Raw genomic sequence first — 64,566 nt, forward strand, 5'->3', positions numbered from 1 at the left:
CAACATCAGTCCTTCCAGTGAATATTCGGACTGATTTCCTTTAGGATGGACTGGTTGGATCTCCTTGCAACCCAAGGGACTCTCAAGAGTCTTCTCCAACACCACAATTCAAAAGCATCAATTCTTTGGCACTGTTTTCTTTATAGTCCAACTCTCACATCCATACATGACTACTGGAAAAACCATAGCCTTGACTAGATGGACCTTTGTTGGCAGCCACATGCTGCCTTCCCTGTCATCTTAGCCCAAGCCTGATCTTGGACCAGGCACAGCTCATCAGAGCCCAGCCTTGGCCCAGACAGACACCAAACCCCTAGGATCTGTGTTTTTATTTTGGCTGCACGGTGCAGCATGTGGGATCTTAGTTCCCTAACCAGGGATTGAACCTGTGCTCCCTGCATTGGGAGTGCAGAGGCTTAACTGCTGGACCACCAGCGCTGTCCGGCTATATCTTTATTTCAAATGCTTTCCATTGGGATGGGCAGGACCGACCCCAGCCTCCAAGAGGCTGTGTGAGTGGAGGCCTCCTTCTCTGAGGAGGCAGCTTTTGGGGCCCTGAAAAGGCAAGAGGACACTTCAGGGTGGGCATTCCAGGTGGCAGAAGCCACTCGTCCCGGATCTGGAGAGCCTGGGTCACTGCTTTGGAGCAGTCCTGAGGGACCTCCTCCCTCACCCGGCCCTGAGCAGGTGCCGGGATGCGGGTGTGACAGCTCAGCCTGGTGAGGGGCAGATGCTGGCACCCAACACCTGAGCCCACAGGCATCATCTCAGACCTGCGGTGTCCAGTGGGAAGTCGGGGGCCGCGTCCAGAGAAGACCCCAGAGGTCTGAGACAGTGAGCTAGAGGGGAGGGGCAGGAATGGGGCCAGGCTGCTGGGCAGTGGGTGTGGACAGGAGGCCAGACGGGTGCTTCCTGAGCAGGGAGGGTGTGACTGGAAACCTCAGAACCTCCCAGCCAGCATGTGGCCAGCAGAGGCAGCCTTTCACGGGGATGGCTTCCAAGGCTGCACCCACTTCCGTGTCCCCACCTGGCCTGGTCCCAGAAGGCCAGGCGCCATCCAGGCAGGGCACATGCCAAGGGGCTGGGAGAGGCACAGGCCTGCTGAGGGACAGACGGACCAAGAGGTGGATGAAGCGAGAAGCTGAGGGTGAAGGTGCTGCGTCAGAAACTGGTGGTCCATCTAGTCACAGGGCTGTCGGGGTGGGGGGTCTTTGTGTGCAGCAGACTGTGCAGAGACCCGCCGGGGTGGGGGACAGGCATTGGTGCCCAGCACTATGCCCAGGGTGCCCCTCAAGGCGTACCTCTTCTGCAGACCTGCCCCCTAGCCAAGACAGGCCACAGAGCAGGGAGCCCGAGTCAGCACCGTGGCCCCCATTGGAGGGCCGGCCGGTTAGCTCAGCCTGGACCTGAACAGCCCCAGCGGCCGGGGAGGCTGCGGTGCTGGAACGGGCTGCGGGCATAGACGGGCGGGGGCCGGGCCGGCCAGGGGCGGGGCCGGCCGGGGCGGGGGAGGTGCCGGAGGCTCCAGCCGTAGGGCTGGGGCTGCGCGCGGGCCAGCAACGCCACCTGCTGGCCAGACACGTGTGCTGCCGCCGCCACAGCGGGCTCAGGGTCGCTCCGCAGCAGCCCCAAGTCTGCGGGGACAGGGCGGTTCATGAGGCGGGAGGGGGGGGGCGCCTCCTGGGCTGTCCCCCATCCATCCCCTTCCCCCACCCATCCACTCCCATCCACTCTGCCCTGGCAGCCACCACCTCTCTGGAACCCTGCGGAACCCCAGGAGGGCGAGTTGGGCTCACCCTGGAACAGAGAGTCCAGCAGGTCCTGGTTGACGTGGCTGGGACTGGAGTGATGGACCAGGAAGCCTGGACCAAAGCGAAGCCCTGAGTGCTGGCCCCGTGCCCACAGCAGTGAGGGGCTGGCCCAGCGCCCAGAGCCCTGGGTGCAGGGAGCAGCGTGACACCAGGCCTGCCTCACCTGTGAGCAGGACGGCCGCCCGGCGCAGGGGGCCCTGAGGGCTCCTTAGGTAGCCCTGGGTCTGGCTCAGGAAGCTGGGCACATGACTCGGGTACCACTGGACCTAGGGACAGAAGGGCTGGTGGGGCAGGTGGGCCAGCTCTGCGTGGAGTGGAGGCCTCAGAGGTGAGGCCAGGCTTCAACATGCTACCACCTTGACGGGAAGGGTGAGGAGTCTCAGTCTGGGGGGGGAGTGGCCCCGGTGTATACTGGACCAAGTGGACAGCTGACCACACCCCATCATTCTCACCATCCCCCCAACTGACCAGGCGGTGGCAGATGCGGCTTAGGGCCTCAGGGCTGTCGTAGTGGGCCACCGTGACCATCTCCTCCAGCAGGCCCCAGTGCAGGGCCTGGTCACAGCGGGCCAGGGTCCATTCGGAGCTCTGGAACGGGTAGGAAGCGAGGTTACAGGTCCGAAAGGACAGTGGCAAGAAAGGACCTGGGAGGTAGGAGGTGGCCAGGGTGAGGGGCGGAGGAGTCCTGCTTGTCCAAGCCTCCTGCGGTCTTCGGGGAAGTCCCTGACCTGTGCTTTCTGGAGAGGCGTCTGTGGTGGGGAAGGGTGGAGTGGTCAGGACACTGTCGGGGGCTGACCTCAGCGGTGTCTGGGTTGGGGTCGTGCAGGCGCAACAGCAGCGGAACAAGACACTGCAGCACCAGCTTCCGCAGGGGGCGGCGGAGCCCCACCCGGAGCCCGCCCCGGCCGCGCCGCACCAGCGTCCCGAGCAGCCCGACTGCGGAGGCGCGGACCGAGTCCCGGGCCTGCACAGGAGGGCGCGATTAGGAGCCGGCAGGGAGAGGGCGTGATTAGGAGCCGGCAGGGAGAGGGCGTCCGGAGGGCTGCAGTCTGCGGGAGTGCCCTGGGGGCCCCAGCGGGGCCTGGCAGGGGAACCGGGGAGGGGGGCGGGCAGGGTCGTGGGAAAGACAGCCGGAGGGGGCGGGAGGGGCTCACGTCGTCCAGGAGCGGTGGGAGGCGTGGCCGCAGCTCCGCGCTCAGGAGCCGCACGGGCGCCTGCGGCCGCAGCAGGACCCTTCGCAGCGCCCCGAGCGCGGCGTCCACGAGCCGCGGGTCACCCTCGCCCAGCGCGCCGAGGAGCGCGGGCAGCAGCGTGGTCGCGTGGCGCACCTGCCGGGGGTACAGGGACTAGTGGGAGGCCCCTCGCCCAGCCCGCCCCGCCCCGCCCCGCCCCGCCCCTCCCTCACCTTCCCGCGGTTCAGCGCCAGGTGGCCGAGGCCCAGCAGGGCCAGCCAGCGCACGGTGGGCTCAGGGTCGCCCTGCCAGGCGCGGAGCCGCTCCAGGATCACCTCCTCCCGCAGGAGCCGCGCAGTGGGCCGGCTCTGCAACAGCTGGGCGGGGGACACTGGGTCAGCGCACTGGCTTTCTGTGCAGGCCAGAGCCGCTTAGGGGCCAAGCTCACTGTCACCCCTCCCCACCCGTCCTGGAAGCGGGCTCACCCCGGTGAAGAAGGCCATGGCCGTCAGGCGCTGTGCGTTGTCTGTGCTGCGCAGCCGCGGCAGCAAGTCAGCGAACAGGCCTCGCAGGTGGTGGTCGGCGTGGGCCACCAGGGCACTGGGACGGGGCCAAACGGAAGCTTTCTCTCAAGAAGCCGCCCCCCAACCCCCATGCCCCTGCTTCTCCCACACCCCCGCCCCGCACCTGGCCAGCAGCAGGACACCCTCCAGGTGGGTGCGGGCTCCCACCAGTCTCCTCCAGCCTCCAGCCTGCTCCATGCACATTACCACCATGCGGCCTCCATCCCCAGACAGCAGGGCCTTCAGGGCCTCCAACGTGCAGCTGGGGGCAGGGGCAGTGGCGAGTAGGCAGTGAGGGCCAGGAGGGCACTGGGCAAGCCCTCACACCCTGGTGTGCACCCCCTCACCTGGCATGACTGTGCGGTGGCCCTCGGTGAGATGGAGCCCAAACCTTGGGTGTGTCGGGGGGGTGTGCGTCCCATGCCAGCTCATGGAGCTGAGTGACCAGCACCAGGAGAAGGTGCGGGTAGAAGCCTCGGGTGGCACCTATGCAGCCGGACACAGCCAGCATCTCCCCAAGGGCACGAGTGGCCTGTGGAACCAGGGGCTCATTCAGGCTCAGACATGGCAGACGGAGAGGACAAGGCCTCCACGCTCAAAGGACGTTACGGATGGGTGTGATAGGGTGAGCGCCTGCTGCCCCCGAGCCCCTGTATCCTGACTTTCCTGGCCTCTTGGGCCAGGGCTGGGGTGTCCCCTGGCAAGCTGGACAGAGCCACCTACCGCCAGCGCCTCCAGCTGGGATCCGGCTGAGCCCTTTAGCGCCCAAAGCAACTGCACCAGCACCTGTCCGTTCACACGCTGGTTCCGGCTCAGGCTGCGCCAGAGCTCAGCGGCCGCTCTGGGGGCATGGGGCATGTGAGACAGGGTCTGGGGCTGGGGTGAGGAGAGCCCCCAAATTGGGGAGGCAGCCACTAGGACTCCAGCAGGAGGAGGGAGGGTTAACTGCCCCCCACCCCACCCTGGCAATCCCTGAGGAACAAGATGAGTGGCATCTGTGCAGACCACATGGGACCCCAACGGGCCAGCAACAAGCCTGGCATCACGAACAGTCACCATGGGGAATAAAACCAGAGATAACTTTCCCTGGAGGCAGACTAACCAGAGCCAGGGGCGTTGGGGGTGCAGAAGCCACCCGGCTTGCTCAGGCGGGCACCCCCAGACAGGGAGAGAGAAGGCCAGGCTGCAGCCAGGAACCAGCAGAGGACCCGAGGTGGGAGGGGCAGCGGGAGGAGAGGGAGGAGGGGAGGGGAAAGGCTCCCTCCTCCGTCTGCCTGGGCCAGACTCCACGACCAAGCCGGAAGGGGGAAGGAAGCCGCGTGGGGCCCCGACGACGCGACGCGCGCCTGGTGGGGCGGGGCAAGTTACCGGTCCGGGGCCGGTGAGCAGCGCAGCAGTGCGAACACCACGTCCCGGGAGTGCTCCAGAGCCAGCGCGCTCAACACCCGCAGCGCCGCCCGCCGGGGCCGCCCCTCTGCCAGGTGGGGCACCTGCGCCAGCAGCCCCCGCACGAGCCCATGCACCTGGCGTGGGAGGCGGCGGGCGGCGGTCAGGGCTCTGTGAGCCCTGCCCCCGCCAAGCAGGCACAGCTCATCCCGCCCGCCCAAGCCTTGGAGGGGCCCGGGCCCGCGGAGGGGCCGTGGGGAGGGGCCGGGGGCTCACCTGGTCCTCCAGCCTGTGCCCCCGAGCCTCCAGGGCTGAGGACAGGGTGAGCGCTGTCGCCTGGGTTCCCACAAAGCCAGCCTCTTCCAGGCAGGTGGCGGTGTACATGGCCAGGTCTGCGAGGGCCCCCTCCTCCCAGGAGCTCCGGGGAATCTGGGGGTGGAGGGGGAGCATGTGGAGCCCCCTTGTCTCTCTCACACTCTTCCTCCCTCCACAGAGCCTTTCTGCCATCTCCCAGCCCCCTCCCTCGTTACCTCCCCTTCCCCCCAGGCAGCCCTCCTGCTTACCAGCTGGGGCCCCTCGGGGGCTGGCTCCTGGGGAAGGGGCGGGGAGAGGGGCTCGCCGCCAGCCGTGGGGATGGTGGTTGCCCTCCCGGGCTCCGCCACTGCAGGTTCAGGTTCAGGCTGCGGCTGAGGGCCTGGGGCAGGGGGTCCCGTGGGCTGCCCCCGGCTGGCCCGGATCCCTTCAGCCAGGGCTGTCAGGGTCAGGGCCGCCACGGGGGCCCCACGGGCAGGGCCCCACATGCCCCCAGCCATGGCCGTGGCACACGCCAAGCTTGTAGCACCTGTTGCTGGTCCTCCCAGGAAGTCGTGCCCAGGCCTGACCTAGAAGCAAGCCCCAGGCAGGCGGGACCAGGCTTGGTGGCGTGTGTGTGTATGTGTGTGTGTGTGTGTAGGGTGGAGGTGGGGAGCCATACAGAGGTGTCTCCAGGTGTGGTACCCGCCAGGGGCTTTGGGAGGGCCCTCCTGCCCAGGCTGCCTGCAGCCTGAGTGTCTGGGGTCCAGTTCTGCCCACCGGGCCCTAGGAAAGGGCCAAGCAAGGTCCCTGGGGGACAGAGGATCTGTCAGGGCAGGGAGTACAAGGGGGTGGTGGCAGGGAGGCGAGCCCTTGACCTGAACGCCAACCCTGCTGGGCAGGGAATCTTGGCAAGCGTGCACAGCTCTTGAGGGTCTGGCCCAGCCCTGAGCTGAGACCTCGCCTGACTCAGCCCTGAAAGGCAGTCGAGTCCCATGCTAGGCCTGGGCTGGGGCTGGGCTGTCCCCTCCGTGTTCCCATCCGACCGGACCTCCGGGAAGGGGATGGTCTGAGAGCTGCCGCCCCCTTTGAACTCAGAGCAGCCCTGGGGGTGGGCCAGCAGAAGAGGAGCTGCCCAGTGCCTCTGGTGCCCTCACAGGTGACTGACGTCACTGGATGGGTCACTAGGGGAGGGTCTGGGTCCCAGCACCAGAATGCAAAGCTCAGAAGTGGTGACATGAGGGGGCCTTGGGCCTGGGTGTGTTCTGTTGTGTGCATGCTGGCAGGGGTGTGTGTATCTCTCTCCAAGCCCCCCTCTCCCCAGGAGGCCTGACCAGGCCTTTGTCCCAAATCCCCACTGTCATCCTCACCCAGCAACACAGTGGCCACTGCCCAGCCTGGGCTGGGGGAGCCAGAAGAGCTGGTCCTGCCAAATACCTGAGCAGCGGGAGAGCCCGGGGGCCATCCCCTGGACAGTCAGCATTCCCCCACGCCCTTGCTGGTTCCTCGAGCTGCCCACCTCCTGGACAAGAGACCGAGGCCTTGGCCCCCGTGTCCTGCAGAGCCTTGACCCTCTCTCCTGGAACGGAAGCAGGTGGAGACCTGACAAGCCTGCTGCACAGAGGCGGGGCAGCCAGGACTTGGCCGGGTGCCCAGGGCGGGCCCCTGCTCCCTAACTTCCTCCCTGGCTCTGGTCAGGCAGGCCCCACCGCTCCAAGCCTTTCCTGGCACTTCGGGGGCAGCAGCTGGGTCCCCACGACCGAGGCCTGGTCCACACTGTGACACGCCAGAGCCAAGAGGGAGCCGGATGGGGGGAGCCCAGGGGCACAGAGGCCTGTGGAGCCTGCCAGTAGCAGCGGCAGGGGACACCGAGGCCTCCCCTTGGGGAGGTGGAGGTATCCCAGCAAGCCTTCCCAGGGGGAATCCCAGAGCCCCTCCAGCTGGCGCTTCAACCCCACCCTGTGGCTCCCGCCTCCAGCCACTCCCTCAGCTCTTAGCTGGGCAAAGACCACCCCCCATTCCCTATACCCCTGCCCTGCCCCGATCTGCCCCTAGAGTCCAGCTCCTCAAGCCTTGGACACCCTCCCATAAGCCTTAGCTGACTTCAGGCCTCAGCATAGGGCTGACTCCTGAACCCTGGCCAGCCTGGGGTCTCCCCTGGGAGCATAAACCCTCTCACTAATTCCTGACTCCAGTCCACCCCAGGAAGCCCTGAGGATCCAGCGAGTGGCAGGCTGGATGAAGAAATGACACATGACAAGTGGAGACAGTGAATGACTCATGTTAATTTCAGGCAGCTCCTAGCACAGGTTGTCAGAGGGCTCCTCTGGCACTCAGTCTGTCCACCAGGGCCTGGAGCTTCTCAGACAGCGCAACCTGCAGCGGGGAGACATGGGGGTGATGGGGCCATGGAAGCAGACAGCATGGTCCTCGGTCAGCTTCATCCGAGGCTGGCCAGGTTGTAGGCGTGGCCTTGCACGCACCTGGTACAGTGCGGGCTGCTCCAGCCGCCTGTGGGCTGGGCTCAGACGGTGCAGGGACTGCTGGGCAAAAGCTCTGGATTCAGCCAGAGATGGCAGTGGCTCACACAGCTGTTGGGAGGCAGGAAGGGGCTCAAGGTCAGATGTCAGAGCTTGGTCTGGGTTGAAGGTGCAGACTCAGGGGGTAGGTAGAGGTGGTCACCTGTCCCTGCTGGACCCAGAGTCGCAGCAGCGGCTCCACGTGGGCCGGCCTCACAGTACGGGACTCCCGGGCCCCTCGAGGCCAGACTCTCAGCTCCCGGCCAGCCTGAGGAGGTGGCTCCTCTGCCAACTGCAGCACGTCTAGCAGCAGAGACCCTGTGTGTGTGCACGTGAGGGGCGCCAAGAATAACGTGAGGGGCCTGGGGCTCGGAACTGAACTGAGGAGGGTGGAGGGGCCTCACCATCAGAGCCCAGGAGCCGGAAGGCAGCCTTGCTCCCAGGCAATGTCTGCTTCTCGGGGTCCTCGGTCAGCTTCATCCGCGGCTGGCCTCCCACAGACACCAGCTGTGGGGACAGGGTGCTGGGCTAGCTGGACCTTCTTTCCGGACCCCTGGTCTACCCCCAGCCCACTCGCACTGCGCCCCACCTTGTAGACACAGCCCAGGGAAGGCTGGCGAGGGCAGGTGACCACGCTAGTGCCGATGCCAATGACGTTCACCTCACTGCCCTGGAAGGTGAGTGGGTGGGCACTGAGCTCGGCCAGCACGTGCAGGCCCAGGGCCCCCACGCCACCCTCTGGCCTGCCGCTGCCCTGCCCACCTTCTGGGCCAGCCGGGCCAGCTCCTCCTCGTCAATGTTGTTGCTGACAGCAATGGGGACCGACTGCAGCCAGGGCACCCCGAACCTGTGGTGAGGTAGCCCCTCAGATGTTCCCGACTCCCGTGGCTCCCCCTCGCCCATCCAGCCGCCCTCTACCACCTCCTGGTCTGGCTCAAGCCTTCGTGCCTACAGGCCCCTGAGTGAGCCCAGCACAGCCTCCTCGCCCACTGCAGCATTGCCACTCGGGTAGCATCAGAGAGCCTCCCTCACGCCTCCCCTCTCAATACCCCTGAGCTGGAGGGGGTCTCTCAGCAGACAAAGCCCCTCCCAGGGACTCACTGGGCTGCAGCTGTCCGGAAGACCCCGCGGATCTCCCGAGCCTGCTGAAGCAGGTCGCCACTGTCCAGCCTCACGCCCACTGCCTGGTAGCCCAGCTCCTGAAGGGCCAGGGCTACAGCCAGGAAGTTGGGGAGCCCGCTCCTGGGGACGGGGACAGGAGGGTCAGCATGGGGGATCTGCAGCTTCTCCGCTGAGACCATCCTGGGGAATGGCCAGGCCTCACCTCCGCACACTGTAGGTGTCCAGCAGGCCCTGGAAGGCCCGGGGAAAGGCCAGGGCATAGGCCACAAAGGCTGCCCGCTCTCCCCGGTGCGGCTCTTGCACACCCAGCCCCAGGTGGCCACACACACGCTCCAGCCACGTCTCCACACTGGCAGCCAGATCCACCTGGGAGCCCTGACCGGCCGCTGGAGCCAACATCTAAGGAGACAGGTAAAGGACGGAAGACCCAGAGCATGGTTGCGGGGTGGGGGTTGGGGGGCGGGCTGGCTCGCAACAGTAGACAGTCTGAGCACCCATCTGCCAGTGCTACACTGAGACACCAGTCCAGGGTGGCTTGGATGGGCCAGGCGTGGTACCTGCCTGAGGGCTGAGCAGGGACTGGCGTATCCTTCTGGGGAAGGGATCGCCCTGGGGGTCTGCCCTCTGGAATGCAGCTAGGGGGACAGGGGTACTGACCGGGTCAGGGGGCACCTCGCTGCCTGAAAAGGAAGTGACAAAGGAGTGCGCCAGGGTCCCAGCCACTGGCACGCCCCGCAGCTGTCCTGCGAGCACGTTGCTGCTGGCATCGAAGCCTGGATCAGGGTAAAGTTAGGGGACTTCAGACATTGAAGGGGGAAGGCCTCGCGGCTAGACTCCTCCTCCCTTCCGTCTCCTGGCCCTCACCGCCCAGGTAGCTGTAGGTAGAAGCAGTAAGACCCCCGTCGGGGCCCTGAGCACGCCGAAGTCCCATCTCCAGCAGCCGCTTGTCGGGCCCTGCGATCAGGCGAAGGCGCGCGGCATTTGTGGCGATGAGGCTGTGGGAGCAAGGGAGTAGGTAGGGGACTGGAGTGACGGCCAGGAAGCTACTCGGCCCGGCCTCTCTCTCGAGACCCTGCGCAGCGGGAGCGGGTGCGGACCCGCGCTCCACCCCCGCCCCGCCCCCACGGGGCCACGCCCACAGGCCGGCCGGGAAGGCCCCTCCCACTCGCAGGAGCCGGCCTTCCCACCCCGGGCCCCACCTGGCGTAGCTGACCAGGCAGAGGAGCGGCGTCTCCAGCAGCTGCACCACCAGCAGCGGCCCGGACACCTGCAGTAGCGGCACCTGCGGGGCGGGCTGTCACTCGGTGCCGCCCTGACCCGTTCGCCGCCCCCCGCCACCGCGTCCCACCCCCCGCACTCACGCCGGGGAAGGCGAGGGAGCCCTCCGGCAGGGCCCGCACCGTCACACCAGAGCAGTCGAGGGCACGAAGGTGCTCAAAGAACGCGGGGTCTGTGTCTGGGGGCAGCGCCGAAGCCAGGAACTGCAGGTCTGGGGGCGACAGAGGCCGTGCCGGGCGGGGGCTGGGGGGCGTGCGGGCAGGGGCTCGCCCGGCCGGGGCCTACCTGCGTCCCGCAGGCGGAAGGCACGCAGGAAACGCACGCAGTCTCGCAGCCCCGCGGCCAAGGCAAAGGCTCCGCCGAACGGGCACTGGCGGAAGAAGAGCTCGAACTCGGCCTGGTCCTGCGCGCGGCCGGCGCGCCAGTAGCCCAGCGCCATGGTGGCCTGGTACAGGTCGGTGAGCAGCGGCCGCGCCGCCGCGCGCCCCTCGGGGTCCTGCTCCTCCGCCATCGCCCCGGACTCTGGCCGCCCCGCCTGCCCGCTTGACGTCAGCGCTCACCAGGGCCCGCCCCGCCAGCGGGTTGGAGCTGGGAGATTGGGACACCGGGGCGCGACCGCCTCTCCTGGCAACCAGAACCCACGGGGCGGCCCGCCGGCCTCCAGACGCTGGGAGCCGTTCCTTCAGCTGGACGCGGCTCGCGCTGGGGCGTCTGCTCTCCCTGGTCGGCCCCGTGGGGCGCGGTCTGTCTTGTCCCCTGCCGCCCGCGGCTCCGTGCAGCGTACCGACGGTAAAAGAGGGCAATGGGAACTCCACATCCCCTCCCGCCCAGAGCCACTGCGGGCGTGGGCAGGGCAGCTCATGGCCACTACCACACCACGGCAAGCCCACTGTCCTGGGAGGAATGTGGTGCCAACCCAAGTAAGGGGCTGCTTGTCCACCAGCTGGCACAGAAGGCTCTCCAGTCCTCCACTCTAAGCCCCACAGGAATCCTAAGGGGCCTTAGAAGCCCGAACAGCTCACTTTTCCTCACCAGTCACACCGGCTCCAGGGAGAAACCACTAGTGACACAGTCCGGCCCAGACCAGAGGGTGAGGGGGCACAGGTGAGCGAGCGGTACAGCTCCATGGGGTAGTGTGTCCCGGGGTCTGTCAGGGGCCCAGGTCTCTCTCCAGTGGGTGTGTGTGTGGCAGGTGTCCTTCCAGGGCTGGAGGGAGAGGGGCAGGTCTAAGGGAAGAAACCCCACCTCCTTCCTAGACATGGACAGATATGTGCAGGGTTTCCCACAGGAAACTATAGTCATCTATAGTCACAAGAGCAGGGCCAGGACGGCCACTGGGACCTCTTCCCTGGATGGTTCCAGGCTGGCACTTTCATACCCCCGGGGATAACTCAAAAAGAGGAGGCAGAGTAGAGATGGTGGGGGACCCACCATCCCCCCACCCCCCCCCCACCAAGTGGAGGAGACAATGTATGCTTTAGGGCTCGACCTGGGCATAGCACTTGCAACTGAGAGCTAAGTGAGAAGGGGATGGGAGGGGCAGGCAGAGGGGTGGGCCCACATAGCCACACCAGGGACGCAGACCCAGGGCGTTCCCTGAATGCGCCCACCCACAGGGCCCAGACCAGGACAGACAAGAGCCAGAGGGCTGGAATCTCAGTCTTTATTGGCTGCAAGGCTGCACAGGCTCAGGCCAGCGCTCAGATCTTGTTGAAAGCAGCAATGTCGACGCTCTGCACCTGCAGGGAGGAAGGCTGGTGGTCACATGGGGCCTTGTTTCCCAAAGTCCCACATGCCTGGCCAGGGGTTCCCATGGGACACCCCTGCACCCCCGAGTGTGCCCCCTCACTCACGTGCTCCTCGAACTTGGTGATCTCCTCTTCCAGCTGGTCTGTCCCCACCTTGTCGTCCTCCACCACACACTGGATCTGCAGCTTGCGGATGCCGTAGCCCACGGGCACCAGCTTGGAGCTCCCCCAGACCAACCCGTCCAGCTGGACGGAGCGCACACAAGCTTCCAGTTGGGCCATGTCTGTCTCATCATCCCACTGAGGTGAGAGGAAAGGAGCACAGGCTGAGTTTACACTTGCCCTGCCCATCACTGACCCCTCCAGGGCCCCAGGCATGGGGAGGGGAGGGGAAGGTCGGAGGTGAGCCACTTACAGGCTTCACATCCAGAAGGATGGAGGACTTGGCCACTAGGGCAGGCTTCTTGGCCTTCTTCTCTGCGTACTGCCGCAGCCTCTCCTCCCGCAGCCGGGCAGCCTCCTTGTCCTCCTCCTCGTCGCTACCAAACAGGTCGATGTCGTCGTCCTCATCGTCCTCCGTGGCGGTGGCCGCCTTCCTGCTGGGCGGCTCCACTTGGCGCATGGGAGACACGTGCTACCGTGGTGGGGGGAGCCGGTGTGGAGGCTGAGACCCACGCAGGCAGGACCCCAGGCCCCTGCCCCTCACTGCTGCCTGGGCCGGCCCAGAGGGCCCCCCCACTCCTCAGCGCCAGGCCGGGGGTCCCTGGTGGGGGTGGGCCCTCACCTGGGTCTGTGGAGTGGTGGCCCGGTGGGCAGGTGAGCTCTTCTCCAGGGCGCTCAGCCGTGCCTCCAGCTTGGAGACAGCCTGCTGCAGATCCTGCACCACTGTGGGGGTACAGGGATGCTGGTTGGACGATAGGGCCCAGGGAGGGACCCCCACCCCATCAGCCCAGGGCCTCACCTCCTCGCAGGCTCTGGTTCTCCACTTCCAGGCTGGCAATCCGGGTGACCAGCTCACTGTGGTCTCCACTGGGCCCGCTGGAGGCCCCGGGGCCTGCACTCTGCAAGGCAGGAGGAGGAGGGGCTCACAGCTTTGCCTGCCCCTCGGGGTCCCCCATTCACAGCTATGCTGAAGCAGAGCCCCGAGCTCAGCCTAGGGGGAAGCTATGCGAGCTCCCCAGACCGAGGCAGCACCACCGCCAAGCGGGAACTCAGCCCAGGAAGCCGGAGGCTCGGGCAGCCCCAACACGGAGGCAGTGCAGAGCTTCAGCTGCTGCTGCCTGTGGGGGTGAAGGGAGGAAGCCAAAGACTCACAGCTCCAGAGGTGGCCAGACCCAGGGCAGGGGGACCAGGCAGCACAGCCTTGAGCAGGGGACAGCAGGGGAGGGCCTGCTGAGGGTGGGAGGATGAGCAGGCGGTGCAGGAGCACCAGCCCAGCCCTGCCTCTCCAGGCCACACGGCTGCCTGCCTTGCAAAGCGCCGGTGAGGCAGCCACTCAGCCCAGCTGACAGCCTGCGCCGCTCCTCCCTGAGGGGGAGCCCCTGTCATCTACCCCAGGTGGCACTGCCCAGGGAGCTCACCCACAGGGCGCCTTGGCTCGAGCCCAAGCTACACGCCAGGAGCCGCCATGTGGTCAAGTGTACCCTGTACCCCAATAGAACGGCTCCCAGGACAGGCACCTGGCCCTTTTCACATGGCTGCTGCCCGCCTCCAGTGTCTAGTCATGAGAGACCTGGGGCCTTGAGCCTGCCCACCAAGCCCCATTCAGAAGCCACGTGGCTCCTCCGTGCCCTGCACACCCCCAGAAGCTGACAGACGTTGGCTCCCCATCCCAGGGCCAGTGGGCAGTGTTGGGCTGACGCCATGTACCACGGGCCATCACTCCCACCACAGGGCACCCAGCAGAGCTGGCCAGTGGAGCCTGGTGATGGGAAGGGGCAGTGACCAGCCCCCAGACGCCACCACCCCTCACGTCGGCCCAGGAATCCACCCCAACCACCCCCACCTTCCTACTCTGGTCAGTGGCTGGCCGCCCCACCCCCCACAGCTGACCACCCTCGGCACATCTCCGCTTTCCGCTGGCAACTCAGCTAGCGCAGCCATTCCCATGAGGAGGGTCCACGGGCCACCTGGCTTGGGGATGTGATCCAGAACCACCTGCTCCTCAGAAGCCCACCTCCCTCCAGGGCTCCACCAGCCTCAGGCTCCATGACCAGGCCAGGCCCTCCCTCCTGGAGGATCCACGTCCACAAAGCGGATCAAACATCCAGGAGCCTCGAGGCGGCTGCAGCCTCAAACCTCTGTCCTGCTGTGCCTGCCACCCGGCCCTGGGAACCTCCCAACACACCCCTGGCGACAACACTGATGGGTCCCCAGGGCATGGGTTCCGGGCTACAAGGACACCGCTGCTCAGCGCAGACCAGGCAACAGGCCAACCCACGGCCTCCAGGCCCCGGGCCTAGCCTCCCACCCTGTCCGAGGAGGAAGCCATGGGCTCAGTGAGGTGGCCATTCCACGACGGTCGGGCGCAGGCGGTGCCACCCAAGGTTCTGCGCCCAGAAGTCCTGCAGCTTGGCTGGCACCAGCAGCCCCCAGGAACCTCTGAAGCCCCGGTGTGTGCTGGGCCTGTGTGCCCCAACCCAAGCCCAGCGCTGGGCCGGCACCCTTTCCAGGCGGCTGGAGGCCCCGCCACAGGGCTTCAGGGTGGGGGACACTGTCAACAGTGGGGTCCTCCCAGGGGTGATCAGCTACAACAGGGTCATGAGAGGGATCCCAACCCAGTGACTGGTGTCCTTGCCAGCAGAGATTTGTTCACAGAAAGAAGATGGAAAGACACAGGAAGAAGACAGCCACCAACATGCCGAGGCCTCTCCTGAGAGCCTCAGAAGGAACCCACCACATCCACACCTTCTGTTCCCACTCTGACCCTCCAGGTCGTCAAAACAAGTTTCTGTTGTTTCGGTCACCTGGTGTGTGATGCTTTGTCATTACAGAGCCACCTCGAAGTCCCCCAACCCTGTGGAAAAGTGACCCCAGGGCAGAGGGTCTGAGGAGCTGGACGGGCAGGCTCCTGAATTATCCCAGTTGGCCCGGTGTCTTCACAAAGGGCCCCATCAGGGACAGGTAGGAGAGACAAAGAAACGAGATGGAAATGGGTGTCAGTCCCGACACCGCTGGCTGGAAGCCACAGGCCAAGGCATGTGGGCAGCTTCTCAAAGCTGGAAAAGGCAGGAAGGTGGGTTCTCTCCTGAAGTCTCCAGGAGCAGCACAGCTCTGTGGACAGTGAGGCCGAGGCTGGACACTACCCTGCGGCCCTGGGCGGGCGAGCAGCAGGGTTGCCATCCCTGAGGGACGTGCCCCAGCCAGGCTACGGACAGAGCTGGATGGAGCCGTGCTCCCCTCCTGACCTCAGGTGGGCTGGGAGGCCACGATGGACTGCAGGCCCCTCTCTGGGCCTCCAATCAAGATGGTAGCTTCACGCCCTGTGAAAGCTTCACGCTGGGAAAGACTGAAGGTGGGAGAAGGGGACGATAGAGGATGAGATGGTTGGATGGCATCACCGACTCAACGGACATGAGCTTGAGCAAGCTCCGGGAGATGGTGAAGGACAGGGAGGCCTGGCGTGCTGCAGTCCACAGGGTCGCAAAGAGCTGGACGTGACTGAGCGCCTGAATGACCATGACGGCACCGTGACCCACCCCTCCGGGGACAGCCTCAGCTGACAGGGGAGGAGGAAGCAGGGCAGGCGTCAGCACGCAGGCAGCCGCAGGCCTGGGATGGCAGGAGCAGCCACCGCAAGGCGGGCAGCGCCGGGTGACCAGCAGCTCGGCGAGGCCGCAGGCGGTGCGGTGGGCAGCCCTGCACGCCTCACCCCAAGGTGCCCCAAAGGCCATGCTGGGGGAAATGCCAGACAGGCCGCCTGGTGTGAGGGCAGTACTCACTCCAGCCAGAGACTTCTGGATGTTTTCTCTGGCTCTCGCGATGTCACGGAGGATCACACTGGCGCCATTCTCCTGCAGACGGTGCAGAGAGAACCTGTCAGTTTTTTTTCAATTAAAATCTTTTTCTACAAATAAGCAAACCTCAGCTACCGCAAGGCCCAAGTGCAGCAGCCCCTACCTGGCGTGAGGAGCCAGCCACGGGCCCATTCATCTGCTCATAGAACTTCCTTTCTGCATCATCGTATTTGAACTTGTCAAACCAGATCTTCTCATGCACGAGGAAGTTTGTGGCCATTTTTCTGTTGAAGAGAAGAGAGACTAAAGCCCACCGGGAGGAGAGGCTGCCCGCGCCAAGGCCCTAGGACCTGCCCGCACGCATGCCCTTCCGACACCCCAGACCCCAAGGGAGCGGGGCAAGCTGTCCAGTCCTGGGTGGCAAGGGCTGCAGGTCCCAGAACAGAGCACCAGAGGTTCTCCGTGTGGGCCACAATGAGCCTGGGATCCCCTAACCCCAAGCCCACTGTATGGACTCCTTTCAGGGCTAAGGCCAGTGGTCTCCAGGCCAGTCCTCTAAGACCAGCGACTCTCAAAGCATGACCAGGGACCTCGGGGGGTCACCAAGGTCCTCCCTTTCCCCACCAAGTATCTGTTCAAGGCTGGATTGATCAGACAATACACACCCACACACTGAATGCACAGCAAGTTTAGGAATCCAGCTGCCTCCTATTAAGCCAGACACAAGATTTGCAAAAATACAACATAAGGCCAACCTACTTCACTGAATATCTGTTACAGAAAAACTGTTCCTCATGTAAGTGTCAGTAATGTGTAACAAGATTCTTATTTGTCAACTAGTAAGTAATACATTTAACTACTACAGTGGGACAACTGAGAGAGAAAACAAACACTCTCTAACACCCCGAGACCAGTAAGTGAGTCCGGCTGCTCCAGGTGAGCCTGTGAGCCGGATCCAGCCGCGTTCAAGGCTGCAGTCAGTGGCTTCTCCACCACTCGGCAAGGCAGGGGAGCCGCCAGACCTGGGCCACAGCCCAGACTTCACAAGCAAAGTCTGCTGCTCAGGGCTGCCCGTCCCTCAGCCAGTGCAACAGAACAGGACCCGATCCTGCCAACACTCTTTGCTGCAGATCCCTGGCCACCACTGGACCTCGGTGACGAGAGGGGCGGGACCCCGAGACCCTCCCCAGTCCTCCTCCGAGAGGCACCGTGAAGACTGTTTTAGACCCACACCTCGCCTCCGGCCTTCTGAGGAACATCTGACCACAAGAGACCCCACACCAAGGCCAAGACCCTATCAAAATGGCATGTCCATGCCCTCTGAGGGGTGGAGAGGCTCCTGCCAGAGTCTGGGGTCCAGGAAGCTCTCTCCACACACCCACTGGCCCTCTGCACCCCAGGCCCTCTCCCTACTGTTGCACCCCCAGGCTGCCTAGGGTCCACCCATCTCTGCCCACCTGCCTAAGCCCCGCAGGCTAGCAGACCCCTTCCTCGGCCAGGCCCTGCCCCCCAGAAATCAGCTGGCACCGCACAAAATCACTCTGGGGCCAGATCCCCAGATCCACAGGCAGGAGGCAAGTTGGCCTTGGTATTTTTCAGACTCAGGCGGAGGACCGGAGACGCCCACCTCATCTCAGGTGGCTTCAGATGAGGGAGGCGGGGAGATGGCAGAAGGGGTGAGGGGCCGGACCCAGTGGGGCTCAGAGACGATGACCCACCATCGCACGCCCCTGCCCCCACCCGTGACTGTCAGGGGGGACTCTGCAAGCTGCCCGGCCAGAAGGGAAACACATTTGGGCCCACCCTGACCCTGTGGGGGTGACCAGGATGCAGTGCCCCTCAGGCAGAGCCCAGAAGCAGCAGTGCCCGGGGCAGAGCCCTATCCCTGGAGAGCTGCTTGGGTAGCCCGCTTGGCCGGGCCGGCAGTCTTGGGATGAGCCCTGCCAGGGTGGGAGCAGGGAGGGGTTGCATGCTGGCCTGGGAAGCCCAGGCGCCTGGCCGGCACGCTTCTCCTACTTAGGTCTCAGGCTGGACATGGATGGGCCCGGCCGGGTACCGGGTCGGTGAGCCAGGGATGCAGCTTCAAGGCGCCAGGCCATGCGCAGGGCCTCAGCCGCATGGTGGCGGCACTCTGCGCTGTCGTAGGTGGGTTTGCTGAGCCAGGGGGCCTCGGCGTCCTTATGCAGGAAGTACCAGTAGGGCAGGGCACAGGGGGCCTCCCCGTCAGCCCGCCGCGGCCCGAGGCGCTTGCTTCCCGCAGCGTTGCGGCCCCTCCGGTCTCTGCGGCCCCGCCGGGCACCCTCGGCCTGGCTGGCTCGCTCCTGCAGGCGCACCTTCCCGGGGGGATGGCCATCAAACAGGGCCTCATAGAAGCCCCTCTCGGCTGCATCGTAGCGGGGTTTCTCCAGCCACACCTCCCGCACCAGCGCCTGCAGGCTGCCCAGTGGCGGCTGGCCGTTGGCTGGTGGACCGGGCTGGCGGACAAGGCGCAGATTGAGGGCAGCTGCCTGCTGGCCCGTGTCGGGAGCCCCCAGTGCGCCACTCCCCTCTGTGGCCAGCAGCAGGGCCTGAGACCACTCCACAAATGCCCGCTCAGCCTGGTCGAAGGACGACTTGTTGACCCAGATGCCCCAGGCCACGTGGTGGCAGGCCACCTGGCTCCCGTGGGTGCAGGGGGGCCCGGGCGCCAGGGCGGGATGCTGGGCTGCCTGGGCGGCCACATCGGCCAGCCTCTGGCGGTACAAGCTCTCCGCCTGGTCGAAAAGCGGCTTGTCCAGCCAGACGTGGTCAGCCGAGAGGCCTACGAGGGCCAGGTCCGCCTGGCCGAGCCAGCCCTTTGGGGAGCGCTTCCTCTTTTTCTGCAGCAGCTTCTTCCCGTCGAGGTTTTTCCCAGGCTCTCTCCTGCTGCCGCTGTCTTCCTCATCCTCCTGACCTGGCCCGTTCATGGCCAGCGTCTCGGCCAGGAGCTGCTGGGTGGCGGCTCTCGAGGCCTCGTGCTCATAGAACCTCCGCTCGGCTTCCCCATACTTCTGCTTGTCCTCCCAGACGGTCTCCAGGGCGCAGGAGGCCTTCAGGCTCCTCATCTTGCGTGCAGCGTTAAAAAGCAAGCACAAGAGGGCAGTTGCAACACGGCCCCTCCCGGTTGGCCCTCCCTGCTCGGCCTCCCGAATGGGGTGCCCTGGGGCAGCATGCACGAGGAGCTTGGGAGGCATTCAGCACACATGTGCAGGGCCATGGCGGGGCGGGGGCACGTGTGCGTGTGTTGTTGTCCTAACTGCAAAACTTGTCTCATCCAGCAAGTACCCAGGCTCTCTCCAAGAGGTCCAGAGAACACTTTCCAACCCTCTTTGGTTATGGAAACCTTTCCTGTGAACCCCAAAAATGGCCACCAGGTAAAACACAGGACACACTCAGCTAATCTGACTTTGATGTCGACAGCAAATGACCTTGAGAATAAGTTTGTCCCGTGAAACTGTTGAGACTTCCATTGAAAAGTGAGTTGCTGTTCATCTGAAATTTTAACTGGACGTCCTGTGCTTTCACTAGGCCTGGCCAAACCCCGAGGCACCAGAGCTGTTCTACGGAAATGACTTGGTGGTCTCAGAGGACAGCCCCGCACGGCACACCCCGCCTGACCTGAGTCCCCCATCTGCATGGCCACATTGCCATCCTGAGCAGGGCCTGTTCCCAGGGGGAACTGGAAGGTCAGGGACAAGGGGCAGCCAGGAGCAGAGGGTGAGAGCTCACCCCCGTGGAGGCCAAATCCAGGGACACAGTGGGGAATCACTATCTAAAAGGGAAGGTACCCAGTGGCCCAGGCAGAACCTGGTCACCCCGTCTCCAGAGCAAGAGACAATCAGCCCCCACCACGGGTGCACCTTGAGGGGCCGCGCAGGAACCTGAGTCCTGTCCCTGCGCTTCAGGACCTTTTGGTTAAGGGGCTCCGTCACCAGAACACTGGGAGGTGGACACAGGGCTCCGCACCTCCCGTCATGGCCCCTGCACAAGCTGCTGCTGCAGCCAGATCCTGCTGCTGGCAGGATGATGCCCCATTCTGCTCTGGGGCATCAGGTTCCACAAAGACTGGACCCCGCCCAGGCAGCCCAGAATGCTAAAGCACACCCCCCCGCCCCCCCCACCACCACCAGAAGTAGCCCCGCCCAGGAAGCCAGCCTGCTCTTGGGATGCACCAGGGGCTGCAAGCCCACACCACACTGGCCAGTTCTCAAGTTGGGCTGGACTGGCTAAGGTCTCCATGCCCCTCAGATCCTACTCTGAACCCTGTGCTGGAAGCAGAGGCGCCAGGCCAACTGGCCCAGGGGCTGGGCAGCTGTCACCCAGAATGTCTTATGTCCCCTGCCGCCACCGTGAGGTCTGTGGAGCCCTCACCCAGGATGAGGCCCCAGGGGGAGGCAGATTGTTGCCCTGATGGCACACCCTCCCTGCCGCTCCCTGCAGGGTCTACAGCCCTTTCCTAACATCCTCCCCCCACCCAAATCAAAACCCGATTCCAATTACCCTGTAATGCACAGGCTAAGTCCCGACCTGCCCAGGACTTCAGGGAGACCCCTGTACTCTGAGGGCGGGGACCCCAGGCTTAGAGGGGTCCCTGGCTTCCCCCTCGAGCCTCCCCCTGGGTGGCAGCGGCACTTACCGAGGCCAGGCTGATGGCAGAGGCAGTGCTGGGAGGCAGGGCTGGGTGCCCAGGGGGCAGGGGCATTGTGACATCACCCACTGTCCCCAGGGGCTGTGGGCCTACCAGGCTGGGCCTGTCTGCCCTCTGCCCTCCCCTACAGACCCTCACACAGCAGCCCTGCCCACCAGGCTGAAACCCTGCCTGAACCTAGCAGCCTAGACACGTGGCTCCTCACACCAGGCTAGGCTCCGCTTGGAGCCCTCTGAGCCACTGCTCTGGGCAAGGGGGCCGTTTCTGAACATGCCTGAGAGCCGGGCTGGCCGGGTCGGTGGTGGCGCCCTGCTCTCCCACAGGTGGAGGAACGCAGGCTGATCCCTGCTCAGGGGTACCCCCCTACTGCTGGGGCTGGGGCAGGCTCGGCCTGGGACAGAGCAGAGGCTACCCCCCAGGCCCAGCCTCCACTCCAGACGAGGTCAGGCGCCCCGGAGGTTTCGGGTGCAGCAGGCACGGGGGCTGGGCTGCGGTGCCCCGGTGCCTGGGGCAGGAGGGTACTTACTTTCCCTTTGGTCTCCTAGGACAGCATGAAGAGAAAGCAGCAAGGTTAGAGGCGGTCTGACAGGGTGGCCCGAGCAGGCTGGGGGCCTTTGCTGAAGCTGCTTGGTGAGGCGGTGTGGAGGCAAGTTTGGTGGAGGAGAAAGACAGCCAGAGCTCACCCCCAAATCCCCGTTCAGTTCAGTCACTCAGTCGTGTCCGACTTTGTGACCTCATGGACCTCAGCACGCCAGGCTTTCCTGTCCATCCCCAACTCCCGGAGTTTACCCAAACTCATGTCCGTTGAATCGGTGATGCCATCCAGCCATCTCATCTTCTGTGGTCCCCTTCTCCTCCCGCCTCCCACCCGCCCAAATCCCAGGGGGTGGCCAAGTCTACACTTGGGGCAGCACTGCTCCATCGTCACTCAAAATGGGCCGGTCCTGGGGTTCCTGGGGCCGGAGCCCCTGCAGCACCAAGGCCCCAGCTGGGCTCTGCCCTGAGCCCACCTGGGCGTCAGCCAGCACCTCCAGTACCCCACTGTCCATGGGGAGCAGGGTGGGGAATCCCCCACTCCACAGGGTCCAGGCCTTTGGACCAAGTGCAGGCGACTAGGACCCCACTGAAGGGCCCCACATGGGCACCCAGGCCCAGTGCCCATGCTGGACAGGGTGCCACCGTCCCCGCAGGCCTCAGGGACAAAAGGACAGACGGGGCGCCCGGCCCTGAGCTGGCAAGGGGCGGCAGCCCAGGAGCCAAGGACCCGGCCAGCCCTGCCCCAAGGCCCCTGCCATCCCCCCCAGTTCATGCCAGGCTGTGGCCAGCACTAGAGCGCCAGCATGAGGTCAGCAGCACATGGGGTGCACCAGGAACCTCAGGGGGCGTGCCACAAGACTGGGAGGAGGAGGACCGCATGGGCCAGCCACCCCGGCAAGGCCGACCACACGCTGCAGGCCAGCTGGTCAAGCCAGTGTCTGGACAGGGACGCTGGAAGGCGGGGCACCAGGGTATCTCAGGGCAGCTGGACCACTGACTCCCCTGCAGGGCCAAGGGCAGGCTGCTGGCCACTGAAGCCGGCCAAGACCTCTTGCACGAGAGGGGCTGCGAGGGCTGCCAGGCTCCGGGGTCAAGGCAGTGAAGCAGCTCACCCCTGCCCTCCAGCCCAGGCCCGGGGAGTAAGTACCCTGGCTCTGCCCAGAGGACCATCTCCAAAGCAGGGCCAGGCTGGGGCTCCGCCCAGCAGGAGGGCGTTCCTGCAGTGCCAGAGGGACCCAGCAGTGGCCCCACCCAGAACACTCTGGCCACAGGGTCCTGAAGGTGAGGACACCACAGTGGGGGGCCCACAAGTCCCTGGGTGAAAGGAGGTTTCCAGGTAACCCAGGGCTCACACGGCCCCATCGCAGCCACACAGAGGGGCTCCTAGGTCATCCACCCACCTTCCGCAGGAAGTGGGAATCGTGGTGAGGTTCGTGCAGACAGGGCCCCCAGCTGGTATGGCCTGGCCGAGAGCTGCTGGACAGAGCGCCCCGTGTGTACAGGGTCCAGGAGGGCTGGTGAGGGCAGCTATGCCTCGGGGCAACTGCAGGGCCACGATGCCCCCTGTCCTTCCCTAGGGGTGACTGCCACAGCCCTAATTCCTCAGATGCTTTCCCACCTGACTCCTGGACAGTCCATCCCCACTCAGAAATGCCAACTGCCTCACTGGCAGGAAGGGGGGGGGCGCCTGTACCCCAAGACTCAGGCCCCATGCTGTGGCTGTCCATGGCACTCCACCCCGGCCAGCGCCCCGTCTATACCGCAATGCCACGGCCATCGTGCTATTTTTGCCCGGTCTCTGGGGCCCCATCAATCCACCCTGGCCGCTGGGTCCAGCGCCCCTCCCCCGGGGAGGCTCCGGCAGCATGTACCCAGTACCCGTGACCCCTCACACAGCTGAGGGGCTGGAGAGGGGGAGACACGTCCCGGGCCAGTAGGTGAGGGCTTGGGACTCCACGTCTCACTTTGACACCAGTCCTTCACACAAATGTCACACTGCTGTCCACCTTGAAATCACACATGTCATCTCAAAACATGGGCACAGGGCCAGAGCTCACTTCTTGCCTGCAGCCCTCGGAAACCTGACACCAGGGCACAAACACTGGAGATAAGCTGTGCTGAGCTCTGCAGCCTCACCCAGCTTCCCAGGACAGAGACCAGGGTCAAGCCCTGCAAGGGGCTCTGCCAGGGGACAGCGCCACCCACCCAGGCTCCAGTGAAGCCCACAGTGGCTGCGGCTCCAAGGTGAGGAGCTGGAGGGCACCCCCGGCGCTGGCTCAGGACTGACCTTCCCGCAGAGCTGGCCCAGGGCACCCGCTCCTTGGAGTCTGTGTGCCACCACTTCTTAGCAGACACCTGCATCTGGAGCTGGGGAGAGTGGTCTCAGGAAGGACGACGTAGTCACCGTGAGCTCAGCCCACTTACCAGCTGAGGACTCTCAGAGGAGCTGGGAGTGTCAGAGCTGCTTCTAAAACAAGACCCAGAGCCTTCCCAGCCCCAGGCCCGGCCCACTTCTTCACTCTTCAGGGTCAACTTGCTCTCCTGACAAGGACCACCCACACAAACGGCTTTCTTGCTCTCGGAGGCACTTTGCTCTGCAAACCTGAGGACGCCTCCAACGGTCCCCATCCTACTTGGCTCCAGCACAAGCCTCTCCCTTCTTCGTTCCAGCGGCACTGCCCACTGCCCGGACCACCTTATCCAAACTTAGCCCCTTCACCACTCTCAGGGAACACGGTGTTTCAGTCATCCGGCAATCACGTCCTTACTCTTCCCCGCGTCCGTGAACTGTCCAGGCTCTGAGACAGCTTGACAGAGCTTGGACCCGCGCCTGGCCCCCAGGCCCAGAGCCAGCGTGCATCAGTCAGGTGCTCAACAAACGCGGGAAAACGGGAAGCTACAGGCCCAGGCCACCGCTGGGCAAACATCCATGTCACCCACCGAGGCGAGGGACAGAGCGGCCCCGGCATCCCCGCCGCCGCCGCCCTCCCGCCGGGGCAGCCGCAGAGGTCCGGCGGGCACGTGGCCCGCGCGCCCCGCCCCTCCGCGAGGCCACCAGCTCCCAACAGGCCCCGCGCCGCGGATTCCGCGGCACTGCGGCCCGGCCCCCGCCAGCGCAGCGCGGGCTGCCCCTGCCCTGGGCCCGGGGGCCATGCGGCACGAGCTGCGGTACTCACACGCCAGCCAAGGACGCGGCGACCAACGAGGAGGGATCGACGGCGCGTGACGGCAGAGGAAAGGGAGGGCCACGCGCTCCGCGCACGGGAAGTGAAGCGGAGGGCTCTACCACGCTCCGGGGCGCAGGGGACGCGGCCCGCGCGCGCACCCTGCTGCGCGGCCCGGGCCCTCCGCGCGACGATCCACGCGCGAGCGAGGGCAGAAGCCAGTGGGAGACGCCCGCGGAGCTCGCCCTTTCCGGGAGGAGCTGGAGCAAACCACTGGGCACGGCGCCGGCCCCGCCCCCCCGCTCCCCTCCGCCGCAGTTCGGGTGGACTCGGCGGGCGGGGTCCAGTGACGCGCGGCGCGGGGCGGGGACGGGGGCCCAGCGCGCTTGCGCGCGCCCCGCGGGCGAGACAAAGGGGAGGGCCCGGCCGGTCCCGCCCCCGGCGCCCGCCCAGCGCGGCCGGCCCGGCGGGCGTATGGCTCCGGCTCCCGCGCCCCCGCTGCCGTCGCGGTCACCGCAGCAGCCATGTACTCTGCGGGACCCCCGGCTGTCCCGGCCTCGCGCCGCGGTCGCCGACCCCCCCCCGGATGTCCCATGCAACCGCCGCGGCCCCCCGCGCCCGCCCCGGTCCCCGCCGCTCGGCCGCCGCCCCCCGCGCCCGGGCCGCGGCCCCGCGTCGCCGTGAAGATGGCCTTCCGCAAGGCCTACTCCATCAAGGATAAGCTGCAGGCCATCGAGCGCGTCAAGGGCGGCGAGCGGCAGGCCAGCGTGTGCCGCGACTTCGGCGTGCCCGGCGGCACGCTGCGCGGCTGGCTCAAGGACGAACCCAAGCTGCGCTGGTTCCTGGAGCAGCTGGGCGGCGAGGTGGGCACGCAGCGCAAGAAGATGCGGCTGGCCAACGAGGAGGAGATCGACCGCGCCGTCTACTCGTGGTTCCTGGCGCTGCGCCAGCACGGCGTGCCGCTGTCGGGGCCGCTCATCCAGGCGCAGGCCGAGGCCTTCGCGCGCCAGATCTACGGGCCCGAATGCACCTTCAAGGCCAGCCACGGCTGGTTCTGGCGCTGGCAGAAGCGCCACGGCATCTCCAGCCAGCGCATCTACGGCGAGGCCGAGCCCGCGGCCGCCGGCCCCGCCCCTGGCCCGCCTGTCAAGCAGGAGCCGGGGCAGCCCACCCGCGCCGGGCCCCTGCCCGACCGCGCTGCGAGTACTCCAGTCCCCGCCGAGGGCGGCTACGGCGACGAGCAGATCTACAACGCCAACGTCACGGGCCTCTACTGGAAGCTGCTCCCAGAGCAGGCCGCGCCCGTGGGTGCGGGGGGCTGCGGCCGCCGCTGGCGGGGCGACCGGGTGACAGTCCTGCTGGCCGCTAACCTGACCGGCAGCCACAAGCTGAAGCCGCTGGTCATCGGGCAGCTGCCAGACCCACCAAGCCTGCGCCACCACAACCAGGACAAGTTCCCTGCCTCCTACCGCTACAGCCCCGATGCCTGGCTCAGCCGCCCGCTGCTGCGAGGCTGGTTCTTCGAGGAGTTCGTCCCTGGTGTCAGGCGCTACCTGCGCCGCAGCTGCCTGCAGCAGAAGGCCGTGCTGCTGGTGGCCCACCCGCCCTGCCCCAGCTCTGATGCCAGGATGCCTGCCCTGGAGGGGAGCGAGGAGACCCGCAGGAGGTGCCGGCCCGAGCCCACCGGTCCCCCGGAGGAGCTGCAGACCCCCGACGGGGCCGTGCGGGTGCTGTTCCTGTGCAGGGGCAGCGGCCGGGCGCACATACCCGCCCCCCTGGAGCAGGGGGTAGTGGCCGCGTTTAAGCAGCTGTACAAGCGGGAGCTGCTGCGGCTAGCCGTGTCCTGCGCCGGGGGGTCCCCGCTGGACTTCATGCGCAGCTTCATGCTCAAGGACATGCTCTACCTGGCCGGCCTCTCCTGGGACCTGGTGCAGGCGGGCAGCATTGAGCGCTGCTGGCTGCTGGGCTTGCGGGCCGCCTTTGAGCCCCGGCCGGTGGAGGAGCACACTGGGCAGCCTGCTGGCCAGGCCGAGGAGGCTGCAGAGCGCAGCAGGGTGCTCAGTGACCTCACGCACCTGGCAGCCCTGGCCTACAAGCGCCTGGCTCCAGAGGAGGTGGCCGAGTGGCTGCACCTGGATGATGATGGGGGGCTGCCGGACGATGGCAGAGAGGACTGGGGCCCCAGCCGGCCTCCAGTGCTGGTCCCCGGGGGCCCCCTGCTCCCCACCAGCCTACCCTCGGTGGCAGGAGAAGAGGAGGAAGAGGAGGCCATCCCCACTGCTGGGGAGGCCGTAAGGGGTCTGGAGACGGCGCTGCGGTGGCTGGAGACCCAGGACCCCCGGGAGGTGGGGCCGCTGAAGCTGGTGCAGCTTCGCTCGCTCATCAGCACAGCCCGGAGGCTGGGGGGCATCGGGCCCTCGCCCACGGTTCCTGATGACGGGCTGTGACCAAGCCCGCCCCGGCAGCCCCTGGTGGCCTTCCTCCTGAGGCATGTGGAGAGGGGAACAGAGACCCTGTCTTGCCTTGCCTCCCCTGGGGTGGCCCACCTCCAAGGCTCAGAGGTTGACAGAGATCCCGGCCTGACCCAAGGGAGCCCTGTTGGTGAAGGGTCAGCCCCTCATGGCACCCCATCTGGTGCGGGGGTAGCTGGAGGAGAGGCTGCAGCCGCCCCTCCTCCCTGGGCAGACCCACACGTGGCTCGGCCAGGCTCCCTTCCACGCGGACCTGGCACACGCCACAGCGCTTAGCAGAGCAGGTAGCCATGTTCTCTCTCTGGCCCCCATGGGGCTGCCCCCAGCCACATTCCTGTCCCCCCAGCCCCCGTGGCCCAGCACTTGCCCTGGACAAGGGCCCGGCGTCCAGTCCCCATGGACCACAGCCCTGTGGTCGTCCCAGCGGGAAGCACACCACTCATCTTTGGTTTGGCGCATTAACTCTGTTTTTTCCAGGTACTCTTCAGGCAGGGCAGATGCTCGGGGAGGCTGGGAAAGAAGGATGGGGCTTTGAGGTTCTGGGTGCAGCCAGGGGTGTAGGTTTCTGTCGACTAGTTTTTTTATCTTCCTTAAGGAAATGCCATTCTAAACAGCTCTCTTATTCTGTGGGGTTGACGAGTGCTAGACCTGGGCTCCTGCCCTGCACCCCACCAGCCTCAGGGCCTGGAGCCATGCCGTCGTCTCAGAGCAGCCCTGCAGCACCACCAGCCACGCCAGGACAACCCTCAGTGCCTTAGCTCCCCTCCGAGGCTGCCCCGTTCCTGGCACTGCCAGGGGCGTAGCCAAGTAGCCACTTCCCACAGGCCATGAATTAGGCTTCTGGGTGGCACAGCTTGAAAGGAGGCAGCGAGGGCTCCGTGTGACCCTCCAGCTCCCACACTGTTCTGCTGCTCCACTCAGCTCTAGAGTCAGGACCCTTTTGGAGGCCTGAGACTGAGACACCCAGGTCTCCCAGGGGCTGCCCAGCAGAGACGCCCAGAGCCCCAGGGAGGGCTGGATTTGAGGCGCTGCTGCCTGCCTTGGTGCTCTGCACTCCTCTTCACCTGCCCCCGCCTCCTGGTGGTCCTGGGCTGTGGAGGCTACACCCAGGTGATGTGTCTGTGGGAGGGAAGGGCCGTGCATGGTGGCAGGGCCACAAGGGTGCCCCCGGAGCGAGGACGTCAGCTCTTCCTTGGAACCACCTCTAGTCAAAACACCCACACGTGTACCTGTATGTGTCAGACCTGAAAGCTGATGGATGGTGCGGAGGATTCCAGGCGAGAAGGGAGGTGTGGCCACCAGCCCTGGCCAAAGCCTCCACCTCACCTGCTGCCCTCGCTCTGCTAGCAGCTGCGGCAGGCCTGCAGCCGGCCCGCGCCTCTGCCTCAGGATGTCTTGCGTGTCACACTGCCAGGGGCCCAGTCGAGCGCGCTGTTTCACCATGACCTGCCTGCGGGGCCTCTATCCTGCAGGGCCCTGCGAGGGGCGGACTCGGAGCCCGGGTGGGCACCGGGTCAGGTGGTCTCTGGTGGTGTCCTCGGTGCCACCCCTCTCACCAGGTTCCTGGTCTCACTTCTAATCCTCTGTCCCCGGGGTCTGGGCAGGGGGCTGCGGTTGATGTTGAGAGTTGGGTGTCGGGACAGAGCCTCCTGCCTCGTCCCCTCTGGGGCACTGAGACTGCACCCCAGAATGCGGCTCTGGCCAGCGCCCGGCCCCACATGGCAGCGCGGGAACGAGGCACAGCGCAGGCTGGTTTGGGCCTTGAAGAGCCAGGGCCCTGTCGAGGGTGGGGCTGGGGACACCTCACGCCAGGGCCTCTGAAGTCCTCCCTAGAGTGCAGGCCCAGCTCCCGGGGCTCAGCTCTGAACCGTGAGGAGGACGGCCAAAGTGCCTTGCTGTGGTTACCACTGGGCCTGCAGCATCTCAGCTGCCAGCCTCTCCGCTCCTGTTCACTGTCATCTGCTGAACCTTTAAGGCTGCAAGGGTAATGACTCCTAAGCCAGCAGCCCCCCCAGGCAGGATCTCAGGGCTGGCCTGGCAGCCTCGGCGGGCAGAAAGCGCCGCCCCTGGCTTCTGCTGATACCAGCCCACCAGGGGGGTCGGGAGAGTGAACCCACCCATGTGAGGCCAGCCTTGCCTGAGGGGCCGCACACCAGGGAACAAGCCCCCAGGTGACAGCCCTACCACGGATGGAGCCCTGGAGCCTGCGGTGAGGAAGGGGCCTTGCTAGTGCAGGGTTGGCCTTGAGCCTGTGGGCCTGAGAGCAGGTCAGGATCTTGGGGGCAGGAGGGCTAGAGTGGGCTGTGGGGTGCTTGCTCTGTCAAGGGGTCTTTTCACAGCCAGCCTCACTTTATAATAAAGGCTGAATATGCCCACTTCACACAAGCTCTGTCCCAGTCTTACTTTTGTAACTCATCCAGCACGTGGCTCCAGAACACCACCTGAGAAGCAGGGAGGAACAGCAGTGGGCCCACAGATGCCTCATGCAGACTGGCCGCCTCAGGGCAGGGCTCCAGCCTGGGCCCAGGGACTTTGTTGGCAGACGCATTGGTGAGGGGGGGGGTCAGTGATGGGAGATGGAGGGGGAGCTCCGTCTGCACCACCTGCTCAAGTCTGAGCCTAGGGCCTTGCTGATGGGCCTCCAGGCACCGGGATTCGGTTTTATCCACCTCCAGTGAAACATTGATCGCTCCGTGCTATAGGACAGCATCTTTATTTTCATTTTAAAGGTTAAAAAAAAAAGGTGAAGAAATGGACTTTGGCTGACCCTTCTAACTAGTACAAGGGCTGGGGTCAGACAAGCAGTGCCTGGCTGAGGGCCAGCGGGACAGAGGCTGGAACTCTGGGAGAGGCTTGAGGCCGGGCGGTAGAGTGCGCAGCCGGTGGTGTGTCAGCCCTGTTCACAGACACCCCGCAGGTGGCAGGAAGGGGCTCCAGCACTTGGGCCTGCATGGGATGGGGCGGCCCCCCAACAAAGGCCCCATGTTTCTGGCTTTCCTGGCCTGTTGGTCCCTTCACGGACATGTTGAGAACCAAATCCTGCAGTCAGAGGCCAGGCCACAGGACCCTCCAGGGCTCCTGACCCAGGGAAGGGTCATCAGGGCCAGCTTTCCCTGTCCTTGCCAAGAGCTTAGGGTCCAGGGACAGGCCACACCCTGCTGTGTTCCCTGTGGGCCAGGGCCCCTCCTCCCTGCAGGGCTTGCAGGACAGAGGGGACCCAAGCCACCACAGGGGAGGGGCGTGGCCCGCACCTACTTCCTGCTGAGCTCCCTGGCCCGGCAGGTGGCAGCCTCCACAGCACTCATGGCCGTGGCCCGCAGCCCACCCTGCTCCAGCGCATGGAGCCCATAGATGGTCGTGCCGCCCGGTGTGCACACGTCAGTCCGCAGCTGAGCTGGGTGCTGCCCCTTCTGCAGAAGCACCTTGGCCGTCCCCTGGGGAGAGGCATTGGGGTTAAGGGGGGCGGTGCTGGCAGCCCGTCTGCAGCTCACCCCCCCAGCACCTCGTCTCAGCTCAGACTGGCTGGCCGCCTCCCCATGCTGACCCTCCCCTTCCACACGCTCCCTGGGCCATGCAGCAGAGTCTCACCAGCAGGGTCTGGGCAGCGATGCGGTGGGCCAGGCCACTGGGCATGCCCATTTTGATGGCACCTTCGGCCAAGGCTTCAGAGAAGGCACACACCTGTAGCAGTGGGGATGGGGTGGGAGTCAAAGCTAGCCCTCCCTGGGACTCGGCACCCAGCCTGGAGAAGACTGGGCACCTTCAGAACAAGGCGCAGGGCGCCAGCCACCAGAGCCAAGGCCGGAGCCCAGAGGTCTGCCAAGGGGCCAGCCTCAAAGGCCCAGGAAGGCACTGACAGGGGGTGGGCACACACAGGCAGCTGAGGACCATGGGCGGATCCCTGGGGACAGGGGCTATTGCGGGGGCTTGGGAAGGCCCCACTTTGCAGAGGGAGGGCTGCCCACCACACTCACAAAGGCTACGCCGCTACCGCTGAGGCCGGTGTGGACGTCCACCTGGGCCTCAGGCACCTCCTCGCACTGCCCGCAGGCCTCCAGCAGGGACCGCAGGAGCTGGGCCTCGTAGCTCCCAGCATGGCGGCCCCGCGCCATCACCATGGCACCCTCCTGGACGATGCAGGGCAGGTTGGGTGAGACCCTGAGCACCCGAGCTGTTGGGGGCAGCAGCTGCCAGAGAGAGGCTGCAGTCAGTGAGGCCTGTCCTGGCCGGCAGAGAGACTCTGCTCCCCAACCCACCCATGCCGGCTTCTGGAAGGGCCAGGCCTCAGCTGCAGCCGGTCTGGGATGTCCGGGGTGGGAAGTCGAGTCTGGTCAGCAGAGCCCAGCTTGGGGTCAGCATCTCAGCCCCACCGCACCCTCAAGGGCCGCTCACCTCCTCCAGGGTGCTCAGGGACACCCCGGCGGCTACGGACACCAAGATGTGCTCAGCAGTGACAGCAGGAGCCACCTGCACCAGCACAGCTGGAAGGATGTGGGGCTTGGTGGCGAAGAAGACGAGGGAGCAGCTGTGCAGCACCTCCGCGTTGGAGTGGGTGGTCTGGCAGCCCATGGCCTGCAGCAGGGACGCCGGGGCCAGGCCTGTCAGCGGGCATCCTCCAGTCCGCAGCACCCTCGCTGCAGACGGCTCTACTCCCAGTGGCCAGACCACCCATCCCGGCTCAGGACCCAACCTCAGGTGGGCCCTGACGGCAGCACGGCCTCAAGTCCTCTGAGCCCGTGAGTGCCCATGACGTTCCTGCCCACCCAGCACACACACCCCTTTACCCCACCCTGGCCCTCCATAACCTTGACATTCCTTCTGGACTTTGACCTCCCCTTCCCCAGCCCAGGCCATCTCAAAATTTTAGCCAAGTAAGCAGACTTCCCTGGCCCCAAGGAGCGTCTGAGGGACAGGAGCCAAGAGCCACCTGGGAGCTGCCCGGCTCACCCGGAAACGGCAGAGGTTCTTGTCGGAGGGCGCACTGGCCAGCACGTGCTCAGCTTCCACTTTTCCTGGAGGGAAAGGCAAAGAAGAGCGGGGGTGTCAGTGAGGAAGGCGGGGCGGTGGAGCAAGCCTGCCAGGTCTGCAAGTCTCTGAGGCTCAGCCACACCTGGGCCATCCTGAGCCTCTCCAGGAAGCCAGGAGCTCAGCAGGGCAGCTCCACTTGGCCGCGACCAGACCAGACCACCAGCCTCACTTGATTCTACCCGGCAGTCGTCACCACCTACCTGCTGCTGCTGCCAAGCCCAGACGCATTGCTGGACACAGGGACCAGGAGTTCGCCTTGTCTTGTGAGGACACGGATCCCAGGGACTGCTGCCTCTGGGAATGGGAAGACTGGGGAGGGGGCATGGTGGGTACAGAGGCCCAGGAAGGGAGGGTGCGGGGTAAGGGTGAACCCTGGGAAGAGGGTGTCTATGGGTATGTCTGTGCTGGGACATCCAAGCAGAGAATGTCTGTTTGGCAGAATCTGCTACAGGTCAGGTTTCTACAAGGTCTAACAAGAAGGCAGAAATACACCCCACAACCTGGACAGATGGTGGCAGCCACCATGCGTTGCCTGCGCTGTGTCAACACGAACTCTATGGAGCTGGGGGTAGCAGGTAACACTCCAAGTTTTACAAGTAAACCACTAAGGCCTGCAATAAACTGCTTTCTGATGATTTTCATGTCTCTAGACCTTGACATACAGCTAAAGGCAAAAAGCTAGTCCATAATCACCACACAAAGATCCTAAATAATGTGGAGCACGATCAGGACAGCACCACCATTCCTGCTGTAGTTCAGTTCAGTAGCTCAGTCGTGTCCGACTCTGCAACCCCATGGACTGCAGCACGCCAGGCTTCCATGTCCATCACCAACTCCCAGAGCTTGCTCAAACTCATGTCCATGGAGTCGGTGATGCCATCCAACCATCTCATCTTCTGTCATTCCCTTCTCCTCCTGTCTTCAATCTTTCCCAGCATCAGGGTCTTTTCCAAGGAAGTTCTTCACATCAGGTGGCCAAAGCATTGGAGTTTCAGCTTCAGCATCAGTCCTTCCAATGAATATTCAGAACTGATTTCCTTTAGGATGGACTGGTTGGATCTCCTTGCAGTCCAAGGGACTCTGAAAAGTCTTCTTCAACACCACAGTTCAAAAGCATCCATTCTTCGGTGCTCAGCTTTCTTTATAGTCCAGCTCTCACATCCATATATGACTACTGACAAAACCATAGCTTTGAATAGACCTACCTTTGTTGGGAAAGTAATGTCTCTGTGTTTTAATGTGCTGTGTAGGTTGGTCATAACTTTCCTTCCAAGGAGTAAGCATTTTTTAATTTCATGGCTGCAGTCACCCTCTGCCGTGATTTTGGAACCCCCAAAATAAAGTCTGTCACTGTTTCCATTGTTTCCCCATCCTTCTGCCATGAAGTGATGGGACTAGATGCCATGATCTTCTCAACCAATGATTTTGCCTGCCCCCAACACTGGCAGGGTCTGGAGACATTTTTGGCTCTCACAACTGGAGATGTTACTGACCTCTCGTGGGGAGAAGCCACTGAAGGGAGCTAAACACCCTACAATGTGAAGGACAGAGGATGATCTGGCTCCAAATGTGCAGTGCCGGATACTAGGAGTGCCGCTGGCAAACAAATCAAAAGGAGAGTCGTAGGTTCAGAGGGGCCAGGCAACTCAACAGAGGCACAAGATCTCACTCTAAGCTAGGACTGTCCAAGAGAAACATCACTCAACCCATACATGTCACTTTACAACTTCTAGTAGTCATATTAAACAATCAGGAAAAAACAAGTTTAATTATAATACATTTTATTTAACCTAAGGTAGCCAAAATGTTATTCTTCCAACAGGTAATCAATATTAAAAATTACTAAGACACATTACTTGCTTGTGTGCTGAATCTTCCAAACTTGGCGTATATGCTGTTTTATGCACTCAGTGTAATACCAGAGCACCTGACCTGCCTCCTGAGAATCCTGTATGCAGGTGAAGAAGCAACAGTTAAAACTGGACATGGAACAACAGACTGGTTCCAAATCGGGAAAGCAGTACGTCAAGGCTGTATATTGTCACCCTGCTTATTTAACTTATATGAAGAGTACATCATGAGAAACGCTGGGCTGGAAGAAGCTCAAGCTGGAATCAAGATTGCCGGGAGAAATATTAATAACCTCAGATATGCAGATGACACCACCTTTAGGGCAAAAAGCAAAGAAGAACTAAAAAGCCTCTTGATGAAAGTGAAAGAGGAGAGTCAGAAAGTTGGCTTAAAGCTCAACATTCAGAAAACTAAGATCATGGCATCTGGCCCCATCACTTCATGGGAAATAGATGGGGAAACAGTGGAAACAGAGTCAGACTTTATTTTCTTGGGCTCCAAAATCACTGCATACGGTGACTGCAGCCATAAAGTTAAAAGACATTTGTTGCTTGAAACAAAACCTATGACCAACCTGAGTGAGTGAAGTCGCTCAGTTGTGTCTGACTCTTTGCGACCCCATGAACTGTAGCCCACCAGGTTCCTCCATCCATGGGATTTTCCAGGCAAGAATACTGGAGTGGGTTGCCATTTCCTAGACAGCATATTAAAATGCAGAGACATCACTTTCCCAACAAAGGTCCATCTAGTCAAAGCTATGGCTTTTCCAGTAGTCATGTATGGATGTGAGGGTCGGACTATAAAGAAAGCTGAGAGCCCCAAAATTGATGTTTTCGAACTGTGGTGTTGGAGAAGACTCTTGAGAGTCCCCTGGACTGCAAGGAAATCAAACCAGTCCATCCTAAAGGAAATCAGAATATTCTTTGGAAGGACTGATGCTGAGGCTGAAACTCCAATATTTTGGCCACTTAATACGAAGAACTGACTCAATGGAAAAGACCCTGACGCTGGGAAAGATTGAAGGTGGGAGAAGGGGACGACACAGGGTGAGATGGTTGGATGGCATTACCGACTCGATGGACACGCGTTTGAGCAAGCTCCAGGAGCTGGTGATAGACAGGGAAGCCTGGCGTGCTGCGGTCCACGGGGTCGCAAAGAGTCAGATGCGACTGAACTGATGCACTCACAGTTCAGTTCAGTTCAGTTGCTCAGTTGTGTCCGACTCTTCGTGACCCCATGAATCACAGCACGTCAGGCCTCCCTGTCCATCACCAACTCCTGGAGTATACCCAAACTCACAAGTATCGATTCAGTGATGCCATCCAGCCATCTCATCCTCTGTCATCCCCTTCTCCTCCTGCCCCCAATCCCTCCCAGCATAAGGGTCTTTTCCAATGAGTCAACTCTTCGCATGAGGTGGCCAAAGTATTGGAGTTTCAGCCTCAGCATCAGTCCTTCCAATGAACACCCAGGACTGGTCTCCTTTAGGATGGACTGGTTGGATCTCCTTGCAGTCCAAGGGACTCTCAAGAGTCTTCTCTAGCACCACAGTTCAAAAGCATCAATTCTTCGGTGCTCAGCTTTCTTCACAGTCCAACTCTCACATCCATACATGACCACTGGAAAAACCATAGCCTTGACTAGATGGACCTTTGTTGGCAAAGTAATGTCTCTGCTTTTTAATATGCTGTGTAGGTTTTTCCTTCCAAGGAGTAAGTGTCTTTTAATTTCATGGCTGCAATCACCATCTGCAGTGATTCTGGAGCCCAAGAAAATAAAGTCTGACACTGTTTCCCCATCTACTTCCCATGAAGTGATGGGACCAGATACCACGATCTTAGCTTTCTGAATGTTGAGCTTTAAGCCAACTTTTTCACTCTCCTCTTTCACTTTCATCAAGAGGCTTTTGAGTTCCTCTTCACTTTCTGCCATAAGGGTGGTGTCATCTGCATATCTGAGGTTATTAATATTTCTCCCGGCAACCTTGATTCCAGCTTGTGCTTCATCCAGCCCAGCGTTTCTCATTATGTACTCTGCATATAAATTAAATAAGCAGGGTGACAATATACAGCCTTGACGTACTCCTTTTCCTATTTGGAACCAGTCTGTTGTTCCATGTCCAGTTCTAACTGTTGCTTCCTTACTTTCATATAGATTTCTCAAGAGGCAGGTCAGATGGTCTGGTATTCCCATCTCTTTCAGAATTTTCCACAGTTTACTGTGATCACAGAGTCAAACGCTTTGGCATAATCAATAAAGCAGAAATAGATGTTTTTCTGGAACTCTCTTGCTTTTTCCATGATCCAGAGGATGTTGGCAATTTGATCTCTGGTTCCTCTGCCTTTTCTAAAACCAGCTTGAACATCTGGAAGTTCACGGTTCACCTACTGCTGAAGCCTGGCTTGGAGAATTTTGAGCATTACTTTACTAGCGTGTGAGTTAAGTGCAATTGTGTGGTAGTTTGAGCATTCTTTGGCATTGCCTGTTTTGGGGATTGGAATGAAAACTGACCTTTTCCAGTCCTGTGGCCAGTGCTGAGTTTTCCAAATGTGCTGGCATATTGAGTGCAGCACTCTCACAGCATCATCTTTCAGGATTTGAAATAGCTCAATTGGAATTCCATCACCTCCACTAGCTTTGTTCGTAGTGATGCTTTCTAACAGCGCATCCCAATTCCGATCGCCTCGCGGTTACCGTGCGGACGGCTGACCTTGAGCTTCTCGACTATATCCCCTCCAGCCGCGCTCCCAGAGGAAAGGCAGAGTCCGCTAGCTGTCTTGGCCCACGCCCGCTGGCGAGCTCCACCCTGGGGCCCCTGCGTCTAGGGCGCCGCGCTGCTCTGGGATCCGCGGGGCAGGTGGGCATGGGACAGGTAAGCCCGCCCCTCCCACCTCAGGCAGGTCTCGGACGCCCACTGGCCCCGAGCCCGGGGTCCCCACGCGTCCTACGCCCGTGGCGCCCCACCTGCTTGGATGAGGCCCTGCGCGATGGCCTCCGCCATGCGGCCCGCGCCCACGAAGCCCACTCGCCTCCAGCCGGACTCCTCCGCCGCCGCCGCCATTACGCCGCCGCGCCGCGCCCCACCCACGCACTCAGCTGCGCCAATGGGCTGCGCGGGCCTCACTTGCGCTCGTCCGCAGGCTGCGGAGACCGAACGCTCCGCCCTCTCCCGGGGTTTCCGTGCGGGGGCGGGGCGCCGCGCAAAGCGTGGGGTACACAGGCCGGCTGCTGTACCGGGGTGCTCCGCTGGTGTGTGAATTTCGCAAGCAGCAACTTGAGAGGGTCTATTTACAAGCGAAGGGTCGAAAAGGGTGGAGGCTGCAGTGGGATGGGGTACCTCGCGGGGCCAATGGGAAAGCACTGATGGACACCGGCCAGCTGAGCTTCCAGGAAGGGGCGGCTGAGCAGATTCTGATGAAACTCCTGGCAGCCAGAATCCGGACTCCCGCTTATCACTGGTACAGATCAGGGGCTGTCGAGTGGGACTCTGCCGGCCTCGGGCCGGTTTCTGGGTGGGAACAGCGCGCTCTGGTTCTGTTTGGAGCCTGTGAGCAGTCGGGTGTGGAGGACCGGGCAGCCTATTCCGGGCTTGTGGTCAGCTTTCCCCCAGGTTGTAGTGGGTCTGAGTGACAGCATAAAATTGACGCAGCCAGTGAAACGTGGGAGCAGCGGTCTGCGGCTTTGCTGTTAAAGAAGCGCCTCAGGCCAGCCTGGGTTTTGGCTTCTGAGAGCCTCTCAGGGGGCTATGTAGGGAGGCAGGGGAGACCTTCCTGAGGTGTAGGTCCGCAGGAGAGACCTGGCCCCTCTAGTTGGTTCTAAGGAACAGAGTGTGAGGCTAGGGACAGGAAGCACCTTAGAGACTGAGAGGGGGAGGGTGGGTGTGGGGTGTGCTTGTAATTCTTGACTGACCTAGGAAAAATAAGCTAAGACTGCAGTTTTTAAGATTGCATTTTAAAAACGTTTTGATATTTTCTTTAAATTCTGCTTTAGCACGTTCTAAATTCTTCAACGGGCTTACCAGGTGGCTCGGTGGAAAGAATCTTCCTGCAACACAGGAGATGCAGTTTCAATCCCAGTGTTGGCAAGATACCCTGGAGGAGGAAATGGCAACCCACTCCAGTATTCTTGCCTGGGAAATCCCATGGATAGAGGAGCCTCGCGGGCTCCATGGGGTCACAAAAAGAATGAGACACGACTTAACAACTAAAAAATTCTTCAACAATGAGAGTCCCTCACTCACTCAACACTGTCCCTTCAGTGAGAAGGCCCTGCTCTGGTGCTGGGAATGAAGCCCTCACAGCAGCAGAATGGACAGCCAAAGCCCTACCTGCAGACCTGCCCCTCTATGATACACACACCCCTCAAGGGACAGCTCAGGACACGCAACCACTATTAGTGTCCTCCCAGGCACGTCCAGGCCGTTCTGCTCCTGCCCCCTTTCTCACAGGGCTGATCCAAGATCCATCTCAGGTGCCAGCCCTGCCCATCTCCCTTAACCAGCAGACCCTTCATTCACAAATTGTTGCCACCCGGGGTATACCATGAAGGTGGACCTGGTCCTGGAGCTCTGAGTCCTGTGGGGGGGGGGAGGGGAGGAACTTCTGGAGAAGCAGGCCGGTGGGGTGGGCCTCAGAGAGGAATAAACCGTCTGGACAGAGACCGAGAAGGTAGGGAGGCACTGACACTATTGGGGAGAGTAATGGGGTGCTGACAAACGCAGTGTGTGGTCAGCTTGATGGGGTGCAGAAGTTGGGACTGTGTGCCTAGCACGGGGGGACAGCCGATGCTGCCCAGATAAACAAAAGATGTCATGATCGTGTGGGCACACCAGTCACTGGTCCACACTCATGAAGAGGGGACCTGAGAAGAAGGGGCTCCCAGAGCCAGGGAAGGTGCCTGGGTCCTGAGGGAGGCAGTCCCACTCCGGCCTGGAGGCTGGCACCCGCAGAACTGCCTGAACAGCCAGGGTGCCAGTGGGTCAACCCGTCTAGAACTTCCTATTGAGGAAGGTGCCACTCACCTCCCTGCCCGCTAGGCCCACTCCTGTGTGACACCTGTCACTGTCCTCGGGAGGACAGGCTGGGCCCCAGCACCCAAGCCACCACATGAGGGCTAGGGAGATGAAGGGCCAGGTCGGGCTCCTCTCTGCTGGGGCCCCAGGGGAGCCTGAACCAGCAGACCGACACTCTCAGATCCCTCTGTGCCCGCCCGGCCTATCCAAACCCAGACCCGGCCTCTTTCCCCAAAGTCCTGGGAGGAAGCAGGGGAGCCCTGGGGAGTGCGGTTACCCAGGCCCGCATGTGGCCGTGTGGGGAGAGGCTGGCTCTGGCCACCGCACTGGGACCATTGCAGGTGCCCTACCCTTTGTCCCTACCAGCTGACAGCTCACCCTCTCCTGCCACCTGCCCACTCACCACTTCTCTGTGTCTCCGCCCACTGCCACCCTTCTGCCCCAGGGACAGTTGGTCACCATGGCCCAGCAGCTCTTGGGGGGCTGGCTAGGCTCAGGAGGCAGTGCTGCGGTGGGGACGGGGGTGGCTGGCACACAGGCCTGTGAAAATGCTCTTTATTGGCTCCCAGGGATTGGAAGCGGACACTCAGGGATGGAGTTGGGGAGCAGGGTGCTGGGCTTGGCTTCCCTGATGTGGACGGAGGCCCCACCAGACAGTCACTGAGGCCTGCCTCAGCAGATGGAGTGGAGCAGAGGCCACCATCAGGAGGGCAGGCGGTGCCCCCAGCTCCTGGCAGTTTCTGAGAGTGGCTGCTGCTGGGTGCTGCCGGCCGGGCGCTGGGGAGGAGGTGGACCAGCTCCGGCCACAGGCTTCACTTCCGGGCCTGCTCATAGTTGTCCATGAACCAGGCACAGGTCTCCTTCACAGCTGCAGAGGCAGGCAGGTGAGGGCCAGGGCGGTCCTGACCTCCCCAGAAGGAAGATGGGGACCCAGGGAGTCCTGCCTCTGTGGTGAGGTCACGGAGGCCAAACCCGTGGAGCGTTCCCCCCAACTGGCACTGGGAAAGCTGAGGCCCGGGCAGGGGCAGGGGTGGGCCCCGGGAGAGGCCGGAAGCCCCTGAGGAACAGGGTGGGAGGCTCACCCTGCTTGAAGGGCGTGAACCGGAAGTCGGGCAGGTAGGCCCGCAGCTTGGCATTACTGGCCGTCTTCTTAAACTGCCCATCTGACTTGGTTGTATCAAACTGGGCACCTGGTCAAGGCCTCAGCACAAGGGGAAGCCCCACTGCCCCCTGCCTGCCCTTGAGCCCGGCCCAGCTTTCCCAGGAGAAGCCTCCAGGGCAGAGCAGCAGTGCCCCCACCCCCTGGCCCCCAGGGTGAGTGCCATGGGGGCATCAGGGCACAGTCTCCTGCAGGGAGGCCCGAGGCACCCCAGCCTCTGACCAAAGGATACAGTGACCTCCCCGTGGAAGTCCATGGCCTCCACCACGGCCTCAGCTGCCTCCTGGACAGATACCTCGTCCTCCTCGCCCACTGTGGGGAGCCAGGGGCCAAAGGCCAGGTCAGGCCCTCACTGCCCGGCCCTCAGAAGTCCCCTCCCTGCTCGGCAGCTCCAGGGACAGATAGGGTTGCCCCTGGATGGTGGGGGTGGGGACGGAGCTGCTGGGCGCCCACCTGACAGGATGATGGGCTCCACCTCGTTGTATTCCCGCAGGGCCCAGATAAAGAGCCGGGCCAGGTCCTGCCGGTCAGACGTCTGGGGTCAGAGGCCACCAGTGACAGCCCACGGGTGCATGTCCCCTCTCCAGCCCAGGTCCCTCCCTTTGGGCAGTGGCCAGCCAGCTGTGCCCCAACACCCTCCTCCCGATGAGCTCAGAGCTACCCCAGCAACTCTCCAGGGACAGGAACCTACAGGGCCCCAGCGAGGATGGGGGCAGCCTGGACCCCCACACTTTCCCAGGCTCCCTCCCGCCTGCCCACGGCCAGCTCGGCGGCCCCAGGAGACGTTCTGGGGGACAGCCGTGCCCCCCTACAGCACCAACCAGTGAGTAGATGAACTGCCTCCGGGGCCTCCCCGTGCCCCACACCGTCAAGGCTGAGCCGCTGCCTGTGGGTCAGGAGGGCAGGTGTCAGAGGGGCTGTGGCAGCATCAGCTACCTGCCCCCCACTGCACCGGGCTGTGCCCCAGGGGCCCCCGCGGGCAGCGGGCACTCACTCTTGGCCAGGTGCACCTTGTGGATGAGGCCAGGCAGTACGTGGCCATCCTCGATACTGAAGTTGTCGTGGGGCCCGAAGACGTTGGTGGGGATGACAGCGGTGAAGGTGCAGCCGTGCTGCTGGAAGTAGGCCCTGCGGCGGCAGAGCGTCCCCTCTGGCCCTCACCCTGGGGCCACTGGCCCGTCCCACCCCGAGTCCCACCCCAGCCAAGGTCTGGGAGCCCTGACAGGCTGCCCCCTGAGCCCACCCACCGCGGGGCACCCAGGCCCCCTTCCCCAGCCTTGACTGGCCTCTGCCCAGGGGGCGTAGGAGGAGGACCTGTTCTGCACATCAATCATCCTCTTGGCGTAAGAGTAGCCAAAATTGCTGCTGTGCGGTGGCCCGTTGTGAATCTGGGGGAGCAGAGGACCTGCTGCTTCTCAGCCCCGCCCCCAGGCCAGGCCCCACCCTGCCCAGGCTCCTCCCCTTACCATGGTCTCATCGATAGGGTAGGTGGTCTTGTCTGGGAAGATGCAGGTGGACAGGCAGGAGACTACCTTGCGCACGCCCACCTCGAAGGCCGAGTGTAGCACATTATCATTGATGTGTATGTTTTTCCTCTGCAGGGCGGGGGGCGCGGGGGGTGGTGGGAAGCAGGGGTCAGGCTCCTCCAGGAACGGTCTGAAGCCTCACCTGCTCCTCCAGGGACTGAAGTGGGGACGGACCCTGGAGGCCGCATCTGAGCCTGAGTTCCAACTACTCCCAGCGCCCGCCCCCAGGACTGCAGGAGGGTCTAGGCCTGCCTCCCCTGAAGCTGCAGGAGGACCTTGGAGGAGAGGGCTACACCCCAAGCTCAGGGCTGAGCCCCACCCTCAGGGGCTGCTGAGGTGGTTCAGGCACCCAGGGGGCCCAATCTGGCCCTGAGGCAGGGAGGGAAGATGGGGCCCTTCCACACCCCCAACCCAGGAGCTCACCCCTGGCTCTACTGCTCAGCAGCAGTGAAGCCTTGGCTGGCCACACCCCTCCTCGGGCCTCACTTCCCTCTCCAAGAACATGAGCTGGCCGGGGCATTTGGGTGGTCTGGGGAGAGGGGAGAGGTGGTGGTCAGGCAGCTTCCTGGGAAGGCTGTCGCTGAGACGAGGAGGACAGACCCCCGTGCATAATCTAGTCTAAGCTTCCACCATCCCAGGCCCAAAGCAGGGCTGAACCACACCAAGGCCAGTGGCAGAGATAGGGACAGCCCTCAGGGGCAAAGCCTGGCAGGGGCAGGGCCCTGGAAGAGCGCAGCTTACACCTCAGCAGCCCAGGGTGCACCCCAGGCTCAGTGCAGCTGGACCTCCTGGGAGCAGGGGCATTTGGAGGCCCAGGAGGAAGGAAGCAGTTGGGGCAGGGTCACACGCCAAATGCTGGCTTCTCTCAGCTCACCCAAACCCCATTTACCTCTTGGGCTTTCCCTATCGGGCCAAATGTCCCCAAGCCTACCTGTGTGCCCCTCTGCCTACAGCCCAAGTGTAGGGCACTGGGGGCCCTCGGGGCTGCCCCACCTGCTGGGCCAAGCCTTGACCCTCAGGAACTTCGTGCGGCCAGAACAAGAGCTTGGGAAGCTGGCCAAAAAGCCCCCAAAATCTGGGATCCTGGCTCCCAGTGCTCACTGGGGCTCTCCCTTACCCAGAAGTCCAAATTGTATTTGATATTCCGGAACAGGCCCCCCACCATTGCAGCAAGATGGATGACGTGTGTGGGCTGGACCTGTTGAAACAGCGCTCGGGTCTGTGCAGCATCCCTGTGGGGAAGCCAGGCCATCAGGGGCTGCTTGGAGGCCCGAGGGAACAAGCACCCTGGCTCAAGGCACTGGGGGCAGGAGCCAGGGAGGGCCAAAGGCGGGAGGGGCTGCCAAAAGGGAAAGTGGCCAGGCCAGGCCAGGCTGTGGCTGGTAGGAGAGTGTGGGCTTCCAGGAAGAGAAAGGAGGAAGTTTGCCCGGGAGCAAAGCTGTGCACATCCTGGCCAGGCCAGCCACCTGGCAGGGAGGGCCCGGATGCGAGGCCCTGCCAGGGACAGGGCTGCCCAGAGCACTCAGTCTGGAGAGGGCACAGTGGGTGTACTCCAGGGAGGGGTGGACTCACGTGAGATCGGCATCCTTGGAGGAGACAAACACCCAGTCCTCTCCGGGCAGCCTGGCCCCATCTTCTACCACCTTCTGGATGGCTCTGCCCACCAGCCCTGAGCCCCCCGTCACTAGGATCCGCCTGGTCCCCAGAGGATCGCCCATGGTAGCTACACCTGTAGGGCCAAATGGTGCGAGGCTGAGGCCATTGCTACCATCCCACAGAACCCCACTCCCCTGAGCTGCCACAGCCCAGGGTCACTGCCCCTAGCACTGGGGCACAGTATGTGGTCACCAGGCCAGGGAGACTGCCTGCTGGGGACCAGGCAGACCCAGCTAGCCTGAGCCATCTGCTCCTCTCAGCTCTGTTCCCCAGGGAGCCCCGTGCCTACCAGTCAGCCTGGAGAACCAGGCTCTGCCCTGCGGGCCCAACCCTGACCCCCACTGGGCCAAGGAGAACATTTGGCTCCTTTCTGGCTCACAAGAAGGAAGGCAGCCAACCTTGGGTCTGGGGCTTTCTGGCCAAAGTCCATATGCTACTGACTGCGGGAAGGGGTGGTGCCTGTGTTTGCAGCCCAGTGCCCACTTCAGCTAGCCTTGGAAAGCTTGGTTCCTTCTGGGCAGGCAGAGCTTCTGGCTACCTGGAGAAATGGACAGGCCTCAGGGCGCCACCACCTCATAGCACCCTATCCTGGGGGTTGGAAATCTGCTTGGGCAACTACAGGAGGACTTTGAACTCCCTGATGCAGAGCCCGACGGGCAGCCCAGACCAGAGGGGGCCCTTCCCGGACCATTCTGATGGCACGAGCAGTGTAGCAGCAGGCCCTGGGGTAGACGCTACCGCGGCCGGGCCCCTCCCACGTTTCCCCAGGCGCTTCCCAAGCCCTCCACCCCTGGACCCACCTCTGAGCCCACTCGCACAGTGCAGTTGGGCCCCTTTCCGTGCTTCCTGGTCCCTCCCACGCCCCCACTTCCCGGCACCCTTCAGGCATTTCTGATTGTCACGGGGCACCCAAGGTCCAGGCCCCGGCTCGCCATGCCACGCCCCCACCATCCCCTCCCGAGGTCCCCTCAGCGCCCCTCGCCTTCTTACCTGCGCCTTACCCCACCTGCCCGCAGAGCCGCTTCCGGCGCCGGCTGAGCGTCCAGCCACGCGCCGGGGCCAGGTAGAGTGGGCAGGACCAGGTCGGGCCGTCCCGCGGCACTCTGGGAAGTGGAGTCCTCGAGGGCCGCCCCGGGCATTGCTGGGACATGAAGTCCAGAGCCGCGCAGTAGCCTGGGAAATGTAGTTCCCGTCGGCTCCGCCTCCCCTAGGCCGATCACTGCTAGCCTCTAACCCCGACGGTGCCGGCGTTGGGGCTGTGGGAGAGGACGCGAGGCTGCGGATCTCCGAAAGCCCGCAGACTCTGGACGGAGGAGTAGCGGCAGGGCCAAAGAATATTCTGAACACGGAGGAGCTGCAGCTGCTCGGTGCTTTCCTAGGGTAAAAACTGCATTTGTGAGAAGCAACTGCAACAATTACTATATTCGGGACACTGAGGGGGACAGTATATAAAATATACTTTAATAAATACATTAAAAAGACAAACACATTTCACGAAATTATTAATAGCAGGAGATCACTTGGGGGCCACTGCTGTAGTTCAGGTAATAACGACTCAGAAGTTTACTGACTGAAGCAAGATCAAGTTGGAAGAATTAAGAGGATTCCTGCTTCATTGGCTAGGCAAGCTATGGGAGGAAGTTAGGTACAAAGCCTGATGTGATGGTTGGTGTCAACTGGTTATGTGTCATCTTGGCGATTCACACACAAATCTAGGTGCTGCCAGTGAAGATACTTCATAGACAGTAGCATCTTAGACCAGGTGACTTGAAGAAAACTAGACTTTCCTCGATAATGTGGGTCTCATTCATTCAGGAGGCTTCGCAGGTGGCACAGTGGTAAAGAATCCACCTGCCAATTTAGGAGGCACAGTTTTGATTCCTGAGTTGGAAAGATCCTCTAGAGTAGGAAATGGCAACCCACTCCAGTATTCTTGCATAGGAAATCCCATGGATAGAGGAGCCTGGAGAGCTACAGTCCAGGGGGTGGCAAAGAGCCGGACACGACTGAGTGAGCACATCCATTCAGTTGAGAAGCCTTAAGAGCGAAATTGAAGTTTCAGTGAAGGAGAAGGCATTTTACTTCAAGACTGGAGAGTTCCTGCCCTAGAGTTCTAGCCTGCCAGCCTGTCCTACAGACTTCAGACTTGCCAGCCCCACAATCATGTAAGTCAGTCCTTCGAAATACATCAATATCTACCTATCTATATATACATATATGTATTTGTTATATATATAGTTTGCGTTTCTGTCTAGGGCACTGCAGTATGGTGAATGGAGTTTTCACCAAGGGAAGTAAAGAGTTGGAATAAAAGCAACTGTAAACTGAATCCAGCAGCATAGTAAAAGGATTATACACATGACTAAGTGAGATTTATTTCTGCAATGCAAGGGATGGTTCAATTAAAAAAAAAGAATCAAATACAGCACATTCATAGAACAAAGAATAAAAATGATCTCAGCTGAGGCAGATAAAGCATTTGATAAAGTCTAACACCCTTTCATGATAAGAATACTCAACAAACCAGGAACAGAAGAGAACTTCAACTTAATCAAGCGCATTTATGAAAAACCCACAGCTAACATCACACTCCTTTAACATCCCAAAGGAAATCAGTCCTGAATATTCATTGGAAGGACTGATGCTGAAGCTGAAAATCCAATACTTTGGCCACCTGATGCGAAGAACCGACTCATTGGAAAAGACCCTGATGCTGAGAAAGATTGAAGTCAGGAGGAGAAGGGGACGACAGAGGATGAGATGGTTGGATGGCATCACCGACTCGGACATGAGCTTGAGCAAGTTCTGGGAGATGGTGAAGGACAGGGAAGCCTGATGTGCTGCAGTCCATGGGGTTGCAAAGAGTTGGGCACAACTGAATGACTGAGCAACAATGTCAAACTCAATGAATGAAAGACTAAAAGCTTTCCCCTTAAGGTAAGAAATTAAACAAAAATGTTCACTTTTGCCACTTTTGCTCAAAATTGTACTCGAAGCTCTGGCCTGAGTGACCGGGCAAGAAAAAGAAAAACAAGGCACCCAGACTGACAGCACCACTGTGACTTCCTACAATGGATCCTGGGAAGTGCTGCAAACAGAAGGGGAGGTACTTTTACAAAAAGAAAGGAGGATGGATTCAGGATGGGCTTAAACAAGATATGTTCATTACAATCCACCCCTTGACGACTCAACATCCACATCAGTACATTTTCTGAAAAAGCACTTTCAAAGCTTCCATCCATCCATTCCAACACATAATTATTACATAGCTCTGAAGCTGGTCCCTCCTCCACCCCAAAGGAACATCATCCAGCGTCTCTTCATTAATTGTGTCCTGTTTCATCCAGTGTTTCTGAGCCATGTCTTTATCTCTGACAAGACTCCATCATATTTTTTGCATCTAATGAACTTAATTTGAATTTAACTATTGCTATTACACCCTGGGAAGAAAGAAGTAAAGGGAAAAGAAGGAAAATAAGCTTTAAAATTTGACTCAAGGACTTCCCTGGCAGCCCAGTGGTTAAGACTCTGGACTTCCACTACAGGGGGCTCGGGGAACTAAGATCCTACACTCCCTGAGGCACAGTCAAGTAAATAAAATATGATGACACATTAAGGAAATAAATATGGAAAGAGCTGCAGTCTTTGTTAATTAAAGTCTGGGGCAAGCTTATTTTTTCCTGTTGGTGATCTACTTCTTTTCCCTGGGTGCTTGTGGTCTAGTCATTTCATGAAACTTAACGTTCTCTGTTTTCTCTTTCACTCACAGTCAGGTCTTTCAGTGTCAAGACCAGGCACTCCTTTAGTTCAGGAAGGTTTTCTTTTGCTACAGCTTTGAATCTAGATAGTCTGGGTGAAACACTGTGGGCAACACCCAAATCCCCCTTTTTCATTGTCAGTTTACCAGGTTCCTTTGAGTCAAAATAAAACTTCCGGTTATATTTTTCTCTATTTTATTTCGGCTGCACTGCACATAATGTGGGATCTTAGTTCCCTGACCAGGGATCAAACCCATACCCCCTACAGTGGAAGCCTGGAGTCTTAACCACTGGACTGTCACGGAAGTCCCATGTTTTACTTTATGTTTATATATCTGTACATTTCCTCAAGTGATCATGTATTGCTTCTGTAATTAAGTTATTTATTCTGCCTGCAGGAAAATAACTGAGCACATTTAGTTTCACTAGACATGTGACACTCAGCCTCTAAGCAGTGAAAGGAATGCCAAGAGTTCAGTGGATGGTCACAAAGGCACAGCCTTCCCCTGCCCGCCCCCTGATGCTTGGGCAGTGCTTGCCAACTAACCTTCCTATAGATATCCTGTGTTTTGTGACCACTGTCTTCTTTTATATCTGTTTTCTCTATTTCCACCATGTGTTTTAAATTTTTAATGTTATTATTGTATAGAAAACATTCACACTATACAAACATATTCTCTATGGAAGAACTGGCTGGAAAAAAGAACAGTCCAAATGACATGCACGCTCTTAATGTTTCATATGGCCTGACTCAAGCAGAGCTGGCATGCAGGAAGGTGAAGCTGAGCAAGCAAATCCACAGGGCCAACAGCAAGGGCTGAGCTGCCCAAGATGGAACACTCACATCCTGCTCAACAAATCAGCATCTGAAAACAACCAGCCAGGACCAAACGATGACCAGAGTTACATGTTCTTCTCCTGGTGCTCAGGGCTGCTGTGTGATGGAAGATTGATTATCCAAAAGTTCGGTACCCCATCTGGATTTCAAAGGCATTTAGAACCCACCTATGATGCAAATAAACCAAAGACCTACATTGTAAATTTCAGAAATAAGATCTGGATGCACCTGAAAATAGTAACTTTCAAAGCATCAATTTGTCCACAGACGTCTCACAGCTACACTGAATCCAGCAGGCTACCAGGTCGTGGTGGCTGGGGCAGGCAGGCCTGGGCTACCCCTTGTTGTGGGAAGGACCTGAAATGCACACGTTGATCTCCGGTGAAGAAACAATCCAGTCCCTCGTGCTGGTCTCGCTCTGCGGCGCCACGTGCTGAGGACATCCTTCTGGGGCCCTCCTTGCAGCAGCAGCCAGCCCGAAGCTCCCCCTGCCAGTGGCTACTTCGCTTACAGAGATCCACGCCGCCTAGCTGCACCGGTGCGATTTCTGATGAGTCCGAAAGCTGGACTTCCAGATGAAACTCTTCCCGCACTTTGAGCACCGGAACGGCCTCTCTCGGGTGTGGATCCGCTGGTACTGGGCGAGGAGAGTGCTGTAACTGAAGGGCTTCCCGCACCACTGGCACCCAAAAGGCTTCTCGCCACTGTGGACACGCTGGTGGCGGTGCAGCGTGGAGAGCCGAGTGAAGGCGCGGCCGCACTGCCCGCAGGTGTGCAGCTTCTGGCCAGCTTGCGCGTTGCGGTGCTGCGCCAGGTGCGAGAGCTGGCTGAACGCGCGGCCGCACTCCCCGCATGCGTCGCCGCTGTGCGTGGCCCAGTGTCTCACCAGACGCGAGAGGTATTGGAAGGTCTTGGCGCACGTTTCGCACGTGTGGGCTGTCTGCCCTTTAGCGTTTGTCTCGCGGCTACAGAAAAGCTCGGGTCCGCATTTACTGCCTTTCTGGGACCCTTCTCCTTTGGAGATGGTCCAGAAGGTTCCATGTGATGGTCTCTCCTGGATAAGGAAGTTCTCCAGGCTCCCTAGCCTGCCCTCCTGCCCAGTGGCTTCTTTGCAGACTGCTTTTGGAGGCTCACCCCCGAAGAAGCTTCCAGATGTTCCTCCTGGAGGCTCTGCAGCTGGAGTCATTTTCACCCTTGCAGTCACATGTTTACACAAAGACCCCTGGGTGGAATCTGAAACAGAGAAAGGGCCCACGTGTTACCCTGTTTGAGAAGGTCCACCTGGGCCCCCACTCTGTGCCTGCAAGTATCAACCACCTGCTGGCCTTCTCCACGAGGTGTCTCATGGGTGAGTCCAGGCTCACTGGCTGTGCGCATGTGCCCACCTCCTTCATGGACCTTCCCCTCATATGTCCCAACTTTTTCTCACCACCTTTTTCTAGTTGAAGTCTGTAGCTGACGCTGCAAGCACCTTACACCAAGCCCCCGCCTCCCCAGGATTCTGGCCCTGCTGCAGCAGACAGCTCTGAGAGCTCTGCCTTCCACCATCCTCTGGGGCACGTGTGCCTCTGTCTTAGCCGAGGTCTGCACTTCCAGCCCAGGCTGCAGACAGGTACCGCCCTGGGGGCAGGGACCAAGGACAAGTGTCCCCCTCCCTCGATCTGATGGACAGTCCCATATGCCTCCTGCAGCCTCTCAGTGGTCATGGTCCTGGAGCTGTGGCGCGCCACACGCTGGCAGTGGCAGCTCTGTACTAACTTTTCTCTCCTCTCTCTCTTCCTGCTTTCTTTTGCCTGCTTCCAAAAATTACTGCCTTCCAAATACACATCTATACCTGAAACTCTAAGCCTTTACACTCAGGAAACCCAAAGGACTGGAACTGACCCCCAGGAAGGGTTTCTAGGATGATGCCCTCGCTGCTCAAACGTCCACAGGCGTCCAGTGCAGGGATGAGGTGTCAGAGCTGGACTGCAGGACACCCAGTGGGTGTGCAGAGAGGTGAAGAACTGGGTAGTATGAGGAACTCCCTATATTTGGTGTCAGAAGTGATGCTGTGAGGAGAACAGAAGTTCCCGTTTAAGGGCAAGTGGGCAGACACTTCCAGATCGTGCCAAGGTCACCAGGGGCCACTGCTACCCATGGCCAGCAGCAGTTCTGGGAGGCAGGATGTCTGGCTTGACTGATGTGAAGTGTTCTGGATCTCAAACTTATGCCAAGGGCTTTATTTGGAGCCTGAGACCCACGATGCTGAGAACCAACCCCAATTTTCACAACTTGAGCCAAGAGCCTCCCCCCAGCTCTGGCTGGTTTGGTTGGGTTTTTGGTGGCTCAGACAGTAAAGTGTCTACCTACAATGCGGGAGACCTGGGTTCAATCCCTGGGTCGGGAAGATCTCCTGGAGAAGGAAATGATAACCCACTCCAGTATTCTTGCCTGGAAAATCCCATGGATGGAGGAGCCTGGTGGGCTACACAGTTCATGGGGTCGCAAAGAGTCAGACACGACTGAGCAACACTCACTCACTCACTCACTCAGTTCCTTGTAACTGAGGGTTCTAACTGGTAGCTCATCCCATGGGGCTGTTGGGGGAGAAAATGAGGCACAATTTGTTAAGCATCTGGCACGGTGCTGGACTCCCAGAAAATTGTCCTCAATCTGCAATGAAGGGGAAAGGCAACAATCACAGCCTTTACCCCTTCACCACTAACTGGCTGCCTGTTTTCAACTGATGGGTGTCCATGTACCTGGGTAAGGACACCAAGGGACAAGCCAACAAAAGTGCACTTTATGACTGTGTGACTGTCCTTCTATCTGGCTGTTCACAACACTGGCTGTGTATGCTGAGCGCAAATACTGAACAACCAGAGGCCTGTGGCTCCCCTCACTCACCCATGCCAGCATCTCCCGCAGGCTCTGCTTCCTGGGCCCCCAGCAGGTCTGAGCCCCAGGGCTCCCTTCCTTGCTCCAGTTGGGAGATCAGATCTGGTTTGGATCCTGGAACTCCTGCCCGAGAGGAGAGAGAAAATGGGTGAAGTGCTAGGGCACGCTTGGCATCCCACTCCAGAGGCAGTCTGGGACTGGGGGGTTAGCTGGCCCTACGATGCAGGCTCTGAAACATGGAGTCTCCCCAGGAGGTTGAGGTGGGTGGGGAGCAGGGCAGGGATGAGGACTCAGCAGAGGCCCGCCTCTGTGAGAGACACGGACACCTCTAGTCTCCAGGCAGCAAAGTGCTGGCAGAGACCCTGCCCCGGGGACAGGTCCAGAGACTCCCACCTGTCACCTGGGAGCAGAATGTCCCCCCTCTGGTCCCAGAGTCACAGCCAGCCTGGCCCCTCCGGAATCTCACCTCTGCTGGGGGTGGGGAGGAGGGAAGGGCTGCGGCTGAATCACCTCACCCAGAGAGACCAGGTTCCTGTAAGTCTCCAGCATCACGTCTCTATACAGGGTCCTCTGCCCAGCACCCAGACACGCCCCTTCTTCCTGGGTGAAGTGCACAGCCACGTCCCCAAAAGTCAGGAGGCCCTGAAACAACATTGGTTCTGCTCATGGGGTCAGCACATCAGGATTCAAGGCGGAGGAGGCAGATGGCTCACCAGCAAGCATGTGGGACCCCTGGACTCCACCTCAAGGTACCCTGCTTGCCAGGGAACCCCTAATGACAACCGTCAACCCAACCTATCCATACCCCACCCTGCTCAGTTCCGCCTTTCCTGGTGAGTGTCCCTCCGCAGCCTCCGGAAGGCCCTGGGGAACAACGCAGAGGGGTAAAGGAAGCCCCTGTGAGGCCCCGTCCTGGAGAGGACCTGGGACTCAGGGTCCCAAGTGAAGCGGGCTCCGAGGAAAGATCTTCTGGGAGGCAAGCAGCCCAGGTCCTGGGGGCAGGCGCGCTCACCTAGGGCCAGGCGGCCGGGGGGCTGCCCGCCATGCCGGCTCCCCGTCTCCCCGCGGCGAGGGCAGTGGCGGCGGCAGGGCGGCCTGCAGACAGGAGAGAAGGCAGGGCACGGCGGCGGGCCTGGGGCTCCGGACCCAGCCCCAGCCCTGCAGCGGCTCCAGCTCGCAGGCCGGCCGGGACAGGGGCCTCGCGAGGACGCAGAGGCTCTGCGTTAAGGTGAGCACCCGGGCGCGCTGGTCAACCATAATAGAGCAGGGTAGCTGGGTGGGCTTCGTGCGGGCAGACGGAGAAGCCGACTCACGCCCTGTCCCGCCTGCCTGCGGCGAGGGTGTAGCTCCTGGTCCGACCCGCTCCCCAAGCTCGCGGCTTGGCCCCGGCCCGCTTTGTCTCCACAGGCCCCGCCCCCTGCAGCCCTAGGCCCCGCCCCCGCCCCGCCTCCTTGGGCTCCGGCCCTGGGACACACGCGACGCTTGCTGAACGCAGAGATCACGGGCCATTGCCGCTGAAGTTCTAGTTCCATGGGTCTGAATGTACTTCGGAGTCAACTTGAGTAAGCTCTCCTGGAGACTCTATGGAGAGCAAACTTTAGCACCCTCCCGAACTTGCCTGGAGAATCCCAGGGACGGGGGAGCCTGGCGGGCTGCAGTCTATGGGGTTGGACAGAGTCGGACACCACTGAAGCGACTTAGCAGCAGCAGCAGCAGATCCTAGGACGGTCCGCACCTTCTCCACTGCCTGGCCGGTGCCGGAGGGCCTGCTAGTCACACACGCGCACGTCTGCCTCCCAGGATCTGGGCTTGGCGAGGGCACAACTCTGTCAGGAAAGGAGGGAGGGAGGGAGGAAAAGAAAAGAAAGAAAAAGTAAAAGAAAGAGGTACCTGGTCCAGATACCAGGAAGGTCTGTGGTTGTGACCAGCCGGTGTTAGGAAAGTCCTGCTTCCAGGTACAAGGAGGTTTGAGGCAGCGGAGGTGCTGCTCAGGTGAGAGGAGACAGATGACTGACTAGATCCTTCTCAGGCAGTTGGTCCAGCATAACGAAGCGCAGCTAGTAGTAGCGAGGACGATTGTTCCTCTTGATTCTTCTATGGTAATCACGCTGCAGGACCGGATAGACCCCACCCCAGATTTGATTGCGATGTGGACTTACGGTGCCACACACACACCAAGAAGGTAGCAAAACATTTACTACTCACATGAGGAGGCTTTTCTGCGGGCAACAAGGCAGCCCGCTGAAAATGGCTTGAAAAAGCAGGCAAAGGGGGGTTTGATGGTGGTCAGAGGGTAAGCCAGGGTATTCACACCTGCAGGCAGGGACTTGGAGGGAGCACCCGGGCCTTCTCATCCACTTGTCCAGACGTGGGGCAAAGGGAAGAGTGAGAGGAGAGGCTTAAAAGCCTCAGCACTGAAAGGAATGCAGACTGTCTGCTTCCTGCTGCAGGCTGTGGCTTCAGAGCTCCTCACACACCCCATAGCATTCACAGTGTTTGCACACTTTGTACTATCAAGTGATTCACGTTCCTTTCAATCATGTATATTTATCGATCTAGACATTGGTTGCCTGTACTGATTTTTTTATCATGGCAATTGGATGGACATTGAATCTCGAACTGCAAATATTTTATTTTTATAAGCATATTTAATGATAATTGCATTTGCAAAAAGTTAAATTTCAGTATTTCAGCTTTAAAATTCAAGAGCAGAGAAAACCAATCTATGGTGAAAATACTAAGAGAAGTGTTATGTCTCTAAGAGTCCGGGGGCAGGGGGGGCATGGGCTATGCAGAGCCTTGAAATTTTTCTGGGGTGATGGTGACACTCCTTATCTATATACAGGTTTGAGTAACACAAGTGTCTGCATATGTCAAAGTCAAAGTTCATACAAGGGTACATGCAAGACATGGTTTTCACTGTCTAAGTTTTACCTAAACTATGTCTCCTGTAAACATATTAAAGTCTAGTTGGTGATTTGCATGGTGAATTAGGAGTGGAATGTACTAATACCTGCAACTTTCTTTGAAATGGACCTAAAAATAAGATGAATGAGTAGACAGAATAGATAGGCAGCTGAATAAATACATGATAAAGAAAGATAGCGAAACAGTAATTTGTTGTTGTTGTTCAGTTGCTAAATCACATCTGACTCTTGACCCCATGGACTGCAGCACGCCAGGCTTTTCTGTCCTTCACTATCTCCTGGAGTTTGCTCGAACTCACGTCCACTGAGTCGCTGATGCCATCCAACCACCTCATCCTCTGTCGCCCCCTTCTCCTCCTGCCTTCAATCTTTCCCAGCATCAGGGTGTTTTCCAGTGACTCAACTCTTAGTATCAGGTGGCCAGCATATTGGAGCTTCAGCTTCAAGATCAGTTCTTCCAATGAATATTCAGGGAATAAACACATGGTAAAGAAATATAGCAAAACAGTAATAGTAGAAACTAAATACTGTGTATATGAAGGCTCACTGTATAATTTTTTTAAATGTATTTTTAAACATAGTCATGATATTGGCATTTTTCATTTATCAAGTTTTATAGTACAACTTCATACTCATTAACGAAAACTTATGTTTTGGTTTTTTAACTTCAGCTTTTTATTTTGAAATAACTTTAAACTCACAGGAAGTTGCAAAATACTACAGAGAGGTCCCATGTTCTCTTCACTCAGTGTTTCCCAATAACACATCTTACATTATCAAAACCAGGAAATGGATGATGGTATTAATTCATGCACAGACCTTACCTGATTTCATCAGCCTTGCATGCACTCTTTATTTTGGGAGTTCAGCTCAGTTCCGTCGCTCAGTCACGTCCACTCTTTGCAGCATGAGTGCACCATGGACTGCAGCACAGCAGGCCTCCCTGTGCATCACCAACTCGCGGAGTTTACTCAAACTCATGTCCATTGAGTTGGTGATACCATCCAACCATCTCATCCTTTGTCATCCCCTTCTCCTCCCGCCTTCCATCTTTCCCAGCATCAGGGTCTTTTCCAGTGAGTCAGTTCTTCACATCAGGTAGCCAGAGTATTGGAGTTTCAGCTTCAGCATCAGTCCTTCCAATGAATATTCAGGACTGATCTCCTTTAGGATGGACTGGTTGGATCTCCTTGCTGTCCAAGGGAGTCTCAAGAGTCTTCTCCAACGCCACAGTTCAAAAGCATCAATTCTTTGGCGCTCAGCTTTCTTTATAGTCCAACTCTCACATCCATACATGACCACTGGAAAAACTATGGCCTTGACTGCTGCTGCTGCTGCGTCGCTTCAGTCGTGTCTGACTCTGTGCGACCCCATAGACAGCAGCCCACAAGGCTCCCCTGTCGCTGGGATTCTCCAGGCAAGAACACTGGAGTGGGTTGCCATTTCCTTCTCCAACTCGTGAAAGTGAAAAGTGAAAGTGAAGTCGCTCAGTCGTGTCAGACTCTTAGCGACCCCATGGACTGCAGTCTACCAGGCTCCTCCGTCCATGGGATTTTCCAGGCAAGAGTACTGGAGTGGGGTGCCATTGCCTTCTCCAAATATGCTGTCTAGGTTGGTCATAACTTTGCTTCCAAGGAGTAAGCATCTTTTAATTTCATGGCTGCAGTCACCATCTGCAGTGATTTTGGAGCCCCCCCAAATAAAGTCTATCACTGTTTCCACTGTTTTCCCATCTATTTGCCATGAATCAATGGGACCAGATGCCATGATCTTAGTTTTCTGAATGTTGAACTTTAAGCCAGCTTTTTCACTCTCCTCTTTCACTTTGATCAAGAGACTCTTTAGTTCTTTTTCAGTTTCTGCCATAAGGATGGTGTCATTTGTGTATCTGAGGTTATTGATATTTCTCCCGGCAGTCTTGGGAGTAGGGGTATATTTTTTGAAATTCTGTCACACCTGTGGAGTCTTGTAACCGCCACCACAATCAGGACACAGCATTGCTCCATGGTGATAAAGAAATGCCTTTGTGCTACTTCTGTATAGTCACATCACCCTAGGACTGTAACTCCTGGAGAGCATCCTGGGTCTCTATCACTATGGTGTCATCACATTTTAAGATTGGCTTTACCATTCAGGATTTGTCCATGTGGCACTAGAATTGTGTTCCTTTTGGTTGCAGACTTTTCTTCCCCCCATGAGGCTGGACCTGTGTTTGTTTGTTCATTCAGCTGTTGAAGGACATTTGGCAGTTGTGAATAAAGCTGCTATAAATATTTAGATGAAGATCTTACTGTGAACGTACATTTTTATTTTTGTAGGATAGATACTCAGTAAATGCAATTGCTGGGTCATGTGACAAGTTTATGTTTAACTTTGCAAGAAACTACCTAACTCTTTTCCAGAATTCTTTTTTATATTCCCACCAGCACGGCAGGAGTGATGCACTCCTTTACTCGAATTTAGGTGTTGTCACTATTTTAATTTTAGCCATTCTGAGAGATGCATTCTGATAGATATCCCATTATGAATTTAACTTGCAGTTTCCCTTATCACTAAAGATGTTGAATATCTTTTCATGTGTTTTTTTTTGTTATCTGTATATTGTTTTTTGATGACGTTTCTGTTCAAATCCATGTTCTAATTAAAATTTTCATTTTCTTATGGCTTAGTGAATTCCTCATATATTCCAGATACAAATTGTCAGATATGTGATTTGCAAATATTCTCTCCCAGTCTGCAGCTTGTCATTTCATCCCTTTAACAGAATTTTTTGAAGACCACAAGATCTGTGGGTTGCAGGGCAAATTGAGCAGTGGAGGCATTCAGTATGAGAAAAGGTAAAGGAACTAATGGGTCAGATCTTTCTTGCTTTTCTTCCTGTTCCAATCTGTAACTCCGGGAATACTCAGGAACCAGTGCAGTACTTGCAGTTGTAGCTGAGGAACATTTTATAGTATTGATTCATACTTCTCTTGAATTTGTATGTATGTAAGTCTAGATGAAACATTCATTTGACTTAAGGAAATGACTGGGGGAAAAAACACCTTACCATTTTAGGCATTGATTTTAAAAATTACCAAGGGCAAGTAGTGTCCTGTTTACCGGAGAACGCAATGGAAAATCCCATGGATGGAGGAGCCTGGTAGGCTGCAGTCCATGGGGTCGCCAAGAGTTGGACACGACTGAGTGACTTCACTTTCACTTTTCACTTTCATGGATTGGAGAAGGAAATGGCAACCCACTCCGGTGTTCTTGCCTGGAGAATCCCAGGGACGGGGGAGCCTGGTGGGCTGCCGTCTATGGGGTCGCACAGGGTCGGACACGACTGAAGTGACTTAGCAGTAGTAGCAGCAAGGGCAAGTAGATACTACTGGCACTGACATGATTAGAGAAGTTAAAGGTGTGTAGAAGCCAGAATTTTGGCCAAAAATTTAGAAGTATTTTTTGTGCTCTATGTCACGTTACTGGGAGACCTGACCTCAAGCGTGATCACAAAGACATTCTCTGGAACAATTAAAAGATCACATGCAAGACTTTTTGGATCTACCCAAAGATGAAACATCTTGGGAAAACTTATCATATTTGACCTTGCAGCTGCCCTTGGACTTGTGATGGGGATGCTAAGCACTTCAAAGAAAGTAGATTAGGTTAGATTCTAGAAGAATCAGAAAGTGAAAGTGAAATCGCTCAGTCGTGTCCGACTCTTTGTGACCCCATGGAATGAAGCCTACCAGGATCCTCAGTCCAGGCAAGAATACTGGAGTGGGTTGCCATTTACTTTTCCAGGGGATCTTCCTGACCCAGGGATCGAATCCGAGTCTCCCACATTGTAGGTAGATGCTTTACCGTCTGAGCTACCAGGAAGAATCAGAAGAGTTAAGCAAAACAGAGCATGATTCTCAAATAGAGAGCAAATCTTGGTCCTAAGGAGAAAATGAAATGTCTGAACTTTGCACCATTAATAGCTATTTGAGAGGGACTGTTGTTTATTAATATTGACAAAAGTTTAACAAAAAAATTCCAAGGTTAACTATTTTATATTTTTTTAACAATTGATGAGCCAACACTGATACATTATTAAGAACTGAAATCCCCATCGAATTGCTTTTGCACTTTTGTTAAAAGTCCGCTGGATATATTGGTGTGGCTCTGTGCCTGGTTCTTTATTCTGCTCCAGATACCTAGATACCTAGGTATCTGTCCCCCCACCAAAGCCACACTGTCATGATTACAGAAGCAGTATTATAGATCTTAATATTAGGTGGTAGTCCTCCCATTTTATTCTTCAATAATGTTTTAAGCTATTCTAGGGCATAGCCTGTACATATACACTTTAGAATAAGCTTATCTATGTCTACTAAAAATCTTTCTGGAATTTTGATAGGAATTGCATTAGACCTTTAGATTAACTTACAGAGAATTAACATTTCTACTATATTGAGTCTTCCAATCCATGAACATATTTATTTCTCTTCCATTTATGTAACTCTTCTTTGATCTGTTTCACCAGCATCTTTTAACTTGCAGCATACAGATCTTGTCCATGTTTTGTTAAGAAACGATCCTCTCAGGCCTCCATAAAAGACCCCCCTCCTCCAAGAAGCTTTCCCTGTTGTGCAGAGGGGTGTGTGTGTGGCGGGGGCGGGGGGGGGGGAACTGGTCAGGAGCAGTTCCACAGGGCCCAGGGCCCCTCTCTGGCACGGCTTATTGTTGTGATGACTCCCTTGCTTGCTCCTGGCATCTTACTCCGACAGAGCTGATGCTTGTGAATGCTGCTGTTCCCCAGCTCCAGTTGATGGTTAATTGGATGCCTGCTGTTCCACCCGGGAGGTGGGGTGGGGGTGGAGGGGGTGGGATAGATGGCATTTCCCACGACTGTCCCCAGAGGCCGTCCTTGCGCCCACAGGACCAACAACATAGCCGGGGCAGGAGCGTGGCCCTAGAGGCGATCGGCCTGGCCACTCACTAGCTGTGTGACCTCAAGTGACCTGGCTTCTCCAGCGTTAGTCCCTGGACCGTAAAAGGACTAAGTCAGAGGGCACTCCTCGTGGCTGAAGAGGGAAGGGAAGACGCGGGAAGTCTCGGGAATCGCTGCCCGCTGCGGGAAGCAGGAGAAAGCCCTCGGTGGCCGCGCTACGCCAGACCTCGCCTCTCAGAGGGGCGGCGCTCCGACCAAGCCCGCAGGTGGAGGGCGGGCGCACGCTCTGGGGCGCCGGGGCGATAGGCGCAGGGAGCTCCGCCTGCCGACGTTTTTAATGTCGGGATTTACAGCTAACTGGAAGCCAATTAACTCTTGGGGGACAGGCGGCGCTCAGAGCTGCGGAGACGCGGGAGGTGAAGTCTCGCCTGCCCCTGAACTCAGGCGATGCCAGCTGCACCCGACCGGAAGTGTGCACCACAGAGAGGCCGGCCGGCCCCGGAACGCCTAGAGCGGCACCGGAAGCTCTCCGGGCGGGCCCTTCGGCCGATTTCCGGCCGCGGCGTGCGGGCTCCTGTGCAGGCTTTGTCGGCCGGTCTGCGGGGCGGGCGGCTGGCAGTCCGCGTGCGGGGCGCCGGCGTCCTCTCGCCGTTGGGCGCCGGGTGAGTGGCGTGTTCCGGGCCCCGAGCGGGTCAGCAGGGTCCTCCGGTCGGGTGGACGGGCGGGCTGAGTGCGGCCGGCCTCGCACGGGGGTCCCGGAGCCTCGGGCTCGGTGAGCCCGGCTCCCAGCAGCCGTCACGGCCGCCCCCGCCGGACTGCAGTCCGGCTCGGGTCCCGCAGCTTCTCTCCCCAGGGAACGTGTGGGTAAATCCCACTCTCTTGGTTCCTTTCCCTGGCTCCAGGGGCCACACACCCCAGGCGTAGAGCCCCCAGCTTCAGCGTCTGTGTCGCGGCTCTCAAGCCCACTGCCTGCTCTGGGGTGGCCTGGGGGTAGGTGAGGGGCACGGTGCGGGTAGTGCTGCTCTTTTGTTGCAAGCCAGCGGCCTCTCCCTGGAGCCCGAGGGAGCTCTCCAGATGATGCTGGGAGAGTGACCGGCGCCTCGAGCCTGCCTGTGCTGGAGGAGGAGCAGAGCCGGCACCGCTGCCCTGGCGGGGTAGAGGTAAAAAAGAGAATCTCCTCCAGATGATGGGCGGCGCCGTCCTTTTCTCGAGTCGTATCAGTCCTGGAGGCCGACTCTGCTGGTGCTCTGGACGTCTTACCCCTCATGCAGTGGCTGCATCGTAGTCATGAGAGCCTCAGGGCCTGAGTAGCATGCCTCTCTGTGTTCCCGGGAGTGTTAGCTGGAGGCCCGTTTGAACTCGGGCTGTTTGTCTATAGAGCTCATGCTCTTAATCAGGCCGCAGTGCCCTCTCTGGAGCACGTCTTTCCCCTGAGCTCCAGTCCCAGTGAATGACAGGTCTTGGTCCCGTCCACGGAGGTGGGACTTTCGTTAGATGTAACAATAACGGTATCTTAATAATGCCAATAGCTACAGCATCACTCATGTGGAAGATACCAGAGAAATGGGGCGGTGCGGGGCGAGGTTGCTATGTCTTTTCACAAGCCTAACTTCGTAGCTCCAGTATCTCCTGGAGAGATGGGGATGGATTTCTCCTGCAAAGGCCTTAGGGATGGTAAGGCTTGCACGGCAGAGCTGAGAAAGCCCAGACCGCGTTCACAAGCTGGTAATGGAAGAGGTTCTCAGAGAAGCAGCTGACCCATAATAGGGCAGGGCCTTGAAGCAGTTCAGGGAGCTGTCAGGCACGTCTAGTGCTGCCTCGGGTTGTGGAATATGACCGGTGAAAGGACACTGAACTGCTCAGGAAAGGCGAAGACCATTGACATCTGGGCAGAGCCCTGGGAGCAAAACTCAGATGGCTGTGGGGTGGTGGGGGGAGGAGACCGCAGCTAGCAGCTGGCTCAGCTGTAAGCCAGTCACCTCCCCGAACCTCATGGATGATTGTGTGTCGAACACAGGAAATAAGAAAAGCACGTGCCGGGCACTTGGTCCCTGCCGTGTCTGTGGTGGCACCAGTGCAGGTTGGTGACACTGGCGGCCGTGGGGCCGCACGGGGGTGCAGATTCTCCTGCAGCTCTAGTCCTTGTCTTCCTTGGGTGCCCTTTTACTATCCTTTTTCTGCTGCTCCCAAGGGTGGAGCTCTGCACACCTACCTGCTTCCTTTCTTTAGACTGTAAGCGGCAGACAGCAAAGCTGGTAACTTGCCAGCCCAAGGCTTTAACACCCCTTTACTAGTGCGCGTGCGCAAACAGCTTCCCGCCCCCTGCAGTGGGCACTGCCCCCTCCCGTCTCAGAGCCACTCTGGCGGCTTATAGGCTTCACTCCCAGCTCTGAGGCTCTCCCCATCTCAACATCAACAATATCGTGTTATATTTTGTCTAGGAAGTTCTAACAGAAGGGAGGGCCATGTTAGCTCCAGACATTATGGAACCAGCAGTGTGATATATTTTTACTTCGTTTGCTTCATTCAGGTTTTTTAAATGAAAAACTATCAATTTAACTTTATTTGAATTCACAGGGGAAAAAAGGTATTAGGAGAAACTGAAAAATTGCTGATATTCAGATAAATGTTTATTCGAAGCAAGGTATATTTAATTTTAAAAACTTCCTGAAAAGTTAAAATTATGAAAATCACGAAACGGCACACATTTTATTTATTTATTTATTTAAAATGTTTATTTATTTGGCTGTGCCAAGTCCTAGTTGTGGCACGTAGGATCTCTAGTTTCAGCACGTGAACTCTTAGTTGTGGCATGTGAGATCTAGTTCCCTGGACCAGGGATCAAACCCTGGACTCCTTGCACTGGGAGCTTGGAGTCTTATCCACTGGACCACCAGGGAAGTCCCAAAGGCACACATTTTAAAGCTATATTCTTATAAATAGACACAAGCCTGTTTTCAGGTGGTATAACAGTCCTTTTAAACAACAACAAAAAAAATCAGGAAATATCACCTCCAAAACAAAAAACCGAATATACTCCCTGTTTTGGGATTTAAAAAAAAAAAAAAAGATTTAAAATATAAGCTTACTTGTAGAATACCAATCCCAGCTGCTCTAAGCAAAATACCCTGTAACAACAACATCACACTTGGGGAGGGAAAAACATCTTTGAGAATGGACTCTGGAGGCAGACAGGCCTGACTCTGAACCTAAGCTCTGCCACTGACTGGCTTAGCAGCCTTGGGTAATTGACTTTCTCAGTCTCTGTAAAATAGAGTAAATAATCGAGGTCATGGCTGCCTCGCAAGGTTTGGAGCTGTGCCTGAGACTGTGCAGGCCAGTTCAGCAGTGCCTATTTGGGGTTGAGGGTCACGCATCAGTAGCACCCCTCCTGCCCTCCTAAATCTGCACCAGTGAGGCCCATGAAGAGCAAAAGTTCAGCTCGCTACTTGTCCAAGCCTTGGTTGGACTGATGCTGGACCTCTAGGCCAAGTGCCGGTTAGGCTGTGTCCTGCCTGCCCACAGGAGGCGCTGGATCGCTGCAGCCTCTCCGCAGCACTGCACTCCTGGCCCAGAGCAGCAGGACCTGTGTCCCAGTGGACGAGGCTGGGTGCTATGTGCCTAGTTATTCTCCCAGACCTTTCATTCGGCTAACTCCTTCCCCTAGTCTGGAGGAGGGACGTGGGCTGAGTACTTCAGGGAATGTCGTTCCTCATGACACCAGGGGCACCTCCAGCATCTGAAGCATAGTGGGGCCTCAGAGCGCCAGGGCCCCGTATGAATGAACTTGAAGGATGCGGGGAACGTGTTAGAAGTCAGGGGAGGGTGTACAGATGGGCAGGTATATGTGACCCCGTGTTTATACCTACAGATGGCATGCAAGGAAGTAAATGTGTCATTTTTGTTTAAGCCAAAGCCTGGATGAATGTGTATAAACTGAACAGCTTGCATTGGTCTCTGGGATTGTTGGGGATTATCCTTGTTTTTGTTTACCACTTGAAGTGTTCTTACAGTGTGGGTCTTATGTCTGTAATTGCTCAGAATGGACAGTATAAAAGTGAAGTAAAATAGGATATGAGACTGAGGAGTGTGGGCCTCATTTCATAATACATTGGTGCAGAAAAAAACACTAGAGGAAAACGTCAATGTGTAATCTGAGTACTGGGGTTAAGAATAATTTTAGCCAAAGTTTTTCTCAACTAGCATAGTTTACCCTTATGCCTTGAAAAAATAACTAAAGTAATTTCTGTAAGCAGGAAAAATATTTAAATCAAGTTAGTGGGCCTTTAACTCAGAAGAACAGTGTCAGTGAATGTCACCGGGCAGTGGTCAGAAATGCTGTGTCACAGGGTGCCCAAGAGGGCCACTGCTCCAGGAAGCTGTGTTGCAAACCTCACATGGAGAGAAACGCCTCGAGTAGACTTGCAGCTTCTCACTCTTACTGTCAGCTATTGGCTCAGTGTCTTCATCATCACAGGGAGTGTTGCATCTGAATAGTCAGGTTGTCTAACAGCATTATCTAAGCATGGGTTCCTCTTGCTGTAACAGAGATTCAAAACGAGTGTTCCCAACAGGAAACTTGGTTTCTGGTATCCCATCTCAGAGGCAGAGGGAGGGTCCTGTCCCCCAGGAGCCTGCAGTGTGGCCTCGTGCATGTCCCAGGGGTTGGGCGAGAGGGTGGCATGCTGGAATCAGTCATAGGTCACCCCTGACATCAAGGGACTTCAGGAAATGTGATGGTTCACTGCTGACTCTTTGTCCACTGAAATTTCTGGAGGGATTTTCTGTCACTCGAAGTAGGGACACTGGGCAGCCTCATGTCTGCCGTAGCTGACCAGCTGGCCCTCTGGCCCCCACGCTAGGCTGTGCTCAGTTGCTGCCTCCAGCTGGAGCCAGGATCCCTGGCCTGTGGCCTTCTCTCTGCACCACTGTGTGTCCACACAGCCACAGTCTAAACTCAACAGGTTTCAGCCTCCCCAGATGCTGCCTCCTCCCCCAGCAAGAGCAGATGACCACATGAATGTGTCCACTCAAGAAGGGGAGGAGCCCTGAGCACAGGCAGTCACTGATCCACAGCGTCAGCAGTTCCCAGGAGTCTCCAAGGGTGGCCTGAGCTGTAGCCACTGAAACGAAGGAGTCCCAAGGCTCAGCGGGAACGAGGACCTCTGTTGGCCAGAAGACAGGCACAGGACTGTGCCCAGCTCTGAGCTGCCAGCCCCTTGGGGTGAAGGGCAGAATTGTGGAAAGGACACGGCATTGTGTTCATGCAGTGAAGGCTGCCTGCGCTGAGCTGAAGTCCATGCAACACAGGTGGCCTCCCGGTGTGGTGCTCAGCGTCAGCAGACACCTGGGGTGGGGGGGGGGGGTGTCTTGACGTTGCTCAAATTAGTGTGGAAGGTTCTACAACCTTAGTAATATGCTAAGAAGCACTGAAATGTGTGCTTTAAAATGGTGGATTTTATGATGTGTGAATTCTAGCTCTTTAAAAATGTGGGTGCCTATTGAATAAAAAGCAGACACAACCATATGATTCCATTGAAATGAAATTGAACACTGCAGAATTATAATAAGAGACAGTTCACCTTAGAGGGGGGCCTCTGGGTGATGGGAATGGTATGGTTAGAAAGGTGGGCAGAGGAGTCCAGGGAGGCTGTGCACTAGATGCAGGCTGTCACTCGAGAAGGAAAGCAGCCTGTTGGGAGGAACCTGGGGAGCCCTCCTGCCCTCAGCAGCTCCCCACCACTGGCTCTGTCCTCAGGGGCACATCCTTGCCCTCGGGGATTTGGGGGCATCTCTGTGAGGCTGCACAGCAGTTGGTCTGCTTCCCAGTGGTGCAGATTTGGGGAGAGAAGTGGTCCTGTGGGGTCATCTTGGGGGGAGCTCCTGGGAACTGGGCTCAGCTGGGGAGGGAGCACTTGGGGGAGCACCTATGAGCAAGGTGGGATGGGGCAGCAGGGGGCTAGACGACCCTTCAGAGTTGCCCCACATGGAGACTGGGGCACTCTGGGCTCTGTCATGGGCCAGGACCCCACTGGGGTATGACAGGCAGGGTTCTGCACTCCTCCTGACACAAGGGAGGGCTCTTTTTGGTCATTTGACAAGAGGCGGGACTCATCAGGAACCCTTGGAAAGCAGGGTTTGTGCAGCTGGTTGCAGAAGAAAAGGAGAGGGCGTCTGAGCTGCTCCTGCCTGGAAGGTGCCGGTGCTCCCAAGGGGCCGTTCCATGACCACAGGGAACCACGTTCTGCCAACAACCTGAGTGAGGTGGAGACAAAGTTTTCCCAAGCTTCTAAAGATTTCCTGAGCCTGGTTGACATTGTGTGCAACCCT

General features: G+C 59.2%; 8 protein-coding genes and 1 long non-coding RNA gene across 19 annotated transcripts in view; 2 read left to right on the forward strand and 7 right to left on the reverse strand.

Annotated features, from left to right (window-relative positions):
* On the reverse strand, nucleotides 439-7,396 carry MROH6 (maestro heat like repeat family member 6). 4 transcript variants are annotated; one of them, XR_001919175.1, is made up of 14 exons: nucleotides 6,661-7,396; nucleotides 5,496-5,522; nucleotides 5,209-5,361; nucleotides 4,270-5,069; nucleotides 3,894-4,078; nucleotides 3,671-3,808; nucleotides 3,469-3,583; nucleotides 3,217-3,360; nucleotides 2,966-3,139; nucleotides 2,540-2,775; nucleotides 2,280-2,399; nucleotides 1,975-2,077; nucleotides 1,797-1,862; nucleotides 439-1,634 (listed from the first exon to the last, which is right to left on the reverse strand). XR_001919175.1 is itself a non-coding variant. In XM_018058669.1 (14 exons), exons 1-14 carry the CDS (start codon nucleotides 6,704-6,706, stop codon nucleotides 1,396-1,398), a joined length of 2,478 nt encoding a protein of 825 aa, XP_017914158.1. In that variant the 5' UTR covers nucleotides 6,707-7,396; the 3' UTR covers nucleotides 439-1,395. The 4 variants fall into 4 exon arrangements, 2 of the variants coding, with proteins under 2 accessions (XP_017914158.1, XP_017914159.1); XM_018058669.1 differs by having other exon boundaries at nucleotides 2,608-2,775; XM_018058670.1 differs by having other exon boundaries at nucleotides 2,608-2,775; nucleotides 4,270-4,387; nucleotides 4,915-5,069; nucleotides 5,496-7,396.
* On the reverse strand, nucleotides 7,489-10,689 carry NAPRT (nicotinate phosphoribosyltransferase). Of its 3 annotated transcripts, none has more exons than XM_018058680.1 (13): nucleotides 10,428-10,687; nucleotides 10,226-10,353; nucleotides 10,064-10,146; nucleotides 9,729-9,859; nucleotides 9,522-9,637; nucleotides 9,067-9,263; nucleotides 8,844-8,984; nucleotides 8,505-8,589; nucleotides 8,332-8,412; nucleotides 8,147-8,249; nucleotides 7,906-8,045; nucleotides 7,707-7,814; nucleotides 7,489-7,599 (listed from the first exon to the last, which is right to left on the reverse strand). In XM_018058680.1, exons 1-13 carry the CDS (start codon nucleotides 10,651-10,653, stop codon nucleotides 7,537-7,539), a joined length of 1,602 nt encoding a protein of 533 aa, XP_017914169.1. In that variant the 5' UTR covers nucleotides 10,654-10,687; the 3' UTR covers nucleotides 7,489-7,536. The 3 variants fall into 3 exon arrangements, with proteins under 3 accessions (XP_017914169.1, XP_017914168.1, XP_017914170.1); XM_018058679.1 differs by having other exon boundaries at nucleotides 7,906-8,060; nucleotides 10,428-10,685; XM_018058681.1 differs by lacking the exons at nucleotides 7,489-7,599; nucleotides 7,906-8,045 and having other exon boundaries at nucleotides 7,741-7,814; nucleotides 10,428-10,689.
* EEF1D (elongation factor 1-delta) lies at nucleotides 11,792-24,490 on the reverse strand. 2 transcript variants are annotated; one of them, NM_001314225.1, is given in 8 exon segments: nucleotides 11,792-11,881; nucleotides 11,996-12,190; nucleotides 12,306-12,524; nucleotides 12,675-12,775; nucleotides 12,852-12,951; nucleotides 15,832-15,903; nucleotides 16,010-16,130; nucleotides 24,226-24,490. In NM_001314225.1, coding segments are annotated over 7 exon segments (843 nt in total). In that variant the 5' UTR covers nucleotides 16,127-16,130; nucleotides 24,226-24,490; the 3' UTR covers nucleotides 11,792-11,842.
* TIGD5 (tigger transposable element derived 5) lies at nucleotides 24,670-29,069 on the forward strand. Its single transcript, XM_013969054.2, has one exon. The coding sequence runs from the start codon at nucleotides 24,738-24,740 to the stop codon at nucleotides 26,658-26,660; it is 1,923 nt and encodes a 640-aa protein (XP_013824508.2). The 5' UTR covers nucleotides 24,670-24,737; the 3' UTR covers nucleotides 26,661-29,069.
* On the reverse strand, nucleotides 29,382-36,687 carry PYCRL (pyrroline-5-carboxylate reductase-like). The gene is made up of 6 exons (XM_005688914.3): nucleotides 36,528-36,687; nucleotides 31,632-31,696; nucleotides 31,077-31,256; nucleotides 30,659-30,871; nucleotides 30,273-30,365; nucleotides 29,382-30,118 (listed from the first exon to the last, which is right to left on the reverse strand). The coding sequence occupies exons 1-6, from the start codon at nucleotides 36,622-36,624 to the stop codon at nucleotides 29,936-29,938; spliced, it is 831 nt and encodes a 276-aa protein (XP_005688971.2). The 5' UTR covers nucleotides 36,625-36,687; the 3' UTR covers nucleotides 29,382-29,935.
* Nucleotides 39,099-44,030, reverse strand: TSTA3 (tissue specific transplantation antigen P35B). 3 transcript variants are annotated; one of them, XM_018058684.1, is made up of 11 exons: nucleotides 43,906-44,030; nucleotides 42,832-42,988; nucleotides 42,377-42,491; nucleotides 41,200-41,328; nucleotides 41,048-41,121; nucleotides 40,728-40,861; nucleotides 40,555-40,619; nucleotides 40,187-40,253; nucleotides 39,966-40,045; nucleotides 39,657-39,756; nucleotides 39,099-39,442 (listed from the first exon to the last, which is right to left on the reverse strand). In XM_018058684.1, the coding sequence occupies exons 2-11, from the start codon at nucleotides 42,975-42,977 to the stop codon at nucleotides 39,387-39,389; spliced, it is 966 nt and encodes a 321-aa protein (XP_017914173.1). In that variant the 5' UTR covers nucleotides 42,978-42,988; nucleotides 43,906-44,030; the 3' UTR covers nucleotides 39,099-39,386. The 3 variants fall into 3 exon arrangements, with proteins under 3 accessions (XP_017914173.1, XP_017914172.1, XP_013824514.2); XM_018058683.1 differs by lacking the exon at nucleotides 43,906-44,030 and adding an exon at nucleotides 43,716-43,856; XM_013969060.2 differs by lacking the exon at nucleotides 43,906-44,030 and adding an exon at nucleotides 43,314-43,453.
* On the reverse strand, nucleotides 45,266-51,793 carry LOC102183805 (oocyte zinc finger protein XlCOF2). Of its 3 annotated transcripts, none has more exons than XM_018058687.1 (4): nucleotides 51,404-51,793; nucleotides 50,907-51,033; nucleotides 50,401-50,514; nucleotides 45,266-48,744 (listed from the first exon to the last, which is right to left on the reverse strand). In XM_018058687.1, the coding sequence occupies exons 2-4, from the start codon at nucleotides 50,938-50,940 to the stop codon at nucleotides 48,038-48,040; spliced, it is 855 nt and encodes a 284-aa protein (XP_017914176.1). In that variant the 5' UTR covers nucleotides 50,941-51,033; nucleotides 51,404-51,793; the 3' UTR covers nucleotides 45,266-48,037. The 3 variants fall into 3 exon arrangements, with proteins under 3 accessions (XP_017914176.1, XP_017914177.1, XP_017914178.1); XM_018058688.1 differs by having other exon boundaries at nucleotides 50,858-51,033; XM_018058689.1 differs by lacking the exon at nucleotides 50,907-51,033.
* LOC106502822 lies at nucleotides 52,187-52,732 on the reverse strand. Its single transcript, XR_001296475.2, has 3 exons — nucleotides 52,597-52,732; nucleotides 52,282-52,499; nucleotides 52,187-52,199 (listed from the first exon to the last, which is right to left on the reverse strand). It is a non-coding gene; the product is annotated as an uncharacterized LOC106502822 (long non-coding RNA).
* ZNF623 (zinc finger protein 623) overlaps nucleotides 58,767-64,566 on the forward strand; it is a 9,811-nt gene continuing 4,011 nt past the window's right edge. The window contains exon 1 of the mRNA XM_018058682.1: nucleotides 58,767-58,898. The gene's annotated coding sequence lies outside the window, so the exon portion shown is untranslated. The remainder of the gene's footprint in view (nucleotides 58,899-64,566) is intronic.

Source organism: Capra hircus, chromosome 14 (assembly GCF_001704415.2).
Source record: "Capra hircus breed San Clemente chromosome 14, ASM170441v1, whole genome shotgun sequence".
NCBI classification, from domain to species: domain Eukaryota; kingdom Metazoa; phylum Chordata; class Mammalia; order Artiodactyla; family Bovidae; genus Capra; species Capra hircus.

What these genes read in the sequence shown, in the direction of transcription:
- MROH6 (XM_018058669.1), bottom strand. Translation starts at nt 6,706, where the DNA reads ATGCTGACTGTCCAGGGGATGGCCCCCGGGCTCTCCCGCTGCTCAG. An exon ending in CGGGCTCTCCCGCTGCTCAG is followed by an intron (nt 5,523 to 6,660) that starts GTATTTGGCAGG and finishes CCCCTTCCCCAG; the next exon opens with GAGCCAGCCCCCGAGGGGCC. An exon ending in GGTGTCCTGCTGCTGGCCAG is followed by an intron (nt 3,584 to 3,670) that starts GTGCGGGGCGGG and finishes GCCCCGTCCCAG; the next exon opens with TGCCCTGGTGGCCCACGCCG.
- NAPRT (XM_018058679.1), bottom strand. Translation starts at nt 10,653, where the DNA reads ATGGCGGAGGAGCAGGACCCCGAGGGGCGCGCGGCGGCGCGGCCGCTG. An exon ending in CCCTGGGCTGTGTCTACAAG is followed by an intron (nt 8,250 to 8,331) that starts GTGGGGCGCAGT and finishes CTGTCCCCACAG; the next exon opens with CTGGTGTCTGTGGGAGGCCA. An exon ending in TCTGGGTCCAGCAGGGACAG is followed by an intron (nt 7,815 to 7,905) that starts GTGACCACCTCT and finishes GCCTCCCAACAG; the next exon opens with CTGTGTGAGCCACTGCCATC.
- EEF1D (XM_018058065.1), bottom strand. Translation starts at nt 19,058, where the DNA reads ATGCCTCCCAAGCTCCTCGTGCATGCTGCCCCAGGGCACCCCATTCGG. An exon ending in ATGTCCAGCCTGAGACCTAA is followed by an intron (nt 16,131 to 17,862) that starts GTAGGAGAAGCG and finishes TCTCTTCAACAG; the next exon opens with AAAAATGGCCACAAACTTCC. An exon ending in TCCTTCTGGATGTGAAGCCT is followed by an intron (nt 12,191 to 12,305) that starts GTAAGTGGCTCA and finishes CTCTCACCTCAG; the next exon opens with TGGGATGATGAGACAGACAT.
- TIGD5 (XM_013969054.2), top strand. Translation starts at nt 24,738, where the DNA reads ATGTACTCTGCGGGACCCCCGGCTGTCCCGGCCTCGCGCCGCGGTCGC.
- PYCRL (XM_005688914.3), bottom strand. Translation starts at nt 36,624, where the DNA reads ATGGCGGCGGCGGCGGAGGAGTCCGGCTGGAGGCGAGTGGGCTTCGTG. An exon ending in CCCTGAGCACCCTGGAGGAG is followed by an intron (nt 30,872 to 31,076) that starts GTGAGCGGCCCT and finishes TCTCTCTGGCAG; the next exon opens with CTGCTGCCCCCAACAGCTCG. An exon ending in TCGCTGCCCAGACCCTGCTG is followed by an intron (nt 30,119 to 30,272) that starts GTGAGACTCTGC and finishes GCCTCTCCCCAG; the next exon opens with GGGACGGCCAAGGTGCTTCT.
- TSTA3 (XM_018058684.1), bottom strand. Translation starts at nt 42,977, where the DNA reads ATGGGCGATCCTCTGGGGACCAGGCGGATCCTAGTGACGGGGGGCTCA. An exon ending in ATGATTGATGTGCAGAACAG is followed by an intron (nt 40,862 to 41,047) that starts GTCCTCCTCCTA and finishes CTGCCGCCGCAG; the next exon opens with GGCCTACTTCCAGCAGCACG. An exon ending in ACTTCCACGGGGAGGTCACT is followed by an intron (nt 39,757 to 39,965) that starts GTATCCTTTGGT and finishes CCAGGTGCCCAG; the next exon opens with TTTGATACAACCAAGTCAGA.
- LOC102183805 (XM_018058687.1), bottom strand. Translation starts at nt 50,940, where the DNA reads ATGCTGGAGACTTACAGGAACCTGGTCTCTCTGG. An exon ending in CAGGAACCTGGTCTCTCTGG is followed by an intron (nt 50,515 to 50,906) that starts GTGAGGTGATTC and finishes CCTCTCGGGCAG; the next exon opens with GAGTTCCAGGATCCAAACCA. An exon ending in TGCGGGAGATGCTGGCATGG is followed by an intron (nt 48,745 to 50,400) that starts GTGAGTGAGGGG and finishes TCTCTGTTTCAG; the next exon opens with ATTCCACCCAGGGGTCTTTG.